This window comes from Budorcas taxicolor, chromosome Y (assembly GCF_023091745.1).
Source record: "Budorcas taxicolor isolate Tak-1 chromosome Y, Takin1.1, whole genome shotgun sequence".
NCBI lineage: Eukaryota > Metazoa > Chordata > Mammalia > Artiodactyla > Bovidae > Budorcas > Budorcas taxicolor.
Window position 1 is genome coordinate 386,925 of NC_068936.1, and position 71,942 is coordinate 458,866.

Below are 71,942 nucleotides of genomic sequence, written 5' to 3' on the forward strand. Positions count from 1 at the left end.
AGTTCCATTCTTCTTTCTCAAGATTGCTTTGGCTATTCGAGGTTTTTTGTATTTCCATACAAATTGTGAAATTATTTGTTCTAGCTCTGTGAAAAATACCGCTGGTAGCTTGATAGGGATTGCATTGAATCGGTCGATTGCTTTGAGTAGTATACTCATTTTCACTCCATTGAGTCTTCCGATCCATGAACATGGCATATTTCTCCATCTATTAGTGTCCTCTTTGATTTCTTTCACCAGTGTTTTATAGTTTTCTATATATAGGTCTTTAGTTTCTTTAGGTAGGTATATTCCTAAGTATTTTATTCTTTTCGTTGCAATGGTGAACGGAATTGTTTCCTTTTCTACTTTCTCATTATTAGTGTCCAGGAATGCCAGCGATTTCTGTGTGTTGATTTTGTATCCTGCAACTTTGCTATATTCACTGCTTAGCTCTAGTAATTTTCTGGTGGAGTCTTTAGGGTTTTCTGTGTAGAGGAGCATGTCATCTGCAAACAGTGAGAGTTTTACTTCTTCTTTTCCAATCTGGACTCCTTCTATTTCTTTTTCTGCTCTGATTGCTGTGGCCAGAACTTCCAGAACTGTGTTGAATAGTAGCGGTGAAAGTGGGCACCCTTGTCTTGTTCCTGACTTTAGGGGAAATGCTTTCAATTTTTCACCATTGAGGATAATGTTTGCTGTGGGTTTGTCGTATATAGCTTTTATTATGTTGAGGTATGTTCCTTCTATTCCTGCTTTCTGGAGAGCTTTTATCATAAATGGATGTTGAATTTTGTCAAAGGCCTTCTCTGCATCTATTGAGATAATCATATGGCTTTTGTTTTTCAATTTGTTAATGCGGTGAATTACACTGATTGATTTGCGGATATGGAAGAATCCTTGCGTCGCTGGGATAAAGGCCACTTGGTCATGGTGTGTGATCTTTTTAATGTGTTGTTGGATTCTGATTGCTAGAATTTTGTTAAGGCTTTTTGCATCTATGTTCATCAGTGATATGGGCCTGTAGTTTTCTGTTTTTATGGCATCTTTGTCAGGTTTTGGTACTAGGGTGACGGTGGCCTCATAGGATGAGTTTGGAAGTTTGCCTTCCTCCGCAATTTTCTGGAAGAGTGTGAGTAGGATAGGTGTTAGCTCTTGTGTAAATTTTTAAGCCCAGGTGTATCCAAGGCTCTGTGCTAGGTTTTCAGGGATTATGCTGCAGGCTGACGTTTTCAGTGTTCTGTGGTAAAATGAGAAGTTATCTTCGTATCTTATGATATATATTTCACAGGGCTAGATTATTCATTTTCCTTTCATTTTTTTTCTCTAATATTTGATGGCACTGCGGCTTGTGGGATCCTAGATCCTCAGTCAGGGGTTCAACCCAGCATACTGCCGAGGAAAGCCCTGGAGTCCTTATCGTTGGACCACCAGAGGACTCTGCCCATTTTGCTTGTTAAATATTTTGTAAAATGACCTTTGCTGAAATAAGAACAGTAGCGTAATAACAGTGATTTTCATTAGTATTCTCCCTCATTAAAAGAAAAAATAAGTAATTTTACATTGGGTTCTCAGTTACGAGTTTTAAATTTAAAGGTCTCAAATCCAGGTTTGAGAAGTCCCTGCTGTAGACGATGCAATTAAGTCAGGCAAAACCTCTGTCTCCAAAAAAGGGGTTCTTTTTGGCTTGTACGAGAAAGGCAAGGCAGAGACTAGGTCTCCTAATGTGTAAGTTATAAATCTGAGATGACTACTTAGAGAACTACTCGGTAGTTGCCCACTATGATCTCAGTGTTTGGAGTACGTACGACTTGTGAGACAGAAATCCTTTTGATTTCTGCGTCAAACCCGTCGCTTGTGCGTCACTAAATTTTGAGTGAAATAATTGCTGTCTCTCTCTAGTCTGTTATCAGGTCATGTTTCCTGTAAATACCTGAGACTTCCTGATTTGTCAAGTTTCACTGTTCTGTTTCCTTGTTGGTCTTCTGGTGTGATTGTTCTCCCAGTGATTAAAGAGACAGTTTGAAGTCAGCTACTCCGCTTTTTATCTCCACTAGTTTTCTCTTAAAGAATATGTTTGTCTTGATTCTCTAGTGAAATATTGTTCACAACCAAAAGAACATTATGCACACTGTTTCTTGCCTTCTTTTTATGAATGCGACCTGAGGTACTATCTCTGTGAAGTCCAGCTTCTAGGCTTTCTCAGCCATGCTCTGTATTGACTACTTATTTTCTGGCATGTGACCAAACACCTTCTCGTTTTTCTCTGTGTGCCTCGTGTTTCTTGTTGTTTTTGTTGCTGAAAACTAGAAAATGCACATATAAGGTGGTGAGACGGGAGACCAGATCTCTTCTCCCGTTCTCTCTCTCTCCTTGCCGTTGTTTGCTGAGTGATTGCGGAAACAGATTGGGTATGGCATGTATCTTTTCCTTGCATGTGGCCACTGAATGCTTGTTTATACGGTCACAGACAGCCCGTGTTTGAAGTTTCATTAAAAACCAGCAGGCCTCTCAGCCTCTCCTTGTAGGCTCTGAGCTTGCTGGGGCACACCTTTGACACTCAGCCAGGCGACTGATAGTTCTTCTCTTCATTTCAGGCTTGTGCAGAAAATCCAGGTCACTCAAAGCTGAGCGATTAGGAGCGTCCCTGAACTTTGATGAGTTTGTGTTCAGTCCTGATTCCACATATAAATGAGGTCCTGCAGTGTTCGCTTTCTCTGGGTGGCTGGTTTCTCTTAGCACACTGCTCTCCAGGTTCATCCGTGTTGTTGCCAATGGCAGGGTTTATCTGCGTTGGATGTTAGTCCCTTTAGTGGTCAAATATCTTTCCCGATCTAGTACACTGTCTTGGTTAGTTGTTGTTGACAATTTCCTCTTCTGTGCAAAAGCGATTTAGTGTGAAGTGTTTACACTTACTAGGTTTTGCTGGTGTTGCTTATGGGTTTGGTGTCCTGTCCCAAAAGCAGAGAGCAAGAGCAGCATTTGGTGGTTTTACACTGTGTTCTCTTGCAGTAGTTTTATGGTTTCCGGTCTGTGTTTAACTCTCTGATCTCTTTCAGGGTAATTTTAGGTAGTTTCTGGTGTAAGATACGGGTCCGCTTTTATGTTAAGTATTGTTTCCCCAGTCCCGTTTATTGGGAAGGACGTCTTTTCTACACAGTGATCTCGCTTCCGTTCATAAGTATTCGTTGACTGTCTTTGAAACATTTTATTTCTGAGGGCTCAGCTTTGTTCCAGGATCTGCATTACTGGTGGAGTGCCAGTGCCATATTGTTTGGACAGTTGTGCTTGAAAAGCAGGAAGTGTGTGTCCTCCAGCTTTATTCTTCCTCAAGATGGCTTTGGCGGTTAGGATTGTGTGTATATATGGTTCCATATAACTTTGTCTCTGAAAATAACTGCTACTTGAATTTTATAGGAATTACCCGGAACCCGTACATTACTTTGGGTACTATGGACACATTACCACTACAACTGATGTTTGTATGTTGATTTTATATCCTGGGACTTCACTGAATCTTTTCCCTTGGTATGTTTTTGTGATCTCGATCATCCATGTATAACCTTTCCATTTTTTCTATGTGATGACCAGAAACATAGACGCTGTCTGTAAACGTGTATCCATTTATTTCAGTTTAACTACATATAACCCCGGAAATGGATCGAAGAATCGTTCGTTCCCAGTTTAATTCTTTGTTTTATGGGCAGTGCAACCAGAGTTATATTAATCCATTAAGGGATTAAAACACTAACTTTAAAGTGAGAGCCACAAACAGCTCTTCTGGTTTTTAATCTGCTGTGGATAATTACAAACCCTTGTTACTCAAATCATACTGTAAAGATAATAGCAGCATCCCCACTCTGTGGAGGTGTCCGGTTCAGTTCAGTTCAGTTCAGTCGCTCAGTCGTGTCCGGCTCGTTGCGAGCCCATGAATCGCAGCACGCCAGGCCTCCCTGTCCATCACCATCTCCCGGAGTTCACTCAAACTCGACGTCCATGGAGTCGGTGATGCCGTCCAGCCGCCTCATCCTCTGTCGTCCCCTTTTCCTCCTGCCCCCAATCCCTCCCAGCATCAGGGTCTTTTCCAGTGAGTCAACTCTTCGCATGAGGTGGCCAGAGTCCTGGAGTTTCAGCTTTAGCATCATTCCTTCCAAAGAACACCCAGGGCTGAGATCCTTTAGAATGGACTGGTTGTATCTCCGTGCAGTCCAAGGGACTCTCAAGAGTCTTCTCCGACACCACAGTTCAAAAGCATCGATTCTTCGGCGCTCAGCTGTCTTCACAGTCCAACTCTCGCATCCACACGTGACCACTGGAAAAACCATAGCCGTGACTAAACGGACCTTTGTTGGCAAAGTAATGTCTCTGCTTTTGAATATGCTATCTAGGTAGGTCATAACTTTCCTTCCAAGGAGTAAGCGTCTTTTAATTTCGTGGCTGCAATCACCATATTAGCACGTTATTAGCTACTGAGTTGCACTCAGAGTTTTAACACAATAGCTACGTGTTTTCTGTGCACGTTATAGTTTGAGAAGGGTTGGTTTGTATTACACTGCAGTTTTATGACTGTGATAGTTTCAGTTGCCTTTCTTTAGGGCTTTTCTAGGTTAATTGTCCACATTCAGAATTGTTTCCTCTGTCAGTGGCTCAGCTTCTTTAAAATGGAGATAAGGGAACAGTTTTAGGGCAGTACTTCTCAGGCATATTTGCATCAGAAACACCCAGAAGAGCTTTATGAACACTCGAGGACTTCACTTCAAGCCCGTCAGGTTTTAGGAAGGCATAGGTGTCTTTCTAAAGGACCACAGACAGTTCGGATCAGTAAGATCCTGTAAGAACTGTGGGTTACAGAAAGGTTTCTCTTGGGTAAAACTACCACTTTCACTTTGAACTACAGCGTTCGAGTGTGGACAAGGACAACGTTACAAAACCACCACCACCTGTATTTCCTTTTCTTACTCTGATTCAGTGCATTGTATACATCATTTTTCTAGTCTATACTTTATTTGGTCACGCATGCAAACTTTGTCATGAGGATGTGTGTGTGTGTGTGTGTGTGTGTGTGTGTGTGTGTGTGTGTGTGTGAGAAGGAAGGTGAGAGAATAGTGAGGTTTTACTTAAGTGTGTTTGATTTGAAAGTATATTCCAAGACAACTGATGATTCTTTGCATAACCAGTTTTGATCTTTCCTTGTTTTTCTCCAAGGATAACAAAGCAGATGTCATTTTAAAGTACAGTGCAGATGAAGCCAGAAGTCTGAAGGATTATGGAGAGCTTCCAGAATACGGTAGTTAATATCAAAGTTTTTACATCTCCCTGTCTTCTCATAGCGTTGGCTAGTTAGTGTTTAGGTGAAGCAGATGTTTCAGAATTCTCTCTCTCTAATGTATTTTTACATATATGCTCCACTTCACTTTAAGTATGTATTAAATACTTCAGTATATTAACAACTTAGTAATGGATTCTCTTCCTACAATATGTTCTTTTGGTGGGGAATGAAAAAGTTTACAGACTCTAGACTTATACGTAAGAATTGTTAAAGGGATGCCTCTTCTAAGCAACTCTTAAGAGAGTATATCGGGTTGCAGCTACTCGATGACAACAGTTATGGTACTGGTATTGATTTTTATGGAGGCGCATTCAGTTTTTCTTAGTAAATAGAGTACCGTTGTGGTGTTGTGTGGAGAGTGTTTTACTTTTATTTCTTAAGGACAGAAGTATTCTATTCTTCCTCTAGGAAGCTTGGAGAGATTAAAATATGTTTCTAGTAGCAAAAAAGAGGAAGTATACTAAACTCACATTTTGAACATGATAGCAATTTTAGTTATTCTGTTACAGTGCATTTTATTATAAAGTTAGGTGTTTTTTAGTCAGAGCGAAGATTCTGATGACCATTAGGCCGTGTAAGAAATACTAAGATAAATGGGAATCAGGTCAATACTTTCTTGTCAGCGAACTTCTTCTAGTGGTTTCATTGTGAGTTTGTTCTCTGTGATACGTTTGCAGTTAGGAAGATTTTTTTCTTGGAATGAAACTGTTGAATCGAAGATTGATTACAAGCGGTTTCTTGTACAGTTCAGTGTTTTAGTCTTAATCCAGTATTATTTCTTTAAGTCAGCAATTTCTCTAGTAACGTCTTGATTTTGTGTTTTTAAGAGGATGCTCTTACTGTGTTTTTAGTCGAACTTAGTGAAACAGACGGCTTTGATCCTGAAGATGATGATGAAATCCAGTTTAAGGATCGTGCAGATGAGGATGAAGACACTGAGGTGTAAGTCCAGGCTGAACGGTGTGTGTGTGCGCTTCTTATTGTTCTGTACATGAAAGTAGTCCGATCTTTCACCGTCTTAGGTCTCAGGAGGTTGAACACTTGAACTGAATACATATTGAGGCGTATGTATCCATGAATTTGAATATTCATTAGTATTCAGAAGCCACCGTGGCAAACTTTTTAAACGTTCAAAGACTTTATAATTCTGGGGGTGCTTGTTTGTTTGTTTGTTTTTTAAATCAATTAGGTCTGACAGTGGGCACTCCATAATGATACTTTATTAGGCAAGGGGTGGGGGGGCGGTCTATAGTGATAGCACTAAGACGTTTTGCAGACAGGTTTAAAATGTACCATCGCACAAGGCTGGTACGTTAATAGAAGTAAAGCATGTTGAAGCCACTTTGCTGAAGCCGTGGAATTTGAGTGTACTCCAAAGCATTCTTAAAATGAAGGCCTGCTTTCTTGCCCATGTATTTAGAGGTTACATTAATTGTCCTGTACCACTCTAGGACAGACTTTCGGTTTGGCGTTTGTGGGAAATGGTTGGTAAGGAAATAGTGATGATAAGACTTTTAAATGCCTCACTGTTCGGCTGTGAATGTGTTTCAGTAAAAATTTTATTGATCTGTATCTAATCTTGACTTTTTAGACAGGCATATGAAGTAACTGGAATGACAGTATGGCTTACACTCCTGTAAGGCCTGTTAGAGTTCTTCTTCTTGTTTTGGCACCTCTGTAGTAAAAATGTACTGTAGAAACCAAAAGTGCAAAAACATCAATGAGTGTTTGACTGAACACTGAGGGGGAAGTTTAGAATTCCAGGAGCAGATCTTAGGAAGTCTAAATTGGATCACTGCCCTAGGACACAGACTTCAATATCTTTCAGTCACCAACATTTTTATTAAGAGCATTTTCAGACACTCAGAGAAACTGAATTTTAAGTGGAAGTGAGCAATCACATATTCACCAAGATTATACAGTTTGTAATTTTCTACACAGTCTGTTGCATCTGTCCTGTTCATACCAGTCCATTTATACTCTGATGGATTTCCAAATCACTGAGGGAATGAAACCAAGGTACTACCCTGGTGGTCTAGTATTTTAAGATTCTCAGCGTCCAGTGTAGGGGTCACAAGGTCAAGTCCTGGTCAGAAAAGAATGATCAGCGGCCTGCGTGGCATGGCCACGAATAACCATGAAAACTCAGGCTCTTTACGATTACTCACCCCGTGAATTAGAACAGCTGGATATGTGCCTTGAAGGGGGAAATTTTTGCCAGATTTGTTTTTTTTTTAGCCAGATTGTGACAGATTTTTAAACACACGATAATACCCTCCTGAGGTGAAAGTGAAGTCGCTAAGTCGTGCCCGACTCTTTGCGACCTCCTGGACTGTAGCCTGCCAGGCTTCTCCGTCCATGTCAGTGGGGTTCTCCAGGCAGGAATACTGGAGTGGGTTGCCATTTCCTTCTCCAGGGGAATCTTCCCGACCCAGGTACAGAAACAGGGTCTCCAGCATTGCTGGCAGACGTTTTACCCTCTGAGCCACCGGGGAAGCCCAATGATCTACTGATGTTGTATGCATTTGAAAGCACGCTAGAAATAGGAAATGAAAAGGGATTAGGAAAGTATTGTTGCAGTGTCATTAACTGTTTTGTTTTCTTTTTCTTTCTTTTTTTCATTTTTTCTCTTCCAGTTTTGCTATCATTTATCAGAGGCTCTAAAAGTTTCACATCAGCTTTAATTTTATATATTTATGATGCTTCCATCATCATCTTTTATGTATTTGGAGTTATGGATTATGTAAACGTTAAAATGAACATCTTAAAGATGTCAGTTCAGTCGTGGCTCAAGAAAAAAAAGTCAGTTTCATTTTAAAAAGTGGACCCCGGGTTTTACGAATCAGGTGTAAATCAGAAAGTATAAAATGATTATGTACAAAGAAGGATTCCAGTGATGAAATGTCTTTTAAGTAGATGTCTATTGAGTGATATCTTTGTAGTATCAAAGATACTTGGGCGTCTGTAATGCTGACAACAGGTTTCACAGAATTGCTGTTCTCTCTCTCTCTAACATCTGCCAGAGATTCCTTGTGGCTAAGTTAATACCGTGGAGGTACAACTGACAGTTATTTTCTGTGGTAAGAATGTAAAAGGCACCAGTTGCTTAGCACGTTATTTGAGACCTGAAGGTTGTCCCGACTGAGCTGGGGTTGAAGGCAGGGAATCTAACGAAAGGGAACACTTGAATGCCAAGCCCCACAGAGTTAAGCCTTTCCTTAGAAGGAAAAGAGAACAGCTTTCTGGAGCTGTGACTAAGCAGCTCAGTTGGGGAAAAGACAAAAGACAAGGGCAATTAAAAGAGTTTGTGTTATTTGGGGAATTTTGTTTCGGTTTATGTGTTTAATGTCAGAATCGCAGTTCCTGCCAGAGTCAGTTATCCTGGCAGTTAACTAGAGTGTCACTCCTGTGATCAGACTGAGTCAGAAGAATTTGATTTAGTACCGCCCTTCCCTCTTGAGGAGAAGAAAAAAATGCTAAGCTCCAGTTAAGATGAATAAGTTAATTTAAAACATTGAGAAAAGAATGGCTTGCATAACATGTGACGTTCTCGTGGAGAGCGTAGAGATTCAGTGAAAACGCACAGGAACTGAGAAAACAATCTGGTTGGTGTCCTTAAGTTTAGTTCAAAAGGATTATCTAAGTACTGGAAGACGATCCCTTATGCATTATTAGAAGAATTCGTTTTCCTGTAGGTCTGACGTTCTTTTCACTTACAGATCTGAACGGAACTCAGAGGTCTGAGGATCGTGCTGCAGTTTGAATTTTGGTCATCACCTGCTAAGAAGAATAAGACTTCAGTGTGAATGTAGTTTTGTGCCTTAAATAAACAATGATTAATTGTCATCGTTTCAAAGTATCATATTTCTTTTATGAGGAAGCTGAAGTATTTTGAGTAAAATGTTAACACTTGCTTCTTTCAGTGTAATGGAACTTAGGGGTAAAGACCGCAAATTCTGCTGCAAAACACTGGAAAGGAAGAAGAAGAGAGAAGATTCCTCTCCTGTTTTACCTCCAGTTAACGGATGTTTTGAATAAATTGCCTCATCATCATAAGCCCTCGTATGAACGCGTCTGTTTGCAGAGTCTTTCTGTGTATCCCAATTATCTTGCCTGGAAAATCCCATGGACGGGGGAGCCTGGTAGGCTGCAGTCCGTGGGGTCGCTAAGAGTCGGACACGACTGAGCGGACTTCACTTTCGCTTTTCACTTTCATGCACTGGAGAAGGAAATGGCAGCCCACTCCAGTGCTCTTGCCTGGAGACTCCCAGGGGCCGGGGAGCCTGGCGGGCTGCCGTCTGTGGGGTCGCACAGAGTCGGACACGACTGACGCGACTTAGCAGCAGCAGCAGCAGCAGCAGCAGCAGCAGCAGCAGCAGCAGAGGTGTCTTGAGGTTTTTGATACAATATAAAGAAAGCAGAAACACGCATTTGAAGTTAGTGGAAAGGGCTATTTTCCTTACACACGTTGCCCAAGTGTAATTTTATTCTGTGTGGTAATAACGTATATTCTCTTCCAAACTTGGGGTTGGCCCCGTCATAAGAAGGGCATTTCCAAAGCGAAGCTTTCAGAAGACGGGTTGGAGTCGTAATGTTCAAGTCACGTGATTAGAAATTGCAGAAATTCGACACTAAGTAATAGTCAGTTTTCTTAACACCGAAAGTCTTGATCTGTTTGTTGAGAGCGTTTTTACTTAGCATTTTAGATATATCTCAAGTACGACAACCATGAGGGATAAAGTAACTAGATGAGCCTTTACAGATCAGATAGGTTGTATGTCATTTCGTTCTCAAAAGTCATATGCATTGTAACCAAATAGTGCTGAATTTGATGAGTAATGGAATCACATTGCAGGTGTGGAAATCCAGTTTCCTAAGTACATTCTATAAAGTAAGACTTTGATAAATTTTTCCCTTTAGCTGAGATAAGGGAAAGGAAGGGACAGCCGCTGAAAAATACAGGAAAGTGTTGCACTCAATATATTTTGGCCTAGCTTTGTTTCACTGGCGTGTGTAACTGCAAATTTAGATACTAACCTAGCTTTTTAACAGTGTGATTTGAAAGTATCCTCCGTAGTAGGATGAAATGGCATTCAGGGCTAGTTCAACGGCCTCAATAAAATTCTACTCGTGTGTAGCCAGAGACCATTCATCAGGTAATTTCTGAAACATATTTCTTCTGAGAATTTATAGGGAATACACATTTAGCTGGTTTCTGTAGTATAAAAAACGAGAGGAAACCCTCGGATGGTTTCGCCTCTCTTTGCTAGAGTTTTCTTTCCCAAGATTGTCAGCTGAGTGTGTACATAGTTAAATCCAAGAAAAAAGTTCACCGGTGTGTTTTTTGGTGCTTAATCTGTGGACGTCCTGAACACTCCTGTGCTGAATGTATTTGAGATGGAGGACTAGTTTTAACACTCTGAAGAAACAAACTTGAGAGGCTGACGTCATGAATAATCAAAACTTCCGGGCAATTTAGTCTGTTTACATATCTTTCTTCAGCCCTTCGCCAAAAATATCAGGATCTGCACACATGACATAGGGAAAAACGTCTCTGTAGACTTTCTCAAACAAAAAACGGGCTTGTTCAAAGATTTAATCTACACTTACACTGTGTTTGCTAGTTGTCATGGTCTGATTGTTTTACGCTTGCTTTGGGGTTTTGTTTTTATTTTCCTAAAATTGTGTACCGATGCCCTAACCCCAGAAGATGGTAATATTGTGAAGCAGGCCCTCTGGGATGTCATTATGCCACCACTGAGGAACTCAAAGGCAATGAATCCCTACTCTTACGAAGCTGACCTCAGAGGGTTCGCCATGAGCAGCGGCAGCAAGAACTCAGCAGCTTGCAAATCAGAGGAGCGTCTTCACCAGAACCCTAACCCTACCAGCACACCGATCCAAGACTTCCCATGACTGGAAGTGAAACTTTCTGTTGTTGAGAAGCCAGCTTGTAGTATTTTGACGTAAGGACTCGAATGAAGTGAAACACTGGTGACCACACATTTCTTTTCCTCGCCGTTTAGTAACTGTGAGGCATAGTGTTTCACCTTGAGTTGCTCATGTGCAATTTTCCATGGAAGAATTACCTTGACAACATGTCATGTGGAAATTGTATAGGTAAATTTTTATCGGGCCTAGGAACTTTATTCAGAATTGAATGTCTCACATGAATTGCTGCTTAAAGGCGAGTGATCTCTTCTGTCTCCTCTCCAGTCACTTGAAACATTCTGTAAGATGCCCTGGAGTTGAAAACAAAGTAATATTTTAATGGAACGTTGACAGTTCCCTTTTGTTGGATTTTAGAGCAATGGCATCCCGCTCCAGTGCTCTTGCCTGGAAAGTCCCATGGATGGGGGAGCCTGGTGAGCTGCGGTCCATGGGGTCGCTGAGAGTCAGACACGACTGAGCGACTTCACTTTCACTTTTCACTTTCGTGCATTGGAGAAGGAAATGGCAACCCACTCCGGTGTTCGTGCCTGGAGAATCCCAGGGACGGGGGAGCCTGGTGGGCTGCCGTCTGTGGGGTTGCACAGAGTTGGACACGACTGAAGTGACTTACCAGAGTGTGGGAACATAGTGCTTCGCATCATAACTTGACACTGCTGCTGCTGCTGCTGCTGCTGCTGCTGCTGCTGCGTCGCTTCAGTGGTGTCCGACTCTGTGCGATCCCATAGATGGCAGCCCACCAGGCTCCCCCGTCCCTGGGATTCTCCAGGCACGAACACCGGAGTGGGTTGCCATTTCCTTCTCCAATGGCGGAAGGCGAAAAGTGAAAGTGAAGTCCGCTCAGTCGTGTCCGACTCTTAGCGACCCCACGGACGGCAGCCTACCAGGCTCCCCCGCCCATGGGACTTTCCAGGCAAGAGTACTGGGGTTGGGGTGCCATTACCCTCCTTCAAATCAGACATAGTCACACAGGTTCAGAAGATATGCCGGACCGTGAACTCCAACACTGCAATTTCAGAAAGCAACATTTTCAGTTTTAAAAATTCTTTTGATGGGAGGATGTTAAATTTACAGTATTGGGGTGGTTTTAGCCTTCCATCATCAAGAGTCAGTCACCAGTACACACGTGTTCCCACGTCCAGAACCTTCCTCCCACCTCACTCCCCAGCCTATCGTTCTTTGTTGTCCCAGAGCACTGGCTTTGGGTGCCCTGCATCGTGCACTGAACTTGCACCGGTCATCTGTTTACCTATGGTAATGTACATGTTTCAATGCCATCCTCTCAAATCATCCCACCATTGCCCTCTCCGCAGAGTCCAAAAAGTCTGTTTTTTCCATCTCTGTCTCTTTTCGCTGCCCTGCGTGTAGGGTCACTGTGACCATCTCTCCAAACCGCATACATATGCATTACTATACAGTATCTGTATTTCTCTTTCTGACCTTCCTTGACTCTGTGCAACAGGCTCCTGTTTCACCCACCTCTCTAGAACTGACTCAAATGCATTCCTTTTCACAGCTGCGTAATAGTCCATTGTGTATATATACCGTGACTTCCTTATCCATTCATCTGCAGTGCATACCTAGGTTGCTTCCATGTCCTAGCTATTGCAGACAGTCCTGGGATGCATACTGGGGTGCACGTGTCTCTTTCAGTTCTGCTTTCCTTGGGGTGTATGCAAGCAGTGGCACTGCTGGGTCATACGGCAGTTCTGTTTCCAGGGTTTTAAGAGCTCATACGGTTTATTGTGCCTCTACCAGTTTGCATTCCTGCTAAAAGTGTGAGACGGTTACCTTTTCACTTCTCCAGCATTTCTTGTTTGAGACATTGAGGTGATGGTCCTGTGACCAGCGTGAGGTGACACCTCACTGTGGCTTCGACTTGAAGGAAATGGCAACCCACTCCAGTATTCTTGCCTGGAGAATCCCACGGACAGAGGAGCCTGAGCAGGCTGCAGTCCACGGGGTGGCAAAGAGTCGGACATGACTGAGTGACTTCACTTCACTTCTCTGATAATGAGTGATATTGGGCATCTTTTGTGTGTTCTCTATATCTTCTCTGGAGAAGCGTCTGTTCTTTTGCCCACTTTTTGATCGGGTTGTTTGTTTTTCTGGTATTGAGTTGCGTGAGCTGCTTGTATACGTGGGAGATTAACTCTTGGGCAGTTGTTTGATTTGCTGCAACGTGCTCCAGTTCTGAAGGCTGTCTTTTCACCTCGGTTTTAGTTTCCTTGCTGTGCAGAAGATGAGAAGTTTAAGTAGGTCCCTTTGGTTTCTTTTTGTACCTTTTCCCCCTACTCTGGGAGGTGAGTCATAGAGGATCTCGCTGTGATTTCTGGCAGAGGGTGTTCTGCCTGTGTTCTCCTCTAAGAGGTTTATAGTTTCTGGTCTTCTGCTTAGGTCTTTAATTCATCTTGTATTTATTTTGGTGTGTGGGGTGAGGACAGAATAAACGTTCCATTCTTTGAATGTGACTGACCTGTTTTCTCAGCACCACTTGCCCAAGAGGCTGTCTTTCCTCCCTTGTGTATATTTGCCTCCTCTGTCAAAGATAAGGTGCACGCGGGTGCGTGGCTTCATCTCTGGACTTCCAGCTTTGTTCCACTGATCTGTATTTCTGTCTTTGGGCCAGTACCTTACTATCTTGATGACTATATCTTTATAGTATAACCTGAAGTCAGGAAGGCTGATTCCTCCATTTCCATTGTTTCTCAAGAGTGCTTTGCTCCTTGGAGGTCTTTTGTATTTCCACACAAATTGTGAAATTATTTGTTCTAGTTCAGTGAAAAACACCGTTGGTGGTTGGATAGGGATGCCACAGTGGAATCTAAGAGTGTCAGTGGTGAATAAAAATACCAACAGATCGCCTTGGGTTGTATACTCATTGTCAGTATATTGACGTTTCTGATCCAAGAACGTAGTATATTTCTTCATCTATTTGTGCCACTTCTCATTTCTTTCAACACGGTTTTTTCCTTTTCTCTACCAGGTCTTTGGTTTCCTTAGGAAAATATATTCCTAAATATTTTAGTCTCTTCATTGGAGAGTGTATGAGATACTACCCTTAAGCTCTCTTTCTCGTTTTTCATGGTTAGTGTACAGGAATGCAAGGGATTCCTGAGTATCAGTTTTGTATCCTGCAACTGTATTCTATTCATTGATTAGCTGAAGTAATTTTCTGCAGGCATCCTTCATGTTCTCTGTGGAGGGTCATGACATCTGCTAACAGTAAGAGTTGTTTTTTTCCTTTGTTTCCCCCCAATCGGTACTCCTTTTTTCTCTGATTGCTGTGGCTAGGAATAACTTAAAAACTAATTCTAGTGTGTTTTCATCACAGAAAAGCTTGCTGATAAAATTACGTAGCACTGAGAAATGTCAGTTCTACCAGATTCCCACAATAAAATCATGGAGAACGTCAGGAGTCAGTGGTAAGGTTTTTCTTTTTCTTTTCTCTCTCTTTCTTTTTTTTTTTTTTTTTGGGGGGGCGGGGTGGGGGGTGGGTGGGTGGGGGGAGTGGAGTGCAAAATCTGTTTGATTCTTTAGATAAGTGTATCATAGTCAAAGTCGTCTAGAATACTTGCAGTCTCTCCTTCAGTTTCAGAAGATTCTACAGCCCTAAGAGTAATGCAGGGCTTTCCAACTGAAACCCCGAGACTCACCAAGAGCTCAGCAAACTCTTAGCGCACATTGGCATAGAGGTGTTGACGTGCTGCTAAACTTTGTGACCTTTCTAGCCAAATTAAAGAACCGGCAAAAACAGCTTCAAGATGATTGTGCTAAAGAGCCTGCTAAAACAAATGCAGTACACATGGAATGGGATGCATGGCTAGGCGCAGAGGAAGCATGAACTCTATTAATGGAAAATATGTTAAAATTTTCTTAGTGCCTGTGTAGAATGAGAAGTCTCCTCAGAAATTAAAACAAACAGAGCAAACATATACCTTCTTTTAGAAAGTCCAAGTGGCTTCAAAGGAAATATAAAGAAGATGTGCTCGTAGCTGCAGAACAGATAGCTTAGTGGCTGAAGGAGATACATATGTATATGAGGATTACATGAGCGACACGATGATTCCTAGGCTTAGGCATTCAGAACACAAATTAGAACACTGATGCTTGGGATATCCTGACCTCTCCTCCTGGTGGAACTATTGCCCATTTTTATTTTCTGATTAATTTGAACTACTCGCTATTGTTTCATCATGTTTGGAAGAGTAATTATTTTTTGTGTTTTCAAAATTTAAAGTATATTTGGTTGTTGCTATGTATATGTAACTACACTTCTCTTTTACTCATACTCAGTCTTTTTCTAAGGTCTCAGTTTTCGTATCATTATTATTTTCAATTTGCATTTGTTTTTTGTTCTGCCTGGTCTTCATCGCTGCCCGAGGGCTTTCTCTGGCTGTGGCAAGTGGGGCGCAGCCTTCTCATTGTGGTGGCTTTTCTTGCTGCAGAGCACTGGCTCTATTTCCAGCACAGGAGCTCATTAGTTGTGGGACATGGCCTCCTTCGCTGTGACCCATGAGCTTAGTTACTCTTCAGCATGTGGGATCTTCCCAGACCAGGGACCTAACCCACATCCCTTGCACTGAGAAGTGGACTCTAAAATACTGGATCACTAGGGAAATCCTGAACGAGCCCAGTCTTGACAGACTTGAAGTTTGATGCAGTATATATGAAAGACAAGACCTACGTTTTCAGTAGATACTATGGGTTTGGGGGCGTCGCTGGTGGCTCAGTGGTAAAGAATCCACCTGCCCGACGGAGGTGACCCTGGGTGGGGAAGATAGATCCTCTTCATTATCCCATTCCATGTGTACTGCATTTGTTTTAGCAGGCTCTTTAGCACAATCATCTTGAAGCTGTTTTTGCCGGTTCTTTAATTTGGCTAGAAAGGTCACAAAGTTTAGCAGCACGTCAACACCTCTATGCCAATGTGCGCTAAGAGTTTGCTGAGCTCTTGGTGAGTCTCGGGGTTTCAGTTGGAAAGCCCTGCATTACTCTGGAGGAGGGTGCGGCAGCCCACTTCATTATTCTGGCCTGGGAAATCCCAGGGACAGAGGAGCCTGGTGGTCTGTGGTCCATGCAGGCGAAAATGAGGAGGACTCGACTTAGTGACAAGTCACCACCACTACCATCAACGTGTTGCTTTGGGGGGAACAAGTTGACATGTTTGTTTAAACAACTTAGGTTGGAAAGTCTGAAAAGTAGTCACTGCTTTTGGTCATTAAAACTACGAGTAACTCGAAGGCACTTCTATATTATCGACCGGAGAAACAAAATCCTTGATGACAGTGTCCATGTACTTTTATAGTGTGTTGGAAGATAATTCAGTCAGTCATTTATATGCATGTATGCAGTTCTCTTTTGAGGCCATGGCTTACAACAGCAACTGACAGCAGTCATGTTCTTGCTTTGGTACTGATCTTGAATTCCATGTTGCTTCATTGTTGAAAGCAGCACTTCAGGAGGAATAATTTGTTTATTTAATCTTTTAACATTTTCTGCCGCAACAGCTTGCCTCTGAAAGGGGAACAGACACTCCATTTGTCCTCTGGTTCTATAGGGACAAGAGAGTAGTAAAAGCTCATTGCTTTTTGCATTTGCTTCAGGGTCAAATACACTTTCTTAGGCAGACCTCCATATTTCAAGCTTTTCAAGGGCCGTTCTTACAAAGATAAATTTTGGTTGCTGGTGCGCTTAGTTTTTCAGTCGTGTCTGATTCTCTGCGACATCATGGACTGTTGCCCGTCAAGCTCTTGCGTCCGTGGGTGTTCTCCAGGCCAGAATACTGGAGTGGGTTGCTCTGCCCTATTCGAGGGATCTCCCCAACCCAGGGATGGAAGTCAGGCTGGCCGCACTGCAGCCAGATTCTTTATCGTCTGAGGCATGAAGGAAGCACAAGAATACTGGAGTGGGTAGCCTATCCCTCTTCCAGAGGATCTTTCCAACCCGGGAAGCAAACTGGGGTATCCTGCATTGCAGTGGATTCTTTATCGGTTGAGCTACCAGGGAAGCCCTGGATTCTGCTAAAAAGTATCAATTGTCATCCCTTACTATGTGGGCTCATTGATCATATGGCATGGTTTCTAGGAGGCCAACTTTCCATGCACAGTTTCGACCTTGACGCAAAACGAAAAACAAAAAGTGAGGGAAATTATAGTATTACTGATAAATCAGTAAAGAATTTTTACTATAAATAGGGAAAGAAAAAAAAAAGTGTCACGGAAAGTGGAAGACCACAGGCTGGGAAAAGGTCTTTCAGACCGTTCTGAGAGGAGATGTAGGGGCAGACGTAGAGGACACAGCCAGTACATACATACACAACGTTCTTTAAAGTGGAAAATACATGTAGTAAAACTTAGAGCTTCGTAAAAGGCACCTGGTAATCACACACACACACACACACACACACACACACACACACACACCAGAGATTGCCAGCAAGTGATTTTAGTGTTTCTCTAGGCAAAAACGTGGAATCGGTAAAATTTTGATTTCCATATTCATCTTAACTGTCTAGGAACCCATAGATCCAAAGCACAGAAATGCTTCATCTGGTTTTTCCCATCCAGAATTTCTCAAGCATGCAGTGCTGGTGGACAACTGCAGTAGATTTTGACTTCTTTCCTTAAGTCGATAAAGAGTGACTTTTCTTTAGTGGTTACAGCACATGTACAATATTGGTTTATCACGTCAAAAGACAGGGATCTTGCATAAAGTTCAAGCGAAGTCATACATAATCCCGAATGTTCCCTCATACTTCAGTGGGTGAAAATATCTTCCATCACTCTGAAAAACCATCCTGAACATTTGATTTCTGAAGAGAAAGTTTTCGATAGTTTTAAATTTTATTGTTTATTATTTATTCATTTAGTCTGTTTGTTTACACCAACTTTAAAGTTTATTCTACCCCTCCGACACCGGATACACAGTCTTGGTGCACTTACCCCCGTGCCGCCACCAAACTTGGTGGACCTGAGAGAGGGGTCTGTAATGATCCTCGGTTCAGCCTTTGGAGAGATATGCACACCCTTTCTCTTTAATTGCTCCACCACGTGTATTACGCTACATTTCTAACAGAAGCATCATGGTGGAATTTGTTTCTCCAAGAAGGGAGACAACGGATACAATTTAAGTGAAGAAATGGTCAGGCAAGAGCGCTTATTAACAGGCAATGGCACCCCACTCCAGTACTCTTGCCTGGAAAATCCCATGGACGGGGGGGAGCCTGGTAGGCTGCAGTCCATGGGGTCGCTACGAGTCGGACGCGACTGAGCGGACTTCACTTTTCACTTTCATGCACTGGAGAAGGAAATGGCAACCCACTCCAGTGTTCTTGCCCGGAGAATCCCAGGGCCAGGGGAGCCTGGTGGGCTGCCGTCTATGGGGTCGCACCGAGTCGGACACGACTGAGGCGACTTAGCAGCCGCCGCAGCAGCAGAAGCCTCTTCAGTAGTATGAGTTAGCTCGAGCGGTTTCTAACTGGGGAAGTGCACGCGGTCTCCACTATATTGACACATCTCGTTCCAAGCTCAGCGCGGTGTTCTCCAAAAATCGATCACTCTTTACTGGAATCCGACACAGCGTCACTCACACTGCTGAGCACCGGGAGTCAGTTGGTTTGGCCTACACGTGCTCGCTAGGGCGGAAGAGACTGTGCGTGGCGGATAGGCCGGTAGCGTCATGCGCGAGGAAAGTGACGTTAACCCCGTGACACCAGCCGGGTCGCCATTTTGCTGCTGCTAAGCGAGGCCGCGTGCCTTTGTCTCCTGAGTTCTCAGTTCGGAGAGTGTAACTTAGTTCCTCGGAAGCCTCAGAGGATTACCTGGCAGCGGCAGCGGCAGCCGCACGGGAAGCTGCGTGGAAACAGTGAGCCTGCGGCTACGGCTATGCCCAAGAATAAAGGTAATGACTGGGTTTCGGGGAACCACCGATTGCTCAGCCGCCCTCACTGGTAGTTCCTGCTTCTTGTGGTTGGCTGATGTCTTTGAGCCGGACTGCACAGTCCACATAGGAGCGAGAAGCCGCTCCTGCCTCCTCCCGCTCGGTTCACATAGCGGTATAATTTCCTCTCCCTTTTTGTCAATTTCACAGGGAGGGTAAACCTCGATTAGTTTCGGATTCATGCCAGTTTAACTGCAGGCGCGTTAGTAAACTGGAAGAAGCCTACTTTCGGGCAGCCCAGGCTTCGCCCCTCCGGCCTTCATCCCTTCCCAGGACTCTCCTTTAGCGGTTGTTTACGAGACACTGATTCTTTCTTTTGGGTCCGTTAACTATTTGTCAGCAGTTTACTTTGCGGACAGCTGACTACTGGTGAAAATACTGCTTCTTTGCAAACACGAAGCTAAAACATTGTCGCACGTCTAGGTTCATGACTGCCGGTTTACTTTCTTCTACCTCTCACTTTCACCGTGGCAAACCTTAAAACCTTCTTTAGAAGGCAGGCAATATCCCAGCGTGTTCAGCCTTCTTTTCTCATAAAATAGATGCTGGCACTATGTATTTCTGCTTATCCTTATTCTGAGGCAGACAGGTCACAAATAATCAGATTTGACAATAACTTTACTTGTAACTTCCAAAACGGCACTGGCTCAAACGGTGAATCGTCTGTCTGTGATGCGGGAGACCAGGGTTCGATCCCTGAGTCAGGAAGATCCCCTGGAGAAGGAAATGGCAATCCCCTCCAGTACTGTTGCCCGGAAAATCCCATGGACAGAGGAGGCTGGTAGGCTACAGTCCATGGGGTCGCAAAGCGTGGGAGACGGACACGGCTGAGCAACTTCACTTTCACTTTCTTTCAAGCTAACTGAAGCAGGGCACTGGGACGGTCATTCATTGAATTCTCCTTTTTACAGCCCTGAGTTCTGCTTGTGTCATGTTAATGTCCTTGTAATGCCTCCTGGAAAACTGTTAAGTGCAAGGAATGAGAATACTGCCTTCAGAATAGCACCACATTTCACACTCTACAACAAACCTCTCTTCCTTATTCATTCCTGGCACTTCCTTTTAGCTCTCAAGGCTTCCTTAACCTTTGCCATATTCCGGGCACACTTCTTTGCCTTTCAGCTCAGTGCTCTCTAGAGTCCCCAGACCGACTGGCACAGCCTTTCTGCTGATTTTTTTTCTAATCTATATAATTCACTTTTAGCTTACAAATGAGTGTACATTTGCATACGTTCCTTGTTTCCTCCTCTGCTTCTAAGAATGAAGTTTCAGATGCCCACGTTAGACTGTGCATTCTAAAGAGAACAGGACTGACCTTATGAATGTTCACCTACTACAGCTTGGTGCTTAATAGATGTTCAGTACACTTTTGTTAATGTTATCTTCCTAGGCTTCCCTCCAGCCTTGGGTATCTCCCATCTTCCTTCTGCGGGACTTTTAAAGCAGCGGCTAACTCTCATGCCAAACTGAAGACAGTCCTACGTATGATTTTTCGGTTTTCATTCCTTTACAAATACATGGACTAGTCTTGGATTTTTTATTTGAAAATAAATAGTGGAAGAGAAGGTATAGAATCCAGGTTTAACTGGAAAGCATGGATAATAAAAATGCTAATGGTGATCTCTGGTCATGGGTTATGTGGTTGATAATATTATTATCTGGTAAGGCATTTAGAAGACAGCCATTGGCAATTTGTAAGGGGCTAACCAGAAAGCAAATTAGGTTAAATTGTAAATCTCTTTTGAGGTCTGTTGATATTTTACTGCTATTTAAATGATAACCTGTTTGTTTCCCTGTGTTTTCATAAAGTGTAAAAGCTTATGTGAGCTTGTTTCATAGTTGAGTTTGTAAACTGTTATACAGATAATTAGATTTCAATTTTTATTCACTTTTCAATCACTTAGGGAAAGGAGGCAGAAATAGACGCAAGGGTAAGAAGAAGAACGAATATGAAAAAGGAGACCTGGTCTTTAAAGAAGATGGGCAAGGTAAGAATAATTTGGTTATTTATACCTTTTCTAGTAATGTGAATTTCAGAGTTTAATCTGTAACATACGTTAGTCATAGTCCTGAGGAGTTGTCTCATAACTCCTTTTTTTTTTTTTTTAATTTGAATGATTTTATTTGTTTATGTGGGTTTTCTTTGGTGGGGGTGGGGGGATGGCGCTATGCTGGGCCTTCCTTACTGTGCACGGGATTTCTTTAGTTGTGGGGAGGGGGGCTACTCTGTAGTTGCAATGCACAGGTTTCTCAACCGGGTGTTCTCTCGACTTGCGGAACAGAGGCTCTGGGGAGACCGGGCTTTAGTAGTTGCAGCATGTGGGCACAGCAGTTGCGGCTTCTAGGCTGTAGAGCACAGGCTCGGTAGCTGTGGCACAAGGGCTCAGTCTTTTTGGAGGCATGTGGGTTCATCCTGGACCAGGGATCAAACCGGGATCTGCTGTATTGGCGGGTGGATTCCCTACCACTGAGCCACACAGAAGCCCCTCGTATCTCCAGCTTTTCCCCAATTCCAGTGCCCTACGTTTTCCAGAATTTCTGTATTAAATAATTCACTTTACACTATTTTTCCTGCAGGCTTAATGTGGCATGTGTAAACAAGGTGTCCTGTTTCGATTCTGAGGAGAAACGTGGTATAAATGACGGTGAATCGTAGTGTTGAGAGCGGGGCAAGCCTGGCTGCCAACATTGAAAATCCCCTACTCTTGTAATATTTTTCAGTAGGCTATGAGAAATCTATGCCAAGACCTCAGCCCCTCAGTACTCCAGTGTCACTAGCGCATGAGTGTGTTTAATAAAGTCACTGAGTAATTGACTATCTCTTATTTGAGTAAGTGCAGACTAAAATAAGAGTAAAATAATTGACTGAAACACTTCCTTTTTTCCCTTTAATGGATAGCTAAGCCCCACAGAGGAGCTGAAATATGAGTACAACTCCCGTATGTTTTTACTCACTCCCTAATCTTTAATGTTTTTTTCCCTGTGCTTTCTTTCGGAACACGCACAGTTTCCTCCTACCGTTTTACACTTTCCTGTAGGCAGGTCTAGTTACATACAGTTACGGTTTTTCGCCCTAATTATATCATCCTCTAAGAGCGAAGCCTTTCTCGTATGTAACTCCATTAGCACGGTTTCAAGATATTTAAGCTTACCGAAGAAGTACTTTTTTCTAGCCCTGTTGCTTGGCGCTTAGGCACGTCTCACTCTTTAGCGATCTCGTGGACTGTAGCCCACCTGGCTGCTGTGTCCATGGGATTCTCCAGGGAAGAGTACTGGAGTGTGTTGCCATTTGCTTCTCCACGGGATCATCCTGGCCCGGAAGTCTAGTGTGTGTCCCCTTTGTCTCTTGCGTCTGCAGGTGGATTCTTCATGGCTGAGCCACCGGGCAGACCTGTGATTTGGAATAGCCAGTAGCCCTATGTGGATGCTGAGATGAGTTGAGGTTAACGTATTGCTCAGTTCAAATGTATACTTTTCTCTGAATTGACAGTTCTGTTCTCTGTTATTGAGCTGGCCATTTGTTTCAGTAATTTCCAGCACTTCATAACAGAGCCATGTAGTTATTCCTGCACAGTGCAAGTCACTACACACACACACACACACACACACACACACACACACGCTCAGGGAGACACCCAAAGATTTTTATTAATTATTTGAAACATGATGTGTGGCTAAAGATAAGCTGGTCGTTGGCCTTCATATTTTTTCCTTACATTAGCAGTCTGTTTTCAGGGCCAGGTTTTAAATGATCGTTTTCTTTTTCTTTGTTCTTTTCTCCTGTGTAGCAGTCCGGAGTACCAAGCTGGACTGATGGCCTGTGATCCAAGGGACTCTCCATAGTTTGAATCCCGTTTACCTTTCAGGATAACGACAGATTAGCCTAGGATCTCTTTGGAGGAGTTGTTGTTTTTCAGCCACTAAGCCATGTCTGTGACCCTGCAGGACCCCATGAACGACACAGTACACCAGGGTTCCCTGTCCTTACGGTAGCCTTGCGTTTGCTCAGACTCGTGTCCCTTGAATCCTGTGATACCGCCCAACCGTCTCATCTTCTGTTGTCCTCTTCTCTTGCCCTCCTGCTTTCCCTGCCTGAGGGTCTCCTTGCAGCTGACCCTTTGCATCAGGTGGCCAAAGTACTGGAGCTTCGGCAGCAGTCCTCGCACTGAATATTCAGGGTAGATCTCCTTTAGGATTGACTGGTTTGATCTCCTTGCTGTCCAGGGGCCTCTCAAGAGTCTTGTCCAGCGCTACAGTTGAAAAACTCCAGCTCTTCAACAGTTCAGCCTTCTTTATGGTCCCGACTTTCGCATCCATATGTAACTACGGGAAGAACCAGAGCTTTGATTATACTGACCTTTGTCGTCATAGCTTTTCTTCCAAGGAGCGGTTCAGTTCAGTTCAGTCGCTCAGTCGAGTCCGACTCTTTGCGACCCCGTGGACTGCAGCACCCCAGGCCTCCCTGTCCATCACCAACTCCGGAGTGTACGCGAACTCCCGTCCGTTAGAGTCGGTGATGCCATCCAACCATCTCATCCTCTGTCGTTCCCTTCTCCTCCTGCCCTCAGTCTTCCCCAGCATCAGGGTCTTTGCAAATGAGTCAGCTCGGCCCATCAGGTGGCCAAAATGTTGGGAGTTTCAGCTTCAACATCAGTCTTTCCAGTGCACACCCAGGACTGATCTGTCTCCTTCAGGATGGACTGCTTGGATCTCCTTGCAGTGCGAGGGACTCTCACAACTCTTCTCCAACACCACAGTGCAAAAGCATCAGTCCTTCAGCACCCAGCTTTCTTTACCGCCCTCTCTCTCACATCCGTACATGACTCCTGGAAAAGCCACAGCCTTGCCTAGACGGACCTTTGTCGGCAAAGTAGTGCCTCTGCTTTTTAATACGCTGTCTAGGTTGGTTGTAACTTTCCATCCAAGGAGCAAGTGTCTTTTTATTTCATGGTTGCAGTCGCCATGTGCAGTGATTTTTGAGCCCCCCGCAATAAAGTCAGCCACTGTTTCCACTGTTCCCCGTGTATTTGCCATGAAGTGATGGGACGGGATGCCGTGATCTTGGTTTTCTGAATGTTTAGCTTGAAGCCAACCTTTTCACTCTCTCCTTTCACTTTCTTAGAGAGGATCTTTCGTCAGTGGTGGTGTCATGAGCATATCTGAGTTTATAGAATTTTCTCCCGGCAGTCTTGATTCCAGCCTGTGCTTCATCCAGCCCAGTGTTTCTCATGATGTGATCTGCACGTAAGTTCAATAAGCAGGGTGACAATGTGCAGCCTAGATGTGCTCCCTTTCCTACTTGGAAGCAGTCTGTTGTTCCGTATCCAGCTCTAACTGTTGCTTCCTGACCTGCATACAGCTTTCTCAAGAGGCAGGTCAGGTGGTCTGGTATTCCCATCTCCTTCAGAATTGTCCACAGTTCAGTGGGATCCCCGCAGTCAAAGGCTCTGGCACAGTCAGCAAAGCAGAAATAGATGTTTTTCTGGAACTCTCTTGCTTTTTGCATGATTCAGCGGATGTTGGCAACTTGATTCGGGTTCCTCTGCCGTTTGTAAAACCTGCTTGAACATCTGGAATTTCACGGTTCATGCATTGCTGAAGCCTGGCTTGGAGAATTTTGAGCATTGCTTTGCTAGCGTGTGAGACGAGTACAATAGTGCGGTCGTTTGAGCGTTGTTTGGCATTGCCTTCCTTTGGAACTGGAGTGAAAACTGACTTTTCCAGGCCCGTGGCCACTGCTGTGTTTTCCAAAGTTGCTGGTATATTGAGGGCAGCACTTTCACAGCATCATCTTTGAGGATTTGAAGTAGCCCAGCTGGAATTCCATCACCTCCGCCAGCTTTGTTCCTAGTGATGCTCCCTAAGGGCCCACTTGACTTCACATTCCAGGATGTCTGGCTCCAGGTGAGTGGTCACTCCATGGTGATTATCTGGGTCGGGCAGATCTTGTTTTGTACAGTTCTTCTGTGTATTTTTGCCACCTCTCCTTACTGTCTTCTGCTTCTGTTAGGTCCATACAGTTTCTGCCTTTTCTGGAGCCCATCTTCGCATGCAGTGTTCCCTTGATATCTTTCCCATTCTATTGTTTTCCTCTCTTTCACGGCACTGATCACCAAGGAAGGCTTTCTTATCTCTCCTTGCTATTCTTTGGAACTCTGCATACAAATGGGTGTATCTTTCCTTCACTCCTTTGCTTTTCACGTCTCTTCTTTTCACAGCTATCCTGCGAGGCCTCCATGGGACAGCCATTTTGCTTTTTTGCAGTCCTTTTTCTTGGGGGATGGCCTTGCTCCCGTCTCCTGCGCAGTGTCCCTTGCTCCCGTCTCCTGTATAGTTCATCAGGCACTCTGTCTGTCAGATCTAGTCCCTTAAATCTATTTCTCACTTCCACTGTATAATCATCAGGGATTGGATGTGAGTTATGTCATACCTGAAAGTTCAAGGAGCAGGTGCCTTTTAATTTCGTGGCTGCGGTGGATGTCACTTTGATGTTAGTCCTCGGTTAAAAACAACAACAACAACAAATGTAGTACTGTACCGGCTTTATACTAACTACCTGTTTCTTTCTCTTTATTCTGATGCCCGCTTTTGTCATTTCAGTCCAGAAGACATGGTCCCGTACTGGCTAATGCGTACGTCAGTGTTTTCAAGTGACAGTAGAATCAGGTGGCCTCTTGACTATGCTTAGATATAATTGTCTTTAAACATTTGACGCTTTACCTTGAAATACCATTTTAAGAACTTTAGAAAAAGCATCAACGTGTTCCCAAGCAAAAGTTTGTTAATGATCAGCCGACTGATCAGTTGATTATCAGTAGAGTTAATGAGGGAAAGGAGAGCCGAGATTTTGCGAATACTCAGCGTGAGAGGTTGCTAAGTCAGCGTTTAGGGTGCAGTCTGAAGTGAGCCGCTTTGATGTCCAAAGGTAGAGCATGCAGTCATGAAGACCAAGACTGAACTGATTTTCTCAAATCAGTAGATAAACATTCCCAGCAGCAGGTATCTTCTCGTGGAAATAACATTTGTGATTTTGGAGTAACTGCTTCACTTCTGTCAACTTTTCCTTGCTCTAAAAACAAGAGGCTAAATGCAAAGGTGTAGCTGGAAGAGACTATAGCCATTGTTTGAGAGATTAAGAGTTTTCTCCTTTTTGCGGATAAAATTAATACACGTCACCTTGAGACAGCTCTCACTTGTTCTACTACTTGAACATTTTGTTCTTTTTTAAATCTTGGTTTGGTCTAAAGTTAGCACTAAAAGTGACCTTACCAACCTAAGAACAAGTGTTGGCGTTTTAAGAAAAATTGAACAGTAGTTTACGGTTTTGTTTTGCTTTCTTCTTTTTTTGCCCCTTCCTAAGAATATGCTCAGGTAACCAAGATGTTGGGAAATGCACGATTGGAAGCAATGTGTTTTGATGGAGTGACACGGATATGTCGTATCCGAGGAAGCTTGAGGAAACAGGTCAGTGTTGGAGATCTGTTTTCCTTTAGTACAGAAGTTACCTTTAAGACATTTATCTGTGCTTCCAAGTGAGTGAACTTGGTGAATTCTTGCAGACTTCAAAAACGGTGATTGATAAGGCAGTATAAATGCATAAAACTAGAAAATCCTCGATAACTTTCGTGATTGGACTTAGATTTAGAAAGAATGATTTGTGACGCCTAGGCTGGACGTATGCCAGAGATGTTTGCTCTTGGGGAAACAGACAGATTCCGTGTATGAAACACATGGCCTAGACTCTTAACAAAAATGTTAAGCCGTGAAAGAAAGAAAGAAAAATGAAACAGCTGAAAATTATTTTTAAGACAAAAGGAGTCTCGTTGCTAATTAAATCCAGTGTATGGTCCTGGGTAAGACTTTGCTTTGTGGGAACAGCTAAATGTGGTGTTCGGAACGTAATAAAGCACCTTATTTAGTAGTTTTGGCACATTGATTGATCATATTGTTTAAAAGTTCCTTCAACCGTAATTTTTTGGATTGAAAAGCAGTTTTGTTCTGTTGAGTCATTCTTTTCCAGTTAGTGATTTAGGGGCCTGAATCGATGTCGATTGGTTACTAGATGGCTATATGTGTGTATATGACTTATTTTCATTTGTTTGAAAGAATGAAAAATGTCCAGAGCGATCTGTGAATTAAAGTGATTCATGTGACAAAGAACTACGCTTTTGTAAAGTTAAAGACTTTAATTGAAGTGAAATTGTTATATATTGTAATATCCTAAATTAGAAAATTGGACCCAAACTGAACTGCCTAGCTTTAGTTTTCGATTACTATACGGTAAGCATCTATAACTAAACTGTGCCTCATAGGCATGAGCACTCACACAGATAATACACAGATACATCCACATGCACACATGACACACACACGCATCTGTAGTTTCGCCGTAATTATTACTAGATACTTTTCATGTACCGAAGGAATTGTATCTTCTGTATTACGTATGGCTTTACGTCAAACACTGTTGTTTGCGTTTTACACGTAACAGACCGTGAGTTGTTGTTGTTGTTTTTTTCAATAGGTTTGGATAAATACCTCAGATATTATACTGATTGGTCTCCGAGACTACCAGGTAACAATTACAGCTGAATTTATAATGTTCTTGAATATAGGAATCATCGATATCAGTATTCAGATGATGCAGTAAAATGCATCTTCTCGCCAGTTCTAGCCAGTTATGGTTGTCATCCTCCTGGCATCAAAATTTGTCATGATCCACGATGTTTAAGATGATAGGATTCTGGCTGACTGATGGTGCATGTGATTTTTGGGAAGACTGGTTGTTTCTTTCTTTATTTTAAATACAGTAAGTAATAAATATTCTCTTATAATTTCGGATAGATGCTACAGCTCATCCTTCTGTCCTCCTTTATTATTTTTTTTCATAGTTTACTTATTTATTTACTTTAATTAAGTTTTTAAAAACTTTTTACTTTACAATACTGTATTGGTTTTGCCGTACATTGACATGAATCCGCCACGGATATACATGAGTTCCCAATCTTGGAGCCCCCTCCCCCCCCCCCCTCGCCCCCACCTCACTCCCCATAACATCTCTCTGGGTCATCCCAGTGCACCAGCCGCAAGCATCCAGTATCATGCATCGAACCTGGACTGGCGATTCGTTTCTTACATGATAGTATACATGTTTCAATGCCATTCTCCCAAATCATCCCACCCTCTCCCTCTCCCACAGAGTCCAAAAGTCCGCTCCACACATCTGTGTCTCCTTTGCTGTCTCACGTACAGGGTCATCATTACCATCTTTGTAAATTCCATATATGTGTGTTAGAATACCGTATTGGTGTTTTTCTTTCTGGCTTACTTCACTCTGTATAATCGGCTCCAGTTTCATCCACCTCATTAGAATGGATTCAAATGTATTCTTTTTAATGGCTGAGTAATACTCCATTGTGGATATGTACCACAGCGTTCTTATCCATTCGCCTGCTGATGGACATCTAGGTTGCTTCCATGTCCTGGCTATTATAAACAGTGCTGCGGTGAACATTGGGGTACACATGTGTCTTTCAGTTCTGGTTTCCTCGGTGTGTATGCCCAGCGGTGGGATTGCTGGGTCACAGGGCAGTTCAATTTCCAGTTTTTTAAGGACTCTCCACACTGTTCTCCATAGTGGCTGTCCTAGTTTGCATTCCCACCAACAGTGTAAGAGGGTTCCCGTTTCTGCACACCCTCTCCAGCATTTATTGCTTGCAGACTTTTGGATCAAGGCCATTCTGACTGGTGTGAAATGGTACCCCATTGTGGTCTTGATTTACATTTCTCTGGTAATGAGTGGTGTTGAGCATCTTTTCATGTGTTTGTTAGCCGTCCGTATGTCTTCTTTGGAGAAATGTCTATTTAGATCTTAGGCCCATGTTTTGATTGGGTCGTTTGTTTTTCTGGAATTGAGCTGCATAAGTTGCTCGTGTATTTTTGAGATTAGTTGTTTGTCAGTTGCTTCAGTTGCTATTGTTTTCTCCCATTCAGAAGGCGGTGTTTTCACCTTACTTACAGTTTCCTTTGTTGTGCAGAAGCTTTTAATTTTAACTAGATCCCATTTGTTTATTTTTGCTTTTATTTCCAGAATTCTGGGAGGTGGATCACAGAGGATCCTGCTGTGGTTTATGTCGGAGAGTGTTTTTCCTATGTTCTCCTCGCGGGGTTTTACAGTTTCTGGTCTTAGGTTTAGATCTTTAATCCATTTTGAGTATATTTTTGTGTGTGGTGTTAGAAAGTGATCTGGTTTCATTCTTTTACACGTGGTTGACCAGTTTTCCCAGCACCGCTTGTTAAAGAGATTGTCTTTTCTCCATTGTATACTCTTGCCTCCTTTGTCAAAGATAAGGTGTCCATCGGTGCATGGATTTATCTCTGGGCTTTCTATTTTGTTCCACGGATCCACATTTCTGTCTTTGTGCCAGTACCATACTGTCTTGATGACTGTGGCTTTGTAGTAGAGCATGAAGTCAGGCAGGCTGATTCCTCCAGTTCCATTCTTCTTTCTCAAGATTGCTTTGGCTATTCGAGGTTTTTTGTATTTCCATACAAATTGTGAAATTATTTGTTCTAGCTCTGTGAAAAATACCGCTGGTAGCTTGATAGGGATTGCATTGAATCGGTCGATTGCTTTGAGTAGTATACTCATTTTCACTCCATTGAGTCTTCCGATCCATGAACATGGCATATTTCTCCATCTATTAGTGTCCTCTTTGATTTCTTTCACCAGTGTTTTATAGTTTTCTATATATAGGTCTTTAGTTTCTTTAGGTAGGTATATTCCTAAGTATTTTATTCTTTTCGTTGCAATGGTGAACGGAATTGTTTCCTTTTCTACTTTCTCATTATTAGTGTCCAGGAATGCCAGCGATTTCTGTGTGTTGATTTTGTATCCTGCAACTTTGCTATATTCACTGCTTAGCTCTAGTAATTTTCTGGTGGAGTCTTTAGGGTTTTCTGTGTAGAGGAGCATGTCATCTGCAAACAGTGAGAGTTTTACTTCTTCTTTTCCAATCTGGACTCCTTCTATTTCTTTTTCTGCTCTGATTGCTGTGGCCAGAACTTCCAGAACTGTGTTGAATAGTAGCGGTGAAAGTGGGCACCCTTGTCTTGTTCCTGACTTTAGGGGAAATGCTTTCAATTTTTCACCATTGAGGATAATGTTTGCTGTGGGTTTGTCGTATATAGCTTTTATTATGTTGAGGTATGTTCCTTCTATTCCTGCTTTCTGGAGAGCTTTTATCATAAATGGATGTTGAATTTTGTCAAAGGCCTTCTCTGCATCTATTGAGATAATCATATGGCTTTTATTTTTCAATTTGTTAATGCGGTGAATTACACTGATTGATTTGCGGATATGGAAGAATCCTTGCGTCGCTGGGATAAAGGCCACTTGGTCATGGTGTGTGATCTTTTTAATGTGTTGTTGGATTCTGATTGCTAGAATTTTGTTAAGGCTTTTTGCATCTATGTTCATCAGTGATATGGGCCTGTAGTTTTCTGTTTTTATGGCATCTTTGTCAGGTTTTGGTACTAGGGTGACGGTGGCCTCATAGGATGAGTTTGGAAGTTTGCCTTCCTCCGCAATTTTCTGGAAGAGTGTGAGTAGGATAGGTGTTAGCTCTTGTGTAAATTTTTAAGCCCAGGTGTATCCAAGGCTCTGTGCTAGGTTTTCAGGGATTATGCTGCAGGCTGACGTTTTCAGTGTTCTGTGGTAAAATGAGAAGTTATCTTCGTATCTTATGATATATATTTCACAGGGCTAGATTATTCATTTTCCTTTCATTTTTTTTCTCTAATATTTGATGGCACTGCGGCTTGTGGGATCCTAGATCCTCAGTCAGGGGTTCAACCCAGCATACTGCCGAGGAAAGCCCTGGAGTCCTTATCGTTGGACCACCAGAGGACTCTGCCCATTTTGCTTGTTAAATATTTTGTAAAATGACCTTTGCTGAAATAAGAACAGTAGCGTAATAACAGTGATTTTCATTAGTATTCTCCCTCATTAAAAGAAAAAATAAGTAATTTTACATTGGGTTCTCAGTTACGAGTTTTAAATTTAAAGGTCTCAAATCCAGGTTTGAGAAGTCCCTGCTGTAGACGATGCAATTAAGTCAGGCAAAACCTCTGTCTCCAAAAAAGGGGTTCTTTTTGGCTTGTACGAGAAAGGCAAGGCAGAGACTAGGTCTCCTAATGTGTAAGTTATAAATCTGAGATGACTACTTAGAGAACTACTCGGTAGTTGCCCACTATGATCTCAGTGTTTGGAGTACGTACGACTTGTGAGACAGAAATCCTTTTGATTTCTGCGTCAAACCCGTCGCTTGTGCGTCACTAAATTTTGAGTGAAATAATTGCTGTCTCTCTCTAGTCTGTTATCAGGTCATGTTTCCTGTAAATACCTGAGACTTCCTGATTTGTCAAGTTTCACTGTTCTGTTTCCTTGTTGGTCTTCTGGTGTGATTGTTCTCCCAGTGATTAAAGAGACAGTTTGAAGTCAGCTACTCCGCTTTTTATCTCCACTAGTTTTCTCTTAAAGAATATGTTTGTCTTGATTCTCTAGTGAAATATTGTTCACAACCAAAAGAACATTATGCACACTGTTTCTTGCCTTCTTTTTATGAATGCGACCTGAGGTACTATCTCTGTGAAGTCCAGCTTCTAGGCTTTCTCAGCCATGCTCTGTATTGACTACTTATTTTCTGGCATGTGACCAAACACCTTCTCGTTTTTCTCTGTGTGCCTCGTGTTTCTTGTTGTTTTTGTTGCTGAAAACTAGAAAATGCACATATAAGGTGGTGAGACGGGAGACCAGATCTCTTCTCCCGTTCTCTCTCTCTCCTTGCCGTTGTTTGCTGAGTGATTGCGGAAACAGATTGGGTATGGCATGTATCTTTTCCTTGCATGTGGCCACTGAATGCTTGTTTATACGGTCACAGACAGCCCGTGTTTGAAGTTTCATTAAAAACCAGCAGGCCTCTCAGCCTCTCCTTGTAGGCTCTGAGCTTGCTGGGGCACACCTTTGACACTCAGCCAGGCGACTGATAGTTCTTCTCTTCATTTCAGGCTTGTGCAGAAAATCCAGGTCACTCAAAGCTGAGCGATTAGGAGCGTCCCTGAACTTTGATGAGTTTGTGTTCAGTCCTGATTCCACATATAAATGAGGTCCTGCAGTGTTCGCTTTCTCTGGGTGGCTGGTTTCTCTTAGCACACTGCTCTCCAGGTTCATCCGTGTTGTTGCCAATGGCAGGGTTTATCTGCGTTGGATGTTAGTCCCTTTAGTGGTCAAATATCTTTCCCGATCTAGTACACTGTCTTGGTTAGTTGTTGTTGACAATTTCCTCTTCTGTGCAAAAGCGATTTAGTGTGAAGTGTTTACACTTACTAGGTTTTGCTGGTGTTGCTTATGGGTTTGGTGTCCTGTCCCAAAAGCAGAGAGCAAGAGCAGCATTTGGTGGTTTTACACTGTGTTCTCTTGCAGTAGTTTTATGGTTTCCGGTCTGTGTTTAACTCTCTGATCTCTTTCAGGGTAATTTTAGGTAGTTTCTGGTGTAAGATACGGGTCCGCTTTTATGTTAAGTATTGTTTCCCCAGTCCCGTTTATTGGGAAGGACGTCTTTTCTACACAGTGATCTCGCTTCCGTTCATAAGTATTCGTTGACTGTCTTTGAAACATTTTATTTCTGAGGGCTCAGCTTTGTTCCAGGATCTGCATTACTGGTGGAGTGCCAGTGCCATATTGTTTGGACAGTTGTGCTTGAAAAGCAGGAAGTGTGTGTCCTCCAGCTTTATTCTTCCTCAAGATGGCTTTGGCGGTTAGGATTGTGTGTATATATGGTTCCATATAACTTTGTCTCTGAAAATAACTGCTACTTGAATTTTATAGGAATTACCCGGAACCCGTACATTACTTTGGGTACTATGGACACATTACCACTACAACTGATGTTTGTATGTTGATTTTATATCCTGGGACTTCACTGAATCTTTTCCCTTGGTATGTTTTTGTGATCTCGATCATCCATGTATAACCTTTCCATTTTTTCTATGTGATGACCAGAAACATAGACGCTGTCTGTAAACGTGTATCCATTTATTTCAGTTTAACTACATATAACCCCGGAAATGGATCGAAGAATCGTTCGTTCCCAGTTTAATTCTTTGTTTTATGGGCAGTGCAACCAGAGTTATATTAATCCATTAAGGGATTAAAACACTAACTTTAAAGTGAGAGCCACAAACAGCTCTTCTGGTTTTTAATCTGCTGTGGATAATTACAAACCCTTGTTACTCAAATCATACTGTAAAGATAATAGCAGCATCCCCACTCTGTGGAGGTGTCCGGTTCAGTTCAGTTCAGTTCAGTCGCTCAGTCGTGTCCGGCTCGTTGCGAGCCCATGAATCGCAGCACGCCAGGCCTCCCTGTCCATCACCATCTCCCGGAGTTCACTCAAACTCGACGTCCATGGAGTCGGTGATGCCGTCCAGCCGCCTCATCCTCTGTCGTCCCCTTTTCCTCCTGCCCCCAATCCCTCCCAGCATCAGGGTCTTTTCCAGTGAGTCAACTCTTCGCATGAGGTGGCCAGAGTCCTGGAGTTTCAGCTTTAGCATCATTCCTTCCAAAGAACACCCAGGGCTGAGATCCTTTAGAATGGACTGGTTGTATCTCCGTGCAGTCCAAGGGACTCTCAAGAGTCTTCTCCGACACCACAGTTCAAAAGCATCGATTCTTCGGCGCTCAGCTGTCTTCACAGTCCAACTCTCGCATCCACACGTGACCACTGGAAAAACCATAGCCGTGACTAAACGGACCTTTGTTGGCAAAGTAATGTCTCTGCTTTTGAATATGCTATCTAGGTAGGTCATAACTTTCCTTCCAAGGAGTAAGCGTCTTTTAATTTCGTGGCTGCAATCACCATATTAGCACGTTATTAGCTACTGAGTTGCACTCAGAGTTTTAACACAATAGCTACGTGTTTTCTGTGCACGTTATAGTTTGAGAAGGGTTGGTTTGTATTACACTGCAGTTTTATGACTGTGATAGTTTCAGTTGCCTTTCTTTAGGGCTTTTCTAGGTTAATTGTCCACATTCAGAATTGTTTCCTCTGTCAGTGGCTCAGCTTCTTTAAAATGGAGATAAGGGAACAGTTTTAGGGCAGTACTTCTCAGGCATATTTGCATCAGAAACACCCAGAAGAGCTTTATGAACACTCGAGGACTTCACTTCAAGCCCGTCAGGTTTTAGGAAGGCATAGGTGTCTTTCTAAAGGACCACAGACAGTTCGGATCAGTAAGATCCTGTAAGAACTGTGGGTTACAGAAAGGTTTCTCTTGGGTAAAACTACCACTTTCACTTTGAACTACAGCGTTCGAGTGTGGACAAGGACAACGTTACAAAACCACCACCACCTGTATTTCCTTTTCTTACTCTGATTCAGTGCATTGTATACATCATTTTTCTAGTCTATACTTTATTTGGTCACGCATGCAAACTTTGTCATGAGGATGTGTGTGTGTGTGTGTGTGTGTGTGTGTGTGTGTGTGTGTGTGTGTGTGTGAAGGAAGGTGAGAGAATAGTGAGGTTTTACTTAAGTGTGTTTGATTTGAAAGTATATTCCAAGACAACTGATGATTCTTTGCATAACCAGTTTTGATCTTTCCTTGTTTTTCTCCAAGGATAACAAAGCAGATGTCATTTTAAAGTACAGTGCAGATGAAGCCAGAAGTCTGAAGGATTATGGAGAGCTTCCAGAATACGGTAGTTAATATCAAAGTTTTTACATCTCCCTGTCTTCTCATAGCGTTGGCTAGTTAGTGTTTAGGTGAAGCAGATGTTTCAGAATTCTCTCTCTCTAATGTATTTTTACATATATGCTCCACTTCACTTTAAGTATGTATTAAATACTTCAGTATATTAACAACTTAGTAATGGATTCTCTTCCTACAATATGTTCTTTTGGTGGGGAATGAAAAAGTTTACAGACTCTAGACTTATACGTAAGAATTGTTAAAGGGATGCCTCTTCTAAGCAACTCTTAAGAGAGTATATCGGGTTGCAGCTACTCGATGACAACAGTTATGGTACTGGTATTGATTTTTATGGAGGCGCATTCAGTTTTTCTTAGTAAATAGAGTACCGTTGTGGTGTTGTGTGGAGAGTGTTTTACTTTTATTTCTTAAGGACAGAAGTATTCTATTCTTCCTCTAGGAAGCTTGGAGAGATTAAAATATGTTTCTAGTAGCAAAAAAGAGGAAGTATACTAAACTCACATTTTGAACATGATAGCAATTTTAGTTATTCTGTTACAGTGCATTTTATTATAAAGTTAGGTGTTTTTTAGTCAGAGCGAAGATTCTGATGACTATTAGGCCGTGTAAGAAATACTAAGATAAATGGGAATCAGGTCAATACTTTCTTGTCAGCGAACTTCTTCTAGTGGTTTCATTGTGAGTTTGTTCTCTGTGATACGTTTGCAGTTAGGAAGATTTTTTTCTTGGAATGAAACTGTTGAATCGAAGATTGATTACAAGCGGTTTCTTGTACAGTTCAGTGTTTTAGTCTTAATCCAGTATTATTTCTTTAAGTCAGCAATTTCTCTAGTAACGTCTTGATTTTGTGTTTTTAAGAGGATGCTCTTACTGTGTTTTTAGTCGAACTTAGTGAAACAGACGGCTTTGATCCTGAAGATGATGATGAAATCCAGTTTAAGGATCGTGCAGATGAGGATGAAGACACTGAGGTGTAAGTCCAGGCTGAACGGTGTGTGTGTGCGCTTCTTATTGTTCTGTACATGAAAGTAGTCCGATCTTTCACCGTCTTAGGTCTCAGGAGGTTGAACACTTGAACTGAATACATATTGAGGCGTATGTATCCATGAATTTGAATATTCATTAGTATTCAGAAGCCACCGTGGCAAACTTTTTAAACGTTCAAAGACTTTATAATTCTGGGGGTGCTTGTTTGTTTGTTTGTTTTTTAAATCAATTAGGTCTGACAGTGGGCACTCCATAATGATACTTTATTAGGCAAGGGGTGGGGGGGCGGTCTATAGTGATAGCACTAAGACGTTTTGCAGACAGGTTTAAAATGTACCATCGCACAAGGCTGGTACGTTAATAGAAGTAAAGCATGTTGAAGCCACTTTGCTGAAGCCGTGGAATTTGAGTGTACTCCAAAGCATTCTTAAAATGAAGGCCTGCTTTCTTGCCCATGTATTTAGAGGTTACATTAATTGTCCTGTACCACTCTAGGACAGACTTTCGGTTTGGCGTTTGTGGGAAATGGTTGGTAAGGAAATAGTGATGATAAGACTTTTAAATGCCTCACTGTTCGGCTGTGAATGTGTTTCAGTAAAAATTTTATTGATCTGTATCTAATCTTGACTTTTTAGACAGGCATATGAAGTAACTGGAATGACAGTATGGCTTACACTCCTGTAAGGCCTGTTAGAGTTCTTCTTCTTGTTTTGGCACCTCTGTAGTAAAAATGTACTGTAGAAACCAAAAGTGCAAAAACATCAATGAGTGTTTGACTGAACACTGAGGGGGAAGTTTAGAATTCCAGGAGCAGATCTTAGGAAGTCTAAATTGGATCACTGCCCTAGGACACAGACTTCAATATCTTTCAGTCACCAACATTTTTATTAAGAGCATTTTCAGACACTCAGAGAAACTGAATTTTAAGTGGAAGTGAGCAATCACATATTCACCAAGATTATACAGTTTGTAATTTTCTACACAGTCTGTTGCATCTGTCCTGTTCATACCAGTCCATTTATACTCTGATGGATTTCCAAATCACTGAGGGAATGAAACCAAGGTACTACCCTGGTGGTCTAGTATTTTAAGATTCTCAGCGTCCAGTGTAGGGGTCACAAGGTCAAGTCCTGGTCAGAAAAGAATGATCAGCGGCCTGCGTGGCATGGCCACGAATAACCATGAAAACTCAGGCTCTTTACGATTACTCACCCCGTGAATTAGAACAGCTGGATATGTGCCTTGAAGGGGGAAATTTTTGCCAGATTTGTTTTTTTTTTAGCCAGATTGTGACAGATTTTTAAACACACGATAATACCCTCCTGAGGTGAAAGTGAAGTCGCTAAGTCGTGCCCGACTCTTTGCGACCTCCTGGACTGTAGCCTGCCAGGCTTCTCCGTCCATGTCAGTGGGGTTCTCCAGGCAGGAATACTGGAGTGGGTTGCCATTTCCTTCTCCAGGGGAATCTTCCCGACCCAGGTACAGAAACAGGGTCTCCAGCATTGCTGGCAGACGTTTTACCCTCTGAGCCACCGGGGAAGCCCAATGATCTACTGATGTTGTATGCATTTGAAAGCACGCTAGAAATAGGAAATGAAAAGGGATTAGGAAAGTATTGTTGCAGTGTCATTAACTGTTTTGTTTTCTTTTTCTTTCTTTTTTTCATTTTTTCTCTTCCAGTTTTGCTATCATTTATCAGAGGCTCTAAAAGTTTCACATCAGCTTTAATTTTATATATTTATGATGCTTCCATCATCATCTTTTATGTATTTGGAGTTATGGATTATGTAAACGTTAAAATGAACATCTTAAAGATGTCAGTTCAGTCGTGGCTCAAGAAAAAAAAGTCAGTTTCATTTTAAAAAGTGGACCCCGGGTTTTACGAATCAGGTGTAAATCAGAAAGTATAAAATGATTATGTACAAAGAAGGATTCCAGTGATGAAATGTCTTTTAAGTAGATGTCTATTGAGTGATATCTTTGTAGTATCAAAGATACTTGGGCGTCTGTAATGCTGACAACAGGTTTCACAGAATTGCTGTTCTCTCTCTCTCTAACATCTGCCAGAGATTCCTTGTGGCTAAGTTAATACCGTGGAGGTACAACTGACAGTTATTTTCTGTGGTAAGAATGTAAAAGGCACCAGTTGCTTAGCACGTTATTTGAGACCTGAAGGTTGTCCCGACTGAGCTGGGGTTGAAGGCAGGGAATCTAACGAAAGGGAACACTTGAATGCCAAGCCCCACAGAGTTAAGCCTTTCCTTAGAAGGAAAAGAGAACAGCTTTCTGGAGCTGTGACTAAGCAGCTCAGTTGGGGAAAAGACAAAAGACAAGGGCAATTAAAAGAGTTTGTGTTATTTGGGGAATTTTGTTTCGGTTTATGTGTTTAATGTCAGAATCGCAGTTCCTGCCAGAGTCAGTTATCCTGGCAGTTAACTAGAGTGTCACTCCTGTGATCAGACTGAGTCAGAAGAATTTGATTTAGTACCGCCCTTCCCTCTTGAGGAGAAGAAAAAAATGCTAAGCTCCAGTTAAGATGAATAAGTTAATTTAAAACATTGAGAAAAGAATGGCTTGCATAACATGTGACGTTCTCGTGGAGAGCGTAGAGATTCAGTGAAAACGCACAGGAACTGAGAAAACAATCTGGTTGGTGTCCTTAAGTTTAGTTCAAAAGGATTATCTAAGTACTGGAAGACGATCCCTTATGCATTATTAGAAGAATTCGTTTTCCTGTAGGTCTGACGTTCTTTTCACTTACAGATCTGAACGGAACTCAGAGGTCTGAGGATCGTGCTGCAGTTTGAATTTTGGTCATCACCTGCTAAGAAGAATAAGACTTCAGTGTGAATGTAGTTTTGTGCCTTAAATAAACAATGATTAATTGTCATCGTTTCAAAGTATCATATTTCTTTTATGACGAAGCTGAAGTATTTTGAGTAAAATGTTAACACTTGCTTCTTTCAGTGTAATGGAACTTAGGGGTAAAGACCGCAAATTCTGCTGCAAAACACTGGAAAGGAAGAAGAAGAGAGAAGATTCCTCTCCTGTTTTACCTCCAGTTAACGGATGTTTTGAATAAATTGCCTCATCATCATAAGCCCTCGTATGAACGCGTCTGTTTGCAGAGTCTTTCTGTGTATCCCAATTATCTTGCCTGGAAAATCCCATGGACGGGGGAGCCTGGTAGGCTGCAGTCCGTGGGGTCGCTAAGAGTCGGACACGACTGAGCGGACTTCACTTTCGCTTTTCACTTTCATGCACTGGAGAAGGAAATGGCAGCCCACTCCAGTGCTCTTGCCTGGAGACTCCCAGGGGCCGGGGAGCCTGGCGGGCTGCCGTCTGTGGGGTCGCACAGAGTCGGACACGACTGACGCGACTTAGCAGCAGCAGCAGCAGCAGCAGCAGCAGCAGCAGCAGCAGCAGAGGTGTCTTGAGGTTTTTGATACAATATAAAGAAAGCAGAAACACGCATTTGAAGTTAGTGGAAAGGGCTATTTTCCTTACACACGTTGCCCAAGTGTAATTTTATTCTGTGTGGTAATAACGTATATTCTCTTCCAAACTTGGGGTTGGCCCCGTCATAAGAAGGGCATTTCCAAAGCGAAGCTTTCAGAAGACGGGTTGGAGTCGTAATGTTCAAGTCACGTGATTAGAAATTGCAGAAATTCGACACTAAGTAATAGTCAGTTTTCTTAACACCGAAAGTCTTGATCTGTTTGTTGAGAGCGTTTTTACTTAGCATTTTAGATATATCTCAAGTACGACAACCATGAGGGATAAAGTAACTAGATGAGCCTTTACAGATCAGATAGGTTGTATGTCATTTCGTTCTCAAAAGTCATATGCATTGTAACCAAATAGTGCTGAATTTGATGAGTAATGGAATCACATTGCAGGTGTGGAAATCCAGTTTCCTAAGTACATTCTATAAAGTAAGACTTTGATAAATTTTTCCCTTTAGCTGAGATAAGGGAAAGGAAGGGACAGCCGCTGAAAAATACAGGAAAGTGTTGCACTCAATATATTTTGGCCTAGCTTTGTTTCACTGGCGTGTGTGACTGCAAATTTAGATACTAACCTAGCTTTTTAACAGTGTGATTTGAAAGTATCCTCCGTAGTAGGATGAAATGGCATTCAGGGCTAGTTCAACGGCCTCAATAAAATTCTACTCGTGTGTAGCCAGAGACCATTCATCAGGTAATTTCTGAAACATATTTCTTCTGAGAATTTATAGGGAATACACATTTAGCTGGTTTCTGTAGTATAAAAAACGAGAGGAAACCCTCGGATGGTTTCGCCTCTCTTTGCTAGAGTTTTCTTTCCCAAGATTGTCAGCTGAGTGTGTACATAGTTAAATCCAAGAAAAAAGTTCACCGGTGTGTTTTTTGGTGCTTAATCTGTGGACGTCCTGAACACTCCTGTGCTGAATGTATTTGAGATGGAGGACTAGTTTTAACACTCTGAAGAAACAAACTTGAGAGGCTGACGTCATGAATAATCAAAACTTCCGGGCAATTTAGTCTGTTTACATATCTTTCTTCAGCCCTTCGCCAAAAATATCAGGATCTGCACACATGACATAGGGAAAAACGTCTCTGTAGACTTTCTCAAACAAAAAACGGGCTTGTTCAAAGATTTAATCTACACTTACACTGTGTTTGCTAGTTGTCATGGTCTGATTGTTTTACGCTTGCTTTGGGGTTTTGTTTTTATTTTCCTAAAATTGTGTACCGATGCCCTAACCCCAGAAGATGGTAATATTGTGAAGCAGGCCCTCTGGGATGTCATTATGCCACCACTGAGGAACTCAAAGGCAATGAATCCCTACTCTTACGAAGCTGACCTCAGAGGGTTCGCCATGAGCAGCGGCAGCAAGAACTCAGCAGCTTGCAAATCAGAGGAGCGTCTTCACCAGAACCCTAACCCTACCAGCACACCGATCCAAGACTTCCCATGACTGGAAGTGAAACTTTCTGTTGTTGAGAAGCCAGCTTGTAGTATTTTGACGTAAGGACTCGAATGAAGTGAAACACTGGTGACCACACATTTCTTTTCCTCGCCGTTTAGTAACTGTGAGGCATAGTGTTTCACCTTGAGTTGCTCATGTGCAATTTTCCATGGAAGAATTACCTTGACAACACGTCATGTGGAAATTGTATAGGTAAATTTTTATCGGGCCTAGGAACTTTATTCAGAATTGAATGTCTCACATGAATTGCTGCTTAAAGGCGAGTGATCTCTTCTGTCTCCTCTCCAGTCACTTGAAACATTCTGTAAGATGCCCTGGAGTTGAAAACAAAGTAATATTTTAATGGAACGTTGACAGTTCCCTTTTGTTGGATTTTAGAGCAATGGCATCCCGCTCCAGTGCTCTTGCCTGGAAAGTCCCATGGATGGGGGAGCCTGGTGAGCTGCGGTCCATGGGGTCGCTGAGAGTCAGACACGACTGAGCGACTTCACTTTCACTTTTCACTTTCGTGCATTGGAGAAGGAAATGGCAACCCACTCCGGTGTTCGTGCCTGGAGAATCCCAGGGACGGGGGAGCCTGGTGGGCTGCCGTCTGTGGGGTTGCACAGAGTTGGACACGACTGAAGTGACTTACCAGAGTGTGGGAACATAGTGCTTCGCATCATAACTTGACACTGCTGCTGCTGCTGCTGCTGCTGCTGCTGCTGCTGCGTCGCTTCAGTGGTGTCCGACTCTGTGCGATCCCATAGATGGCAGCCCACCAGGCTCCCCCGTCCCTGGGATTCTCCAGGCACGAACACCGGAGTGGGTTGCCATTTCCTTCTCCAATGGCGGAAGGCGAAAAGTGAAAGTGAAGTCCGCTCAGTCGTGTCCGACTCTTAGCGACCCCACGGACGGCAGCCTACCAGGCTCCCCCGCCCATGGGACTTTCCAGGCAAGAGTACTGGGGTTGGGGTGCCATTACCCTCCTTCAAATCAGACATAGTCACACAGGTTCAGAAGATATGCCGGACCGTGAACTCCAACACTGCAATTTCAGAAAGCAACGTTTTCAGTTTTAAAAATTCTTTTGATGGGAGGATTTACAGTATTGGGGTGGTTTTAGCCTTCCATCATCAAGAGTCAGTCACCAGTACACACGTGTTCCCACGTCCAGAACCTTCCTCCCACCTCACTCCCCAGCCTATCGTTCTTTGTTGTCCCAGAGCACTGGCTTTGGGTGCCCTGCATCGTGCACTGAACTTGCACCGGTCATCTGTTTACCTATGGTAATGTACATGTTTCAATGCCATCCTCTCAAATCATCCCACCATTGCCCTCTCCGCAGAGTCCAAAAAGTCTGTTTTTTCCATCTCTGTCTCTTTTCGCTGCCCTGCGTGTAGGGTCACTGTGACCATCTCTCCAAACCGCATACATATGCATTACTATACAGTATCTGTATTTCTCTTTCTGACCTTCCTTGACTCTGTGCAACAGGCTCCTGTTTCACCCACCTCTCTAGAACTGACTCAAATGCATTCCTTTTCACAGCTGCGTAATAGTCCATTGTGTATATATACCGTGACTTCCTTATCCATTCATCTGCAGTGCATACCTAGGTTGCTTCCATGTCCTAGCTATTGCAGACAGTCCTGGGATGCATACTGGGGTGCACGTGTCTCTTTCAGTTCTGCTTTCCTTGGGGTGTATGCAAGCAGTGGCACTGCTGGGTCATACGGCAGTTCTGTTTCCAGGGTTTTAAGAGCTCATACGGTTTATTGTGCCTCTACCAGTTTGCATTCCTGCTAAAAGTGTGAGACGGTTACCTTTTCACTTCTCCAGCATTTCTTGTTTGAGACATTGAGGTGATGGTCCTGTGACCAGCGTGAGGTGACACCTCACTGTGGCTTCGACTTGAAGGAAATGGCAACCCACTCCAGTATTCTTGCCTGGAGAATCCCACGGACAGAGGAGCCTGAGCAGGCTGCAGTCCACGGGGTGGCAAAGAGTCGGACATGACTGAGTGACTTCACTTCACTTCTCTGATAATGAGTGATATTGGGCATCTTTTGTGTGTTCTCTATATCTTCTCTGGAGAAGCGTCTGTTCTTTTGCCCACTTTTTGATCGGGTTGTTTGTTTTTCTGGTATTGAGTTGCGTGAGCTGCTTGTATATGTGGGAGATTAACTCTTGGGCAGTTGTTTGATTTGCTGCAACGTGCTCCAGTTCTGAAGGCTGTCTTTTCACCTCGGTTTTAGTTTCCTTGCTGTGCAGAAGATGAGAAGTTTAAGTAGGTCCCTTTGGTTTCTTTTTGTACCTTTTCCCCCTACTCTGGGAGGTGAGTCATAGAGGATCTCGCTGTGATTTCTGGCAGAGGGTGTTCTGCCTGTGTTCTCCTCTAAGAGGTTTATAGTTTCTGGTCTTCTGCTTAGGTCTTTAATTCATCTTGTATTTATTTTGGTGTGTGGGGTGAGGACAGAATAAACGTTCCATTCTTTGAATGTGACTGACCTGTTTTCTCAGCACCACTTGCCCAAGAGGCTGTCTTTCCTCCCTTGTGTATATTTGCCTCCTCTGTCAAAGATAAGGTGCACGCGGGTGCGTGGCTTCATCTCTGGACTTCCAGCTTTGTTCCACTGATCTGTATTTCTGTCTTTGGGCCAGTACCTTACTATCTTGATGACTATATCTTTATAGTATAACCTGAAGTCAGGAAGGCTGATTCCTCCATTTCCATTGTTTCTCAAGAGTGCTTTGCTCCTTGGAGGTCTTTTGTATTTCCACACAAATTGTGAAATTATTTGTTCTAGTTCAGTGAAAAACACCGTTGGTGGTTGGATAGGGATGCCACAGTGGAATCTAAGAGTGTCAGTGGTGAATAAAAATACCAACAGATCGCCTTGGGTTGTATACTCATTGTCAGTATATTGACGTTTCTGATCCAAGAACGTAGTATATTTCTTCATCTATTTGTGCCACTTCTCATTTCTTTCAACACGGTTTTTTCCTTTTCTCTACCAGGTCTTTGGTTTCCTTAGGAAAATATATTCCTAAATATTTTAGTCTCTTCATTGGAGAGTGTATGAGATACTACCCTTAAGCTCTCTTTCTCGTTTTTCATGGTTAGTGTACAGGAATGCAAGGGATTCCTGAGTATCAGTTTTGTATCCTGCAACTGTATTCTATTCATTGATTAGCTGAAGTAATTTTCTGCAGGCATCCTTCATGTTCTCTGTGGAGGGTCATGACATCTGCTAACAGTAAGAGTTGTTTTTTTTCCTTTGTTTCCCCCCAATCGGTACTCCTTTTTTCTCTGATTGCTGTGGCTAGGAATAACTTAAAAACTAATTCTAGTGTGTTTTCATCACAGAAAAGCTTGCTGATAAAATTACGTAGCACTGAGAAATGTCAGTTCTACCAGATTCCCACAATAAAATCATGGAGAACGTCAGGAGTCAGTGGTAAGGTTTTTCTTTTTCTTTTCTCTCTCTTTCTTTTTTTTTTTTTTTTTTTGGGGGGCGGGGTGGGGGGTGGGTGGGTGGGGGGAGTGGAGTGCAAAATCTGTTTGATTCTTTAGATAAGTGTATCATAGTCAAAGTCGTCTAGAATACTTGCAGTCTCTCCTTCAGTTTCAGAAGATTCTACAGCCCTAAGAGTAATGCAGGGCTTTCCAACTGAAACCCCGAGACTCACCAAGAGCTCAGCAAACTCTTAGCGCACATTGGCATAGAGGTGTTGACGTGCTGCTAAACTTTGTGACCTTTCTAGCCAAATTAAAGAACCGGCAAAAACAGCTTCAAGATGATTGTGCTAAAGAGCCTGCTAAAACAAATGCAGTACACATGGAATGGGATGCATGGCTAGGCGCAGAGGAAGCATGAACTCTATTAATGGAAAATATGTTAAAATTTTCTTAGTGCCTGTGTAGAATGAGAAGTCTCCTCAGAAATTAAAACAAACAGAGCAAACATATACCTTCTTTTAGAAAGTCCAAGTGGCTTCAAAGGAAATATAAAGAAGATGTGCTCGTAGCTGCAGAACAGATAGCTTAGCGGCTGAAGGAGATACATATGTATATGAGGATTACATGAGCGACACGATGATTCCTAGGCTTAGGCATTCAGAACACAAATTAGAACACTGATGCTTGGGATATCCTGACCTCTCCTCCTGGTGGAACTATTGCCCATTTTTATTTTCTGATTAATTTGAACTACTCGCTATTGTTTCATCATGTTTGGAAGAGTAATTATTTTTTGTGTTTTCAAAATTTAAAGTATATTTGGTTGTTGCTATGTATATGTAACTACACTTCTCTTTTACTCATACTCAGTCTTTTTCTAAGGTCTCAGTTTTCGTATCATTATTATTTTCAATTTGCATTTGTTTTTTGTTCTGCCTGGTCTTCATCGCTGCCCGAGGGCTTTCTCTGGCTGTGGCAAGTGGGGCGCAGCCTTCTCATTGTGGTGGCTTTTCTTGCTGCAGAGCACTGGCTCTATTTCCAGCACAGGAGCTCATTAGTTGTGGGACATGGCCTCCTTCGCTGTGACCCATGAGCTTAGTTACTCTTCAGCATGTGGGATCTTCCCAGACCAGGGACCTAACCCACATCCCTTGCACTGAGAAGTGGACTCTAAAATACTGGATCACTAGGGAAATCCTGAACGAGCCCAGTCTTGACAGACTTGAAGTTTGATGCAGTATATATGAAAGACAAGACCTACGTTTTCAGTAGATACTATGGGTTTGGGGGCGTCGCTGGTGGCTCAGTGGTAAAGAATCCACCTGCCCGACGGAGGTGACCCTGGGTGGGGAAGATAGATCCTCTTCATTATCCCATTCCATGTGTACTGCATTTGTTTTAGCAGGCTATTTAGCACAATCATCTTGAAGCTGTGTTTGCCGGTTCTTTAATTTGGCTAGAAAGGTCACAAAGTTTAGCAGCACGTCAACACCTCTATGCCAATGTGCGCTAAGAGTTTGCTGAGCTCTTGGTGAGTCTCGGGGTTTCAGTTGGAAAGCCCTGCATTACTCTGGAGGAGGGTGCGGCAGCCCACTTCATTATTCTGGCCTGGGAAATCCCAGGGACAGAGGAGCCTGGTGGTCTGTGGTCCATGCAGGCGAAAATGAGGAGGACTCGACTTAGTGACAAGTCACCACCACTACCATCAACGTGTTGCTTTGGGGGGAACAAGTTGACATGTTTGTTTAAACAACTTAGGTTGGAAAGTCTGAAAAGTAGTCACTGCTTTTGGTCATTAAAACTACGAGTAACTCGAAGGCACTTCTATATTATCGACCGGAGAAACAAAATCCTTGATGACAGTGTCCATGTACTTTTATAGTGTGTTGGAAGATAATTCAGTCAGTCATTTATATGCATGTATGCAGTTCTCTTTTGAGGCCATGGCTTACAACAGCAACTGACAGCAGTCATGTTCTTGCTTTGGTACTGATCTTGAATTCCATGTTGCTTCATTGTTGAAAGCAGCACTTCAGGAGGAATAATTTGTTTATTTAATCTTTTAACATTTTCTGCCGCAACAGCTTGCCTCTGAAAGGGGAACAGACACTCCATTTGTCCTCTGGTTCTATAGGGACAAGAGAGTAGTAAAAGCTCATTGCTTTTTGCATTTGCTTCAGGGTCAAATACACTTTCTTAGGCAGACCTCCATATTTCAAGCTTTTCAAGGGCCGTTCTTACAAAGATAAATTTTGGTTGCTGGTGCGCTTAGTTTTTCAGTCGTGTCTGATTCTCTGCGACATCATGGACTGTTGCCCGTCAAGCTCTTGCGTCCGTGGGTGTTCTCCAGGCCAGAATACTGGAGTGGGTTGCTCTGCCCTATTCGAGGGATCTCCCCAACCCAGGGATGGAAGTCAGGCTGGCCGCACTGCAGCCAGATTCTTTATCGTCTGAGGCATGAAGGAAGCACAAGAATACTGGAGTGGGTAGCCTATCCCTCTTCCAGAGGATCTTTCCAACCCGGGAAGCAAACTGGGGTATCCTGCATTGCAGTGGATTCTTTATCGGTTGAGCTACCAGGGAAGCCCTGGATTCTGCTAAAAAGTATCAATTGTCATCCCTTACTATGTGGGCTCATTGATCATATGGCATGGTTTCTAGGAGGCCAACTTTCCATGCACAGTTTCGACCTTGACGCAAAACGAAAAACAAAAAGTGAGGGAAATTATAGTATTACTGATAAATCAGTAAAGAATTTTTACTATAAATAGGGAAAGAAAAAAAAAAGTGTCACGGAAAGTGGAAGACCACAGGCTGGGAAAAGGTCTTTCAGACCGTTCTGAGAGGAGATGTAGGGGCAGACGTAGAGGACACAGCCAGTACATACATACACAACGTTCTTTAAAGTGGAAAATACATGTAGTAAAACTTAGAGCTTCGTAAAAGGCACCTGGTAATCACACACACACACACACACACACACACACACACACACACACCAGAGATTGCCAGCAAGTGATTTTAGTGTTTCTCTAGGCAAAAACGTGGAATCGGTAAAATTTTGATTTCCATATTCATCTTAACTGTCTAGGAACCCATAGATCCAAAGCACAGAAATGCTTCATCTGGTTTTTCCCATCCAGAATTTCTCAAGCATGCAGTGCTGGTGGACAACTGCAGTAGATTTTGACTTCTTTCCTTAAGTCGATAAAGAGTGACTTTTCTTTAGTGGTTACAGCACATGTACAATATTGGTTTATCACGTCAAAAGACAGGGATCTTGCATAAAGTTCAAGCGAAGTCATACATAATCCCGAATGTTCCCTCATACTTCAGTGGGTGAAAATATCTTCCATCACTCTGAAAAACCATCCTGAACATTTGATTTCTGAAGAGAAAGTTTTCGATAGTTTTAAATTTTATTGTTTATTATTTATTCATTTAGTCTGTTTGTTTACACCAACTTTAAAGTTTATTCTACCCCTCCGACACCGGATACACAGTCTTGGTGCACTTACCCCCGTGCCGCCACCAAACTTGGTGGACCTGAGAGAGGGGTCTGTAATGATCCTCGGTTCAGCCTTTGGAGAGATATGCACACCCTTTCTCTTTAATTGCTCCACCACGTGTATTACGCTACATTTCTAACAGAAGCATCATGGTGGAATTTGTTTCTCCAAGAAGGGAGACAACGGATACAATTTAAGTGAAGAAATGGTCAGGCAAGAGCGCTTATTAACAGGCAATGGCACCCCACTCCAGTACTCTTGCCTGGAAAATCCCATGGACGGGGGGGAGCCTGGTAGGCTGCAGTCCATGGGGTCGCTACGAGTCGGACGCGACTGAGCGGACTTCACTTTTCACTTTCATGCACTGGAGAAGGAAATGGCAACCCACTCCAGTGTTCTTGCCCGGAGAATCCCAGGGCCAGGGGAGCCTGGTGGGCTGCCGTCTATGGGGTCGCACCGAGTCGGACACGACTGAGGCGACTTAGCAGCCGCCGCAGCAGCAGAAGCCTCTTCAGTAGTATGAGTTAGCTCGAGCGGTTTCTAACTGGGGAAGTGCACGCGGTCTCCACTATATTGACACATCTCGTTCCAAGCTCAGCGCGGTGTTCTCCAAAAATCGATCACTCTTTACTGGAATCCGACACAGCGTCACTCACACTGCTGAGCACCGGGAGTCAGTTGGTTTGGCCTACACGTGCTCGCTAGGGCGGAAGAGACTGTGCGTGGCGGATAGGCCGGTAGCGTCATGCGCGAGGAAAGTGACGTTAACCCCGTGACACCAGCCGGGTCGCCATTTTGCTGCTGCTAAGCGAGGCCGCGTGCCTTTGTCTCCTGAGTTCTCAGTTCGGAGAGTGTAACTTAGTTCCTCGGAAGCCTCAGAGGATTACCTGGCAGCGGCAGCGGCAGCCGCACGGGAAGCTGCGTGGAAACAGTGAGCCTGCGGCTACGGCTATGCCCAAGAATAAAGGTAATGACTGGGTTTCGGGGAACCACCGATTGCTCAGCCGCCCTCACTGGTAGTTCCTGCTTCTTGTGGTTGGCTGATGTCTTTGAGCCGGACTGCACAGTCCACATAGGAGCGAGAAGCCGCTCCTGCCTCCTCCCGCTCGGTTCACATAGCGGTATAATTTCCTCTCCCTTTTTGTCAATTTCACAGGGAGGGTAAACCTCGATTAGTTTCGGATTCATGCCAGTTTAACTGCAGGCGCGTTAGTAAACTGGAAGAAGCCTACTTTCGGGCAGCCCAGGCTTCGCCCCTCCGGCCTTCATCCCTTCCCAGGACTCTCCTTTAGCGGTTGTTTACGAGACACTGATTCTTTCTTTTGGGTCCGTTAACTATTTGTCAGCAGTTTACTTTGCGGACAGTTGACTACTGGTGAAAATACTGCTTCTTTGCAAACACGAAGCTAAAACATTGTCGCACGTCTAGGTTCATGACTGCCGGTTTACTTTCTTCTACCTCTCACTTTCACCGTGGCAAACCTTAAAACCTTCTTTAGAAGGCAGGCAATATCCCAGCGTGTTCAGCCTTCTTTTCTCATAAAATAGATGCTGGCACTATGTATTTCTGCTTATCCTTATTCTGAGGCAGACAGGTCACAAATAATCAGATTTGACAATAACTTTACTTGTAACTTCCAAAACGGCACTGGCTCAAACGGTGAATCGTCTGTCTGTGATGCGGGAGACCAGGGTTCGATCCCTGAGTCAGGAAGATCCCCTGGAGAAGGAAATGGCAATCCCCTCCAGTACTGTTGCCCGGAAAATCCCATGGACAGAGGAGGCTGGTAGGCTACAGTCCATGGGGTCGCAAAGCGTGGGAGACGGACACGGCTGAGCAACTTCACTTTCACTTTCTTTCAAGCTAACTGAAGCAGGGCACTGGGACGGTCATTCATTGAATTCTCCTTTTTACAGCCCTGAGTTCTGCTTGTGTCATGTTAATGTCCTTGTAATGCCTCCTGGAAAACTGTTAAGTGCAAGGAATGAGAATACTGCCTTCAGAATAGCACCACATTTCACACTCTACAACAAACCTCTCTTCCTTATTCATTCCTGGCACTTCCTTTTAGCTCTCAAGGCTTCCTTAACCTTTGCCATATTCCGGGCACACTTCTTTGCCTTTCAGCTCAGTGCTCTCTAGAGTCCCCAGACCGACTGGCACAGCCTTTCTGCTGATTTTTTTTCTAATCTATATAATTCACTTTTAGCTTACAAATGAGTGTACATTTGCATACGTTCCTTGTTTCCTCCTCTGCTTCTAAGAATGAAGTTTCAGATGCCCACGTTAGACTGTGCATTCTAAAGAGAACAGGACTGACCTTATGAATGTTCACCTACTACAGCTTGGTGCTTAATAGATGTTCAGTACACTTTTGTTAATGTTATCTTCCTAGGCTTCCCTCCAGCCTTGGGTATCTCCCATCTTCCTTCTGCGGGACTTTTAAAGCAGCGGCTAACTCTCATGCCAAACTGAAGACAGTCCTACGTATGATTTTTCGGTTTTCATTCCTTTACAAATACATGGACTAGTCTTGGATTTTTTATTTGAAAATAAATAGTGGAAGAGAAGGTATAGAATCCAGGTTTAACTGGAAAGCATGGATAATAAAAATGCTAATGGTGATCTCTGGTCATGGGTTATGTGGTTGATAATATTATTATCTGGTAAGGCATTTAGAAGACAGCCATTGGCAATTTGTAAGGGGCTAACCAGAAAGCAAATTAGGTTAAATTGTAAATCTCTTTTGAGGTCTGTTGATATTTTACTGCTATTTAAATGATAACCTGTTTGTTTCCCTGTGTTTTCATAAAGTGTAAAAGCTTATGTGAGCTTGTTTCATAGTTGAGTTTGTAAACTGTTATACAGATAATTAGATTTCAATTTTTATTCACTTTTCAATCACTTAGGGAAAGGAGGCAGAAATAGACGCAAGGGTAAGAAGAAGAACGAATATGAAAAAGGAGACCTGGTCTTTAAAGAAGATGGGCAAGGTAAGAATAATTTGGTTATTTATACCTTTTCTAGTAATGTGAATTTCAGAGTTTAATCTGTAACATACGTTAGTCATAGTCCTGAGGAGTTGTCTCATAACTCCTTTTTTTTTTTTTTTAATTTGAATGATTTTATTTGTTTATGTGGGTTTTCTTTGGTGGGGGTGGGGGGATGGCGCTATGCTGGGCCTTCCTTACTGTGCACGGGATTTCTTTAGTTGTGGGGAGGGGGGCTACTCTGTAGTTGCAATGCACAGGTTTCTCAACCGGGTGTTCTCTCGACTTGCGGAACAGAGGCTCTGGGGAGACCGGGCTTTAGTAGTTGCAGCATGTGGGCACAGCAGTTGCGGCTTCTAGGCTGTAGAGCACAGGCTCGGTAGCTGTGGCACAAGGGCTCAGTCTTTTTGGAGGCATGTGGGTTCATCCTGGACCAGGGATCAAACCGGGATCTGCTGTATTGGCGGGTGGATTCCCTACCACTGAGCCACACAGAAGCCCCTCGTATCTCCAGCTTTTCCCCAATTCCAGTGCCCTACGTTTTCCAGAATTTCTGTATTAAATAATTCACTTTACACTATTTTTCCTGCAGGCTTAATGTGGCATGTGTAAACAAGGTGTCCTGTTTCGATTCTGAGGAGAAACGTGGTATAAATGACGGTGAATCGTAGTGTTGAGAGCGGGGCAAGCCTGGCTGCCAACATTGAAAATCCCCTACTCTTGTAATATTTTTCAGTAGGCTATGAGAAATCTATGCCAAGACCTCAGCCCCTCAGTACTCCAGTGTCACTAGCGCATGAGTGTGTTTAATAAAGTCACTGAGTAATTGACTATCTCTTATTTGAGTAAGTGCAGACTAAAATAAGAGTAAAATAATTGACTGAAACACTTCCTTTTTTCCCTTTAATGGATAGCTAAGCCCCACAGAGGAGCTGAAATATGAGTACAACTCCCGTATGTTTTTACTCACTCCCTAATCTTTAATGTTTTTTTCCCTGTGCTTTCTTTCGGAACACGCACAGTTTCCTCCTACCGTTTTACACTTTCCTGTAGGCAGGTCTAGTTACATACAGTTACGGTTTTTCGCCCTAATTATATCATCCTCTAAGAGCGAAGCCTTTCTCGTATGTAACTCCATTAGCACGGTTTCAAGATATTTAAGCTTACCGAAGAAGTACTTTTTTCTAGCCCTGTTGCTTGGCGCTTAGGCACGTCTCACTCTTTAGCGATCTCGTGGACTGTAGCCCACCTGGCTGCTGTGTCCATGGGATTCTCCAGGGAAGAGTACTGGAGTGTGTTGCCATTTGCTTCTCCACGGGATCATCCTGGCCCGGAAGTCTAGTGTGTGTCCCCTTTGTCTCTTGCGTCTGCAGGTGGATTCTTCATGGCTGAGCCACCGGGCAGACCTGTGATTTGGAATAGCCAGTAGCCCTATGTGGATGCTGAGATGAGTTGAGGTTAACGTATTGCTCAGTTCAAATGTATACTTTTCTCTGAATTGACAGTTCTGTTCTCTGTTATTGAGCTGGCCATTTGTTTCAGTAATTTCCAGCACTTCATAACAGAGCCATGTAGTTATTCCTGCACAGTGCAAGTCACTACACACACACACACACACACACACACACACACACACGCTCAGGGAGACACCCAAAGATTTTTATTAATTATTTGAAACATGATGTGTGGCTAAAGATAAGCTGGTCGTTGGCCTTCATATTTTTTCCTTACATTAGCAGTCTGTTTTCAGGGCCAGGTTTTAAATGATCGTTTTCTTTTTCTTTGTTCTTTTCTCCTGTGTAGCAGTCCGGAGTACCAAGCTGGACTGATGGCCTGTGATCCAAGGGACTCTCCATAGTTTGAATCCCGTTTACCTTTCAGGATAACGACAGATTAGCCTAGGATCTCTTTGGAGGAGTTGTTGTTTTTCAGCCACTAAGCCATGTCTGTGACCCTGCAGGACCCCATGAACGACACAGTACACCAGGGTTCCCTGTCCTTACGGTAGCCTTGCGTTTGCTCAGACTCGTGTCCCTTGAATCCTGTGATACCGCCCAACCGTCTCATCTTCTGTTGTCCTCTTCTCTTGCCCTCCTGCTTTCCCTGCCTGAGGGTCTCCTTGCAGCTGACCCTTTGCATCAGGTGGCCAAAGTACTGGAGCTTCGGCAGCAGTCCTCGCACTGAATATTCAGGGTAGATCTCCTTTAGGATTGACTGGTTTGATCTCCTTGCTGTCCAGGGGCCTCTCAAGAGTCTTGTCCAGCGCTACAGTTGAAAAACTCCAGCTCTTCAACAGTTCAGCCTTCTTTATGGTCCCGACTTTCGCATCCATATGTAACTACGGGAAGAACCAGAGCTTTGATTATACTGACCTTTGTCGTCATAGCTTTTCTTCCAAGGAGCGGTTCAGTTCAGTTCAGTCGCTCAGTCGAGTCCGACTCTTTGCGACCCCGTGGACTGCAGCACCCCAGGCCTCCCTGTCCATCACCAACTCCGGAGTGTACGCGAACTCCCGTCCGTTAGAGTCGGTGATGCCATCCAACCATCTCATCCTCTGTCGTTCCCTTCTCCTCCTGCCCTCAGTCTTCCCCAGCATCAGGGTCTTTGCAAATGAGTCAGCTCGGCCCATCAGGTGGCCAAAATGTTGGGAGTTTCAGCTTCAACATCAGTCTTTCCAGTGCACACCCAGGACTGATCTGTCTCCTTCAGGATGGACTGCTTGGATCTCCTTGCAGTGCGAGGGACTCTCACAACTCTTCTCCAACACCACAGTGCAAAAGCATCAGTCCTTCAGCACCCAGCTTTCTTTACCGCCCTCTCTCTCACATCCGTACATGACTCCTGGAAAAGCCACAGCCTTGCCTAGACGGACCTTTGTCGGCAAAGTAGTGCCTCTGCTTTTTAATACGCTGTCTAGGTTGGTTGTAACTTTCCATCCAAGGAGCAAGTGTCTTTTTATTTCATGGTTGCAGTCGCCATGTGCAGTGATTTTTGAGCCCCCCGCAATAAAGTCAGCCACTGTTTCCACTGTTCCCCGTGTATTTGCCATGAAGTGATGGGACGGGATGCCGTGATCTTGGTTTTCTGAATGTTTAGCTTGAAGCCAACCTTTTCACTCTCTCCTTTCACTTTCTTAGAGAGGATCTTTCGTCAGTGGTGGTGTCATGAGCATATCTGAGTTTATAGAATTTTCTCCCGGCAGTCTTGATTCCAGCCTGTGCTTCATCCAGCCCAGTGTTTCTCATGATGTGATCTGCACGTAAGTTCAATAAGCAGGGTGACAATGTGCAGCCTAGATGTGCTCCCTTTCCTACTTGGAAGCAGTCTGTTGTTCCGTATCCAGCTCTAACTGTTGCTTCCTGACCTGCATACAGCTTTCTCAAGAGGCAGGTCAGGTGGTCTGGTATTCCCATCTCCTTCAGAATTGTCCACAGTTCAGTGGGATCCCCGCAGTCAAAGGCTCTGGCACAGTCAGCAAAGCAGAAATAGATGTTTTTCTGGAACTCTCTTGCTTTTTGCATGATTCAGCGGATGTTGGCAACTTGATTCGGGTTCCTCTGCCGTTTGTAAAACCTGCTTGAACATCTGGAATTTCACGGTTCATGCATTGCTGAAGCCTGGCTTGGAGAATTTTGAGCATTGCTTTGCTAGCGTGTGAGACGAGTACAATAGTGCGGTCGTTTGAGCGTTGTTTGGCATTGCCTTCCTTTGGAACTGGAGTGAAAACTGACTTTTCCAGGCCCGTGGCCACTGCTGTGTTTTCCAAAGTTGCTGGTATATTGAGGGCAGCACTTTCACAGCATCATCTTTGAGGATTTGAAGTAGCCCAGCTGGAATTCCATCACCTCCGCCAGCTTTGTTCCTAGTGATGCTCCCTAAGGGCCCACTTGACTTCACATTCCAGGATGTCTGGCTCCAGGTGAGTGGTCACTCCATGGTGATTATCTGGGTCGGGCAGATCTTGTTTTGTACAGTTCTTCTGTGTATTTTTGCCACCTCTCCTTACTGTCTTCTGCTTCTGTTAGGTCCATACAGTTTCTGCCTTTTCTGGAGCCCATCTTCGCATGCAGTGTTCCCTTGATATCTTTCCCATTCTATTGTTTTCCTCTCTTTCACGGCACTGATCACCAAGGAAGGCTTTCTTATCTCTCCTTGCTATTCTTTGGAACTCTGCATACAAATGGGTGTATCTTTCCTTCACTCCTTTGCTTTTCACGTCTCTTCTTTTCACAGCTATCCTGCGAGGCCTCCATGGGACAGCCATTTTGCTTTTTTGCAGTCCTTTTTCTTGGGGGATGGCCTTGCTCCCGTCTCCTGCGCAGTGTCCCTTGCTCCCGTCTCCTGTATAGTTCATCAGGCACTCTGTCTGTCAGATCTAGTCCCTTAAATCTATTTCTCACTTCCACTGTATAATCATCAGGGATTGGATGTGAGTTATGTCATACCTGAAAGTTCAAGGAGCAGGTGCCTTTTAATTTCGTGGCTGCGGTGGATGTCACTTTGATGTTAGTCCTCGGTTAAAAACAACAACAACAACAAATGTAGTACTGTACCGGCTTTATACTAACTACCTGTTTCTTTCTCTTTATTCTGATGCCCGCTTTTGTCATTTCAGTCCAGAAGACATGGTCCCGTACTGGCTAATGCGTACGTCAGTGTTTTCAAGTGACAGTAGAATCAGGTGGCCTCTTGACTATGCTTAGATATAATTGTCTTTAAACATTTGACGCTTTACCTTGAAATACCATTTTAAGAACTTTAGAAAAAGCATCAACGTGTTCCCAAGCAAAAGTTTGTTAATGATCAGCCGACTGATCAGTTGATTATCAGTAGAGTTAATGAGGGAAAGGAGAGCCGAGATTTTGCGAATACTCAGCGTGAGAGGTTGCTAAGTCAGCGTTTAGGGTGCAGTCTGAAGTGAGCCGCTTTGATGTCCAAAGGTAGAGCATGCAGTCATGAAGACCAAGACTGAACTGATTTTCTCAAATCAGTAGATAAACATTCCCAGCAGCAGGTATCTTCTCGTGGAAATAACATTTGTGATTTTGGAGTAACTGCTTCACTTCTGTCAACTTTTCCTTGCTCTAAAAACAAGAGGCTAAATGCAAAGGTGTAGCTGGAAGAGACTATAGCCATTGTTTGAGAGATTAAGAGTTTTCTCCTTTTTGCGGATAAAATTAATACACGTCACCTTGAGACAGCTCTCACTTGTTCTACTACTTGAACATTTTGTTCTTTTTTAAATCTTGGTTTGGTCTAAAGTTAGCACTAAAAGTGACCTTACCAACCTAAGAACAAGTGTTGGCGTTTTAAGAAAAATTGAACAGTAGTTTACGGTTTTGTTTTGCTTTCTTCTTTTTTTGCCCCTTCCTAAGAATATGCTCAGGTAACCAAGATGTTGGGAAATGCACGATTGGAAGCAATGTGTTTTGATGGAGTGACACGGATATGTCGTATCCGAGGAAGCTTGAGGAAACAGGTCAGTGTTGGAGATCTGTTTTCCTTTAGTACAGAAGTTACCTTTAAGACATTTATCTGTGCTTCCAAGTGAGTGAACTTGGTGAATTCTTGCAGACTTCAAAAACGGTGATTGATAAGGCAGTATAAATGCATAAAACTAGAAAATCCTCGATAACTTTCGTGATTGGACTTAGATTTAGAAAGAATGATTTGTGACGCCTAGGCTGGACGTATGCCAGAGATGTTTGCTCTTGGGGAAACAGACAGATTCCGTGTATGAAACACATGGCCTAGACTCTTAACAAAAATGTTAAGCCGTGAAAGAAAGAAAGAAAAATGAAACAGCTGAAAATTATTTTTAAGACAAAAGGAGTCTCGTTGCTAATTAAATCCAGTGTATGGTCCTGGGTAAGACTTTGCTTTGTGGGAACAGCTAAATGTGGTGTTCGGAACGTAATAAAGCACCTTATTTAGTAGTTTTGGCACATTGATTGATCATATTGTTTAAAAGTTCCTTCAACCGTAATTTTTTGGATTGAAAAGCAGTTTTGTTCTGTTGAGTCATTCTTTTCCAGTTAGTGATTTAGGGGCCTGAATTGATGTCGATCGGTCCTTGGGATTTTCCAGCAAGAATACTGGAGGATGTTGCCATTCCCTTCTCCATGAGATAGTCCCAACCCGATCATATCTGTGTCTCCTGCATTGCAGGGAGACTCTACCATTTGAACCACCAGGAAATCCCATTTTAAAACAAGATTTTTATTTTAAGAAAGAGGTTATAAAAATAAAAAAAGATTAATTAAAAACATTAAAACATGTTTTGTTCTAACATGAAAATATTTTTTACAATATTAAAAGAATATAAAGAAAAATGAGAAAAGTATAGAGAGAGTGGTAGTAAGAAGAATGTCTTACTCTACACAGTGTGGAGTGATTCCTTCTTTGACTTCTCCACACAGTGTGCTCTTGCCAATTTGCCTACTCAGAAAGTCCTCCAGTGTAGGAAAGCTTCTGTACCTGCTGTGTGCAGTATAAAGACTCAAATCTTGCATTACTCCAGGTTATACTTGCTACCAAATCCACAATTACTCATATAGTCCACAGTCTTAGGCTAAGTGTGGGGATTTTACCCCTCACAGCTGCTCCTGCAGGAGTGAATTCCCATTCTCATCTTTGCTCAACAGCCAGCTCTGCCTTCGGGTAGGACGTGCCTCTGCTTGAGGACTGCCCTCCAATATCTGTTCCTCACTCAGACTTAAGGGGATGAAAGAAGCAACGCATTAGGTGTCAGGTGCTGAACTGGGCTGGGAAGAGTGAGGGGAACAGCAGACAAAGTTGTGTGTGCAGAATGTCTGCTGTGGCCAAGAGCTGTGGGAAGTCGCCACAGTCTGAAGCAGATAACTTGCTTTCCCAGGGGAGTTGGCTGCAAGTTGTGGGTCAATCAGCAGAGCTGACCTCCTAAGGATCCCAGGAAAGTTTGGGGTGCAACTTGTGCTGACTTCACAGCTTGGTGGGGCAGCTCTGGCTACAGGAGTTGGGACTACACACCATTTGTCCTCCACCTCTGCTACCACTCTGGCCCTGGAAATTTTCAGGTGGCCAGTGTACCCTCCTCTAGGATCATAAACTGCAGTCCATATAGTCCTGCCTCTGCCACTCATGCTTGGTTTGGCGCATCTACCTCTGGGGTCACAGTCCACAGCCAAGGCTTATTTCACCTATAGCACTCTTGAAGGTGGGGTCCTGCACGTGGAGTTAGAGTATCACCGTGGCAATAATCTGTTGTCTCTCTTGAATGCCTAAGGTTTTGCCTGGATTCCAACAACTGTGTCATACTGGCCTCCCAGAATATCCTCACAGCCAACAATCCCAGTCCTTTCCCTGGAGTCTAAAGCCTGCATGAGCACCCAGCCCAAGAGTACAAGCCGAGAAGTGATACCCAGTAGTTATTTCTGTGGTGAATTTTCTCCATTTTGCCTTCTGAACACCTGTTGCTCCACTACCCTCTGAGGTTCTGAAGTTCCCCTTGTTCCCATCCTTAAGGGGGTTTCCAAGTGTGCAGAAACTTTTCTTCCTTCAAGACTCCCTCCCACAGGTGCAGATAATGTCCTGAAATTATTTGCCTCTTCTTTTATCTTTACCTTTCACCCTATCTCATTCTGATGAGATCTTGCTTTTCTGGAAGTGTTCAGATGTTCTGCAGGAGTTTTTTCATATGCAGTTGTATTTTTGATACATTTGTGTGCAGTGGAGGTATGATCTTCCCAAGAAAATCCAGGTGAGGTATCATGTTACCTAACTTCAAGTTAGGCTTTTTAAGCTACGGTAATCAAGACAGTATGGTACTTCACAAAAACAAACTTAAAGACCAAAAGGACAGGACAGAAAGCCCAGATAGAAACAGGACAGAAAGCCCAGATAGAAATCTAATCAATTACAAAAGAAACAAGAGTGCATAACAGTGAAAAGATAGACTCTTCAATAAGCAATGCTCGAAAAACTGGCCAGCAATACGTGAACCATGAACTTCCAGATGTTCAAGCTGGTTTTTGAAAAGGTGGAGGAACCAGAAATCAAATTGCCAACATCCACTGGATCATCAAGAAAGTAAGAGAGTTCTAGAAAAACATCTCTTTCTACTTTATTGACTATGCCAAATTCTTTGACTGTGTGGATCACAATAAACTGTGGAAATTTATGAAAAAATGGGAATACCAGACCACCTGACCTGCCTCTTGAGAAATCTGCAGGTCAGGAGGCAATAGTTAGAACTGGACATGGAACAACAGACTAGTTCCAAATAGGAAAAGGAATACGTCAAGGCTATATATTGTCACCCTGCTTATTTAACTTCTATGCAGAGTGCATCACGAGAAACACTGGACTGGAAGAAACACAAGCTGGAATCAAGATTGCTGGGAGAAATATCAATAACCTCAGATATGCAGATGACACCACCCTTATAGCAGAAAGTGAAGAGGAACTAGAAAGCCTCTTGATGAAAGTAAAAGAGGAGAGTGAAAAGTTGGCTTAAAGCTCAACATTCAGAAAACGAAGATCATGGCATCCGGTCCCATCACTTCATGGCAAATACATGGGGAACAGTGGAAACAGTGACTGACTTTATTTTTGGGGGCTCGAAAATCACTGCACATGGTGACTGCAACCATGAAATAAAAAGACGCTTGCTCCTTGGATGGAAAGTTACAACCAACGTAGACATCATATTAAAAAGCAGAGGCATTACTTTGCTAACAAAGGTCCATCTAGGCAAGGCTATGGTTTTTCCAGTAGTCATGTATGGATGTGAGAGAGAGGATGGTAAAGAAAGCTGAGTGCTGATGCTTTTGAAAGAATTGATGCTTTTGAAAAGAACTGATGCTTTTGAACTGTGGTGTTGGAAAAGAGTCTTAAGAGTCCCTTGGACTGCAAGGAGATCCAAGCAGTCCATCCTAAAGGAGATCAGTCCTGTGTGTTCACTGGAAGAACTGATGTTGAAGCTAAAACTCCAGTACTTTGGCCACCTCATGAGAAGAGTTGACTCATTGGGAAAGACCCTGATGCTGGGAAAGATTGAGGGCAGGAGGAGAAGGGGATGACAGAGGATGAGATGGTTGGGTGGCATCACCGATCAATGGACATGGGTTTGGGTGGACTCCAGGAGTTGATAATGGACAGGGAGGCCTGGCATGCTGCGGTACATGGGGTCACAAAGAGTCAGGCACAACTGAGTGACTGAACTGAACTGAGTGTAAAAGGATAAAATTAGAAGGTTCCATTAAATGATATTAAAAAAAAAACTTTCAAAATGGATTAAAGACAAATATCTAAAGAACTGAAATGATAAAGTTTCTGAAATATAAGATAGGCAGCAAATCTTGACATAAATCACAGCATTTTGGAGTCTGTCTCTGAAGGCAGAATAAGCACAAAAAAGATTAACTACATGAGATATCAGTTCAGGTCAGTTCATTTCAGTTTCTCAGTCACATCTGACTCTTTGTGACCCCATGGACTGCAGCACACCAGGCTTGCAAGTCTATCACCAACTCCTGGAGCTTGCTCAAACTCAAGTCCATGGAGTAGGTGATGCCATCCAACCATCTCATCCTCTGTGATCCCCTTCTGCCTTCAATTTCCCCCAACATCTGGGTCTTTTCCAATGAGTCAGTTCTTCACATAAGGTTACCAAAGTATTGAAATTTCAGCTTCAGCATCAGTACTTCCAATGAATATTCAGGACTGATTTCCTTTAGGGTTGACTGGTTGGATCACCAGGTAGTTCCAGGGACTCTCAAAAGTCTTCTACAACACCACAGTTCAAAAGCATCATATATTTGCTGCTCAACTCTCTCTATGGTCCAAATCCCACATCTTTACATGACTGCTGGAAGAACCATACCTTTGACTAAATGGACCTTTGTTGGCAAGTAATGTCTCTGCTTTTTAACATGCTGTCTAGGTTGGTCTAGATAGCTTTTCTTCCAAGGAGCAAGTGTCTTTTAATTTCATGGCTGCAATCACCATGTGCAGTGATCTTGGAGGCCAGTAAAATAAAGTTTCTCACTGTTTCTTTCCATTGTTTCTCCATCTATTTGCCATGAAGTGCTGGGACCAGATACCTTGATCTTTGTTTTCTGCATGTTGAGTTTTAAACCAACTTTTGGAGACATAATTAAATTAGACATAGTTAAAATTAAATGACACATAATTAAGCTTAAAAGCTTTTTCACAGCCAAGGTACATGAGAAAATGGAAGACAATCTAGTTGAATGAGAAAATATGTGAAAATAATATAACTGGTAGGTTTATTATGTCATCTGGGCTTCCCTGGGGACTCAGACTATAGATGAACTAATATTTACATTTTAAGGCATTAAAAAACTTTCTCTGTCTATTTAGATTTCCTCCTTCTCTCCCTAATGTGCAGTGTGCACCTGCAATGCACATTAATCAAAGTTCCTGAAAGGTGGAAACTGCCTGCTCAATTATAAAGATCTTTTCTTTTCCTTTCTTCTGACATTATCAATTACCAGCTTCTAAAAAGAATGGAATTATTTTCCAACTCTGTAGTGGGTAACTGCAACTTTCTATTTGTTTTGTGTGTTCCTAGCTGGACCATGTATCCTCCTTGGTGAAGCTTATGTAAAATATCAGTATGTTGTTTGATGTATATTCGCTTTTCCACCAAATGTATATGATTATGTTTTTGACTTCTAATAGGTGAAATAGTCCTCAGAGTTTTCTGGGAGTCTGTCTCTCAGGTTATATATCTCAGTTTGGCTCAAATAAAATTCTATATTCTCTTCTAAACTTGATTTTTTTCCCTTTGTTGTTATCCAACATCTTATTTCTTTTTCCTTTACTTCATTATTATTATTTTTAAAAATTATAGCTGAAGTACAGTGTAATTTCTTACAGGTTCACAATGTAGTGATTCATAATTTTTAAAGCTTATTTTGCACTTATACTTATTATAAACTATTTGGAGAAACAGTGGAAACAGTGTCAAAGCACCTGACCTGCCTCTTGAGAAACCTATATTCAGGTCAGGAAGCAAAAGTTAGAAATGGACATGGAACAACACTGTTTCCAAATAGGAAAAGGAGTACATCAAGGCTGTATACTGTCACCATGCTTACTTCTATGCAGACTACATCTTGAGAAACGCTGGGCTGGAAGAAGCACAAGCTGGAATCAAGATTGCTGGGAGAAATATCAATAACCTCAGATATGCAGATGAGACCACCCTTATCGCAGAAAGTGAAGAGGAACGAAAAAGCCTCTTGATGAAAGTGAAAGAGGAGAGTGAAAAAGTTGGCTTAAAGCACAACATTCAGAAAACTAAGATCATGGCATCCGGTCCCATCACTTCATGGCAAATAGATGGGGAAACAGTGGCTGACTTTATTTTTCTGGGCTCCAAAATCACTGCAGATGGTGATCGCAGCCATGAAATTAAAAGACGCTTACTCCTTGGAAGAAAAGTTATGACCAACCTAGATAGCATGTTGAAAAGCAGAGACATTACTTTGCCAACAAAGGTCCATCTAGTCAAGGCTATGGTTTTTTCAGTGGTCCTGTATGGATGTGAGAGTTGGACTGTGAAGAAAGCTGAGCACCAAAGAATTGATGCTTTTGAACTGTGGTGTTGGAGAAGACTCTTGAGAGTCCCTTGGACTGCAAGATCTCACCAGTCCATTCTAAAGAAGATCAGTCCTGAGTGTTCATTGGAAGGACTGATGCTAAAGCTGAAACTCCAGTACTTTGGCCACCTCATGCAAAGAGTTGACTCACTGGAAAAGACCCTGATGCTGGGAGGGATTGGGGGTGAGAGGACAAGGGGAAGACAGAGGATGTGATGGCTGGATGGCATCACTGACTTGTTGGATGTGAGTGTGAATGAACTCTGGGAGTTGGTGATGAACAGGGAGGGCTGGCGTGCTGCAGTTCATGGGGTTGCAAAGACTTGGACATGACTGAGTGACTGAACTGAGCTGAACTGATTGACTGTATTACCTGTGGTGTACAATATATCCTTGTAAATAAGATATCACGTCACATCAGCCAGAATGGCCATCATCAAAAAATCTACAAAAAATAAATTCTGGAGAGGGTGTGGAGAAAAGGGAACCCTCTTGCACTTTTGGGGAAAATGTAAATTAATATAGCCACAAAGGAAGATGGTATGGAGATTCCTTTATAAACTAAGAATAAAACCACCATATGACCCAGCAGTCCCACTCCTAGGCATATATCCTGGGGAAACCAAAGCTGAAAAATACATATGTACTGCAGTGCTCACTACAGCAACTATTTACAATAGCTAGAACATGGAAGCAACTTGGATGTCCATCAACGGATGAATGGATAAAGAAGTTGTGGTACATATACACAATGGAATATTACTTATCCATAAAAATGATGAATTTGAGTCAGTTCTGATGAGGTGTATGAACCTAGAGCCTATTATACTGACTGAAGTAAGTCAGAAAGAGAGAGAAATATTGTATACTAACATATATATGGAATCTAGAAAGATGGTCCTGATAAATTTATTTGCAGGAGAAAGAGACATAGAGAACAAACTTATGGATACAGGAAGAGGGGAGGAGAGGGTGAAATGTATGGAGAGAAACTTACATTACTAGATAGCTGTATGTCTCAGGGAGCTCACAAAGGGACTCTGTATCAATCTACAGTGGTGGGATGAAGAGGGGGGATGGGAGGCAAATTAAAGAAGGAGGGGATGTATGTACCTCTACAGTTAATTCATGCTGATGTTTTAGAAAAAAAGCAGCAAAATTCTGTACAGCAGTTATCCTTCAAATAAAAAATAAATAAAATACTGAAAGGAAAAAAAAGGCAAAGCACCTAGAACCAAGTATCAAAAATTTTAAAAGCAGAGACATTATGTTGCTGACAAAGGTCCATATAGTCAACACTATGGTTTTTCCAATTGTCACAAATAGATGTGAGGGTGGGACCATAAAGAAGGCTGAGCAGTGAAGAATTGATGGTTTTGAACTGTGCTATTGGAGAAGACTCTTGAGAATCCCTTGGACTGCACGGAGATCAAACAGTCAATCCTAAAGTAAATCCATCTTGAATATTCATTGGAAGGACTGATGCTGAAACTGAAACTTCAATACTTTGGCCACCAGATGAGAAGAGTCAACTCACTGGAAAATACCCTGAGGCTAGGAACAACTGAATGCAGGAGGAGAAGGGAATGACAGAGAATGAGATGGTTGGATGGCATCACCGACTCCATCATATGAGTTTGAGCAATCTCTGGGATATGGTGAAATACAGGAAAGCCTGGAATGGTTCAGTCCATGGGGTTGCAAAGAGTTGAACATGACTGAGTGACCAAACAACAAAGCATATAGCATAAGGAAAAACATTCAATATTCAGGGATAAACCATACTGGAAAAGAATATTTAAAATGTGTATATATGTATATTTGAGTAACTCTGATGTACAGCAGAAATTAACACAACACTATTGATCAACTATACTTCAACAAAAAAATTTATTATATATCCGTGTAGCTAACTTTACATGTAATAGTTGATACTTCTTAATCCTCTACACTTACATGGCCCCTCTTTGCAACCCTATCCCCATTGGTGGCCACTAGTTTGTTCCTAATATCTGCAAGTCTCTTTTTGTTAAACTCACTAATTTATTTTTTAGATTCTACATGTAAGTGATACTATACAGTATTTCCCTTTTTCTGACTTAATTCACTTAGCCTAATGCCCTCCAGTCCCATCACTGTATAGCAAATAGATGGGGAAACAGTGAAAACAGTGGCTGACTTTATTTTTCTGGGCTCCAAAATCACTGCAGATGGTGATTGCAGCCATAAAATTAAAAGACACTTACTCCTTGGAAGAAAAGTTATGACTAACCTAGATAGCATATTGAAAAGCAGAGACATTACTTTGCCAGCAAAGGTCCATCTAGTCAAGGCTATGATTTTTCCAGTGGTCATGTATGGATGTGAGAGTTGGACTGTGAAGAAAGCTGAGCACCAAAGAATTGATGCTTTTGAACTGTGGTGTTGGAGAAGACTCTTGAGAGTCCCTTGGACTGCAAGGACATCCAACCAGTCCATTCTAAAGGAGATCAGTCCTGAGTGTTCATTGGAAGGACTGATGCTAAAGCTGAAACTCCAATCCTTTGGCCACCTGATGTGAAGAGCTGACTCATTGGAAAAGACCCTGATGCTGGGAAAGATTGAGAGCAGAAGGAGAAGGGGACGACAGAGGATAAGATGGTTGGATGGCATCACCAACTTGATGGACATAGGTTTGAGTAAACTCCAGGAGTTGGTGATGAACAGAAAGGCCTGGCGTGCTGCGGTTCATGGAGTCACAGAGTTGAACGACTGAGTGACTGAACTGAACGGAACTGAATGCCCTCCAAGTCCATCCATTTTCCTGTAAATGGAAAAATTTTGCTTTTGTAGATGAGTACCATTTTTTTATATGCCACATCTTTATTCATTATCTATCAATAGAAACTTAGATTTCTTTAATATCTTAGATATTGTCAATAGTACTTCTGTGAACTTTAGGTGCAGGTGAGCCTCTTGATTGGAGACAGGAATGGCAACCCACTCTAGTACTCTTGCCTGGAAAATCCCGTGGAGGGAGGAGCCTGGTAAGCTGCAGTCCATGGGGTCTCAAACAGTCGGACACGACTGAATGACTTCTCTTTCACTTTTCACTTTCATGCATTGGAGAAGGAAATGGCAACCCACTCTAGTGTTCCTGCCTGGGGAATCCCTGGGATGGCGGAGCCTGGTGGGCTGCCGTCTGTGGGGTTGCACAGAGTCGGACACGACTGAAGTGACTTAGCAGCAGCAGCAGCAGAGCCTCTTGATAAGGAGAGCTGAAAGAGGACTCTTGAAAGAGAGTTTAAAAACTGGCTTAATGTTTAGTACTCAAAAAACTAAGATGATGGTATGTGGTCTCATCACTTCATGGCAAAGAGAGGGTGGTCAAAGTGGAAGCAGTGACACGTTTTATTTTTCTGGGCTCCAAAATCATTGTGGATGTTGATTGCAGCCATGAAATTAAAAGATGCTTGCTCCTGTGACAAAACTAGACACCTTATTAAAAAACAGACACATCACTTTGCCAACAAATGCCTATATATTCAAAGCTATAGCTTTTCCAGTAATCATATATGGATGTGAGATGCACAAAGAAGTCTCAGCTCTGAAGAACTGATGCTTTCAAATTGTGATTCTAGAGCAGTCTCTTGAGAATCCTTTGGACTCAAATGAGATCAAGACAGTCAATCCTAAGTAAGTCAACCCTGAATGTCAATTGGAAGGACTGATGTTGAAGCTGAAGTCCAACACTGGCCACCTGATGTGAAGAGCTGCCTCACTGGAAAAACCCTGATGCTAGAAAAGAGTGAGAGCAAAGAAAGAAAGTGGTGACCAAGGATGAGACAATTACATAGCATCCACCGACTCAATGGATATGAAGTTGAACAAACTCTGGGAGTTAATGAAGGACTTCAGGCCTGGTGCACTGCAGCTCATGGTATTGCAAAAAATCAGACTTGACTTGGTGACTGAATAACACAATAATATTTACAAAATAATGTGCTCTTTCTTTTCGGAGAAGGCAGTGGCACCCCACTCCAGTACTCTTGCCTGGAGAATCCCATGGACAGAGGAGCCTGGTAGGCTGAAGTCCATGGGGTCACTAGAGTCTGACACGACTGAGTGACTTCCCTTTCACTTTTCATTTTCATGCACTAGAGAAGGAAATGGAAACCCACTCCACTGTTCTTGCCTGGAAAATCCCAGGGACGGTGCCACCTGGTTGGCTGCTGTCTATGGGCTCGCACAGAGTCAGACACAACTGAAGGAACTTAGCAGTGCTCTTTTTTCCCAATTATTTCACCAAAAAAAACATTAGATATAATGTTAAATTTTATTATTTAAGCCCTGAAAAAAATAAGCATCTAAGGCTTATAGAGAAATTGAGACTAGTAAGATTTGTCTTGGCTCTTGTAACCAGCAGGTAGGAAAGCTAAGCTCTCACCTGCAGAAAATTGCCTCCTTATTGATAATTGAGGAAATCAACATTTCTTACTACAAACAATTATTACAAATTTATTATAAATTCATAAATTCTTAAGTATTACAGGATAGGTTTTTCCAAAGCAGATGACATTTTTACAAGTTTTTGAGCTTTATTTTTATAGTTTTTACATTATTCATTAAAATTTGACAGCAAAATGAAGTATATATCTGGAATGGGGTGAAAGTTTATTTAATGTCAGAGGACAAAGCCTCTACATAACTTTTTAATCATTATAGCACAAGATATACATTGTAGAAACACATTTTCATAACAAAACCGTCATTATCTGTGTGAAAGTTACAAAGAGCATGTTTTAATGAAAAAATATTTTTCTATAGCATGCTTTTCTTATGCAGCAAAATAAAACAGTAAGGAGATACCTGAAGAAAAGAAATGGTTTTTCGTTGAAAACTTCCATATGACTCAGCAGTATGATTTTACAACAAAAATTTCTTAAGAAAGCATTTCATTAGATTTTGGTTCAATTCAGTTCAGTCACTCAATCGTGTCTGACTCTTTGCAGCCCCATGAACCGCAGCACGCCAGGCCTCCCTGTCCATCACCAACTCCCGGAGTCCACCCAAACCCATGTTGTGGTGATGCCATCCAACTATCTCATCCTCTGTCATCCACTTCTCCTCCTGCCCCCAGTCTTTCCCAGCATCAGGGTCTTTTCAAACGATTCAGCTCTCTGCATCAGGTGGCCAAAGTATTGGAGTTTCAGTCTCAACATTAGTCCCTCCAGTGAACACCTAGGACTGATCTCCTTTAGTATAGACTAGTTGGATCTCCTTGCAGTCCAAGAGACTCTCAAGAGTCTTCTTCTTGGGTATAACTAAAAACATATATTTTTTTCCAATTGCAAATAATTGCCTATAAGTTGACCCAGAATTAGACTGATTATATTCTTTGCAGCCAAAGATGGAGAAGCTCTATACATTCAGCAAAAACAAGACCGAGAGCTGATTGTAGCTAAGATCATAAATTGAAGAAAGTACGGAAAACCATTAGACCATTCAGGTATGACCTAAATCAAATCCCTTATGATTATACAGTGGAAGCGGGAAACAGATTTAAGGGACTAGATCTTATAGACAGAGTGCCTGATAAATTATAGATGGAGGTTTGTGATACTGTACAGGAGACAGGGATCAAGACCATCCCCAGGAAAAAGAATTGCAAAAAATCAAAATGGCTGTCTGAGGAGGCCTTACAAATAGCTGTGAAAAGAGAGAAGTGAGAAACAAAGGAGAAAAGGAAATATATACCCATTTGAATGCAGCGTTCCAAAGAATACCAAGGAGAGATATGAAAACCTTCAGTGATCAGAACAAAGAAATAGAGGAAAACAAGAGAATGGGAAAGACTAGAGATCTCTTCAAAAAAATTGGAGATACCAGTCGAATATTTCATGCAAAGACGGTCTCAATAAAGAACAGAAATGGTATGGACCTAATAGAAGCAGAAGATATTAAGAAGAGGTGGCAAAAATATACAGAAGATCTGTACAAAAGATCTTTGTGACCCAGATAATAATGATGGTATGATCACTCACCTAGAGCCCGACATCCTGGAATGTGAAGTCAAGTGGGTCTTAGGAAGCATCACTACAAACAAAGCTAGTGGAAGTGATGGAATTCCAGTTGAGCTATTTCAAATCCTCAAAGGCAGAACTGTGAAAATACTGTAATCAATATGCCAGCAAACCTGAAATAACTCAGCTATGGGCACAGGACTGGAAATGGTCAGTTTTCTTTCCAATCCCAAAGGATGACAAGGCCAAAGAATGTTCAGTTTCACTCAATTGTACTCATCTCACATGTGAGTAAAGAAATGCTCAAAATTCTCCAAGCCAGGCTTCGGCAATACGTGAACAGTGAATTTCCAGATGACCAAGCGAGATTTAGAAAAGGCAGAGGAACCAGAGATCAAATTGCCAACATCCACTAGATCATTGAAAAAAGCAAGAGAGTTCCAGAAAAACATCTATTTCTGCTTTATTGACTATGCCAAAGCCTTGACTGTGTGGATCACAACAAACTGAGAAAATTCTGAAAGAGATGGGAATACCAGACCACCTGACCCGCCTCTTGAGAAACCTGTATGCAGGTCAGGAAGCAACAGTTAGAACTGGACATGGAACAGACTGGTTCCAAATAGGAAAAAGAGTACATCAAAGCTGTATATTGTCACCCTGCTTATTTAACTTCTATGCAGAGTACATCATGAGAAACACTGGCTTGGAAGAAGCACAAGCTGGAATCAAGATTGCCAGGAGAAAGATCAATAAACTCAGTTTTGCTGATGACACCACACTTATGGCAGAAAGCAAACAGTAGGAAACAACTGAGTGACTGAACTGAACTGACTGAAGAAACACATGGAAATGTGCTCAGCATCACCCATCACCAGAGAAATGTAAATCCAAACCTCAATTAGCTACCACCTCACACTGGTTGCCATCAAAAAGTCTACAAATAGTAAATGCTGGAGAGGGCATGGAGGAAAGGGAATCTTCTTACACTGTTGGTGAGAATGCAAACTAGTACAGTGTGGAGAGTCTTTTGGAAACTGGAAATAGAACTGCCATATAACACAGCAATCCCATTGCTGGGCATAAAGACTGAGGAAACCAGAAAGACACACATGTAACCCCTATGTTCATTGCAGCACTCTTTTCAATAGCTAGGACATGGAAGGAATGTACATGTCCATCAGCAGATTCATGGATAAGGCAGTTGTGGTACATATACACAATGAAATATTGCTCAGGTATAAAAAAGAATGCATTTGAATCAATTCTAATGAGGTGAATGAAACTAGGGCCTATTATGCAGAGTGAAGTAAGTCAGAAAGAGAGATACCAATACAGTATATTAATGCATATATATGGAATTTAGAATGATAGTAATGACGACCCTATATGCAAGACAGCAAAAGAGACACAGACGTAACAGCCTATGGAACTAAGTGGGAGAAGGCAAGGGTGGGACAATATAAAAGTAAAACATTTAACTATGTATATTACCATAAGTCAAATAGATGACCAGTGCAAATTTGATGCGTGAAGCAGAACACCCAATGCTGGTTCTCTGGGACAACCCAGAGGAATGGGATGTGGGGGGCAGATAGGCAGGAGTTTCAGGGTCAAGGGACACATGTACACCCATGGCTGTTTCATGTCAATGTATGGCAAAAACCACCACAATATTGTAAAGTATTAGCCTCCAATTAAAATAAATACAATTCAAAAAAAGAAAACATATATCTGACAGTTATTTTGGAAATGACTCAGTACAAATAGTACAAAAGCTATGCCTAACAAAGAAAAAGTAAGTTGTCTTTCCCATTACAGATTAAATACAGATTTATATAGATAATTTGTAATGTATTTACTTTTTTGTGTGTGTGTCATGTGGCTTAGAGGACCTTAGTTCCATAACCATGGATTGAACCTGTGCACTTGGAGTGAAAGCACAAGAGACCTGACCAACTTAATCACCACAGAATTCACTGATATGGTATAATTACTTTGTTGTTTTCAAAACCTGAAACTGGATTACAACTGTAAAGTGTTTAAAAATCTAAGTATTAAAATTATCAAATATGACTTTTCCCTTTTACCCATTCAGTATTCAGTTCAGTTCAGTTCAGTTCAGTCACTCTGTTGTGTCCAACTCTTTGCAACTCCATGGACTGCAGCATGCTAGGCCTCCCTGTCTATCACCAACTCCCAGAGATTGCTCAAACTCATGTCTGTTGAGTCGGAGATGCCATCCAACCATCTTATCCTCTGTTGTCCCCTTCTTCTTGTGCCTTCAGTCTTTCCCAGCATCAGCATCTTTTCAAATGAGTCAGCTCTTTTCACATCAGGTGGCCAAACAATTGGAGTTTCAACTTCAGCATTAGCCCTTCCAATGAATATTCAAGATAAATATCCTTTAGGATTGACTAGTTTGATCTGCTTGCAGTCCAAGGGACTCTACAAGAGTCTTCTCCAAAAACAAGGCTCAAAATCACCACTTCTTCAGTGCTCAGCTTTCTTTATGGTGCAGTTCCCACATCCATACATGACTATTAGAAAAAAATCATACCTTGACTAGATGGACCTTTGTTGGCAAAGTGATGCCTTTGTTTTTAATATGCTGTGTAAATTGTTCATAACTTTCCTTTCAAGGAGCAAGTGTCTTTTAATTTCATGAGTGCAGTCACCATCTGTAGTGATTTGGAGCCCCTCAAAATAAAGTCTGACACTTTCCATTGTTTCTCCATCTATTTGCCATGAATTGATGGGACCAGACACCAAGATCTTAGTTTTCTAAATGTTGAATTTTAAGCCAGTTTTTTCGCTCTCTTCTTTCACTTTCATCAAGAGTCTCTTTAGTTCATCTTTGCTTTCTGCCAGAAGGATTGTGTCATCTGCATATCTGAGGTTAATGATATTTCTCCTGGCAAGCTTGATTCCAGCCTTTGTTTCATCCAGCCCAGCATTCAGCATGATGTACCATGTATATATGAGCTTCCCTGATGGCTCAGATGGTAAAGCATCTGCCTGCAATGAGGGAGACCTGGGTTTGATCAGGAAGATCCCCTGGAGAAGGAAACGACAACCCACTCCAGTATTCTTGCCTGGAAAATCCCATGTATGGAGCCTGATAGGCTACAGTCCAGGGGGTCACAAAGTTGGACACAACTGAGCAAGTTCACTTCATCATGTATATAAGTTACATAAGCAGAGTGACAATATACTGCCTTTACGTACTCCTTTCGCAATCTGGAAGCAGTATGTTGTTCCATGTCTGGTTCTAACTGTTGCTTCTTGATCTGCATACAGATTCTCAGGAGGCAGGTAAGGTGGTCTGGTATTCCCGTATCTTGAATAATTTTCCAGTTTGTTGTGATCCACACAGTCAAAGGCTTTGGTATAGTCAATAAAGCAGAAATACATGTTTTTCTGAAACTCTCTTGCTTTTTTGATGATCCAGCAGATGTTGGCAA

General features: G+C 42.6%; 2 protein-coding genes across 2 annotated transcripts in view; both read left to right on the forward strand.

Annotated features, from left to right (window-relative positions):
- Positions 1-6,254, forward strand: part of LOC128071039 (eukaryotic translation initiation factor 1A-like) — a 16,792-nt gene extending 10,538 nt beyond the window's left edge. The window contains exons 5-6 of the mRNA XM_052664031.1: positions 5,185-5,266; positions 6,160-6,254. Of these exons, the coding sequence (XP_052519991.1) occupies positions 5,185-5,266; positions 6,160-6,254 (177 nt within the window). The remainder of the gene's footprint in view (positions 1-5,184; positions 5,267-6,159) is intronic.
- A 12,889-nt stretch (positions 6,255-19,143) lies between these two features.
- Positions 19,144-35,946, forward strand: LOC128071034 (eukaryotic translation initiation factor 1A-like). The gene is made up of 6 exons (XM_052664025.1): positions 19,144-19,159; positions 21,103-21,186; positions 26,559-26,662; positions 27,723-27,773; positions 34,877-34,958; positions 35,852-35,946. The coding sequence occupies exons 1-6, from the start codon at positions 19,144-19,146 to the stop codon at positions 35,944-35,946; spliced, it is 432 nt and encodes a 143-aa protein (XP_052519985.1).
- The last annotated feature ends 35,996 nt before the right edge of the window (positions 35,947-71,942 follow it).

Excerpts from the sequence above, each read along its gene's own strand:
- LOC128071034 (XM_052664025.1), top strand. Across the intron at positions 21,187-26,558 it reads CTTTAAAGAAGATGGGCAAG|AATATGCTCAGGTAACCAAG; the intron begins GTAAGAATAATT and ends CCCCTTCCTAAG. Across the intron at positions 26,663-27,722 it reads GAGGAAGCTTGAGGAAACAG|GTTTGGATAAATACCTCAGA; the intron begins GTCAGTGTTGGA and ends TTTTTTCAATAG.